This window comes from Rhinolophus ferrumequinum, chromosome X, assembly GCF_004115265.2.
Source record: "Rhinolophus ferrumequinum isolate MPI-CBG mRhiFer1 chromosome X, mRhiFer1_v1.p, whole genome shotgun sequence".
Classification (NCBI taxonomy): Eukaryota; Metazoa; Chordata; class Mammalia; order Chiroptera; family Rhinolophidae; genus Rhinolophus; species Rhinolophus ferrumequinum.
In genome coordinates, this window is record NC_046284.1 from 80,187,042 (window position 1) to 80,259,130 (window position 72,089).

The 72,089-nt window shown below is 37.3% G+C and overlaps 2 protein-coding genes across 3 annotated transcripts in view; one reads left to right on the forward strand and one right to left on the reverse strand.

Annotated features, from left to right (window-relative positions):
• Window positions 1–9,470: 9,470 nt before the first annotated feature.
• NBDY (negative regulator of P-body association) lies at window positions 9,471–48,305 on the reverse strand. 2 transcript variants are annotated; one of them, XM_033119485.1, is made up of 4 exons: window positions 47,965–48,305; window positions 45,417–45,553; window positions 27,801–27,990; window positions 9,471–9,726 (listed from the first exon to the last, which is right to left on the reverse strand). In XM_033119485.1, the coding sequence occupies exon 1, from the start codon at window positions 48,198–48,200 to the stop codon at window positions 47,994–47,996; it is 207 nt and encodes a 68-aa protein (XP_032975376.1). In that variant the 5' UTR covers window positions 48,201–48,305; the 3' UTR covers window positions 9,471–9,726; window positions 27,801–27,990; window positions 45,417–45,553; window positions 47,965–47,993. The 2 variants fall into 2 exon arrangements, with proteins under 2 accessions (XP_032975376.1, XP_032975365.1); XM_033119474.1 differs by lacking the exon at window positions 27,801–27,990.
• A 19,417-nt stretch (window positions 48,306–67,722) lies between these two features.
• The window catches only part of LOC117026876 (BTB/POZ domain-containing protein KCTD12-like), a 6,618-nt gene continuing 2,251 nt past the window's right edge, over window positions 67,723–72,089 (forward strand). The window contains exons 1-3 of the mRNA XM_033114081.1: window positions 67,723–67,834; window positions 68,256–68,307; window positions 69,346–69,525. The gene's annotated coding sequence lies outside the window, so the exon portion shown is untranslated. The remainder of the gene's footprint in view (window positions 67,835–68,255; window positions 68,308–69,345; window positions 69,526–72,089) is intronic.

The following is a 72,089-nucleotide window of genomic DNA, read 5'->3' on the forward strand; positions in this document are numbered from 1 at the left end:
TAATACATACATACATACATATAGACAGACAGATGCAAACAGAGATCATATACATTTCATTATAAAATTTTAACCATGAATCAGGCAACATAGTAATACAAAACTCACTGGTTTATAAAAAATAGCTTTCATCTTAATCCACTGTATATGTGAATTGTGTTTCTGGCCAAAATGGGACAAGTTAAGATTACCTGTTAAATATGAGGGATAATGCCTTTTATCCATATTTGTAGGACTTTTAAAATTTTATCTTGAGATGTCATCTTATGGAGGCTACAGATTATATCTTCGACTGAAGAGATATCTAATGGCTATCTGGAGGTCTCCAAAATTATCTGAGTGGATAAATAATTCACTCTGTTTCCATTTAGCTCTTTTCCTTTTCAGCCTCAGGCACTTGCTGTTGCTAAACCTGAGTCCCTTGAGAGGCCCCAATAGGGGCATGGGACTAAAGTTCAAGAGACTACAGGACCTGACAAGCTGAAGAGGGAAGGTTAAATCTGGCAGGGATGGGCAGAGGGATGGAGAAAGTAGTGATTTGAAGGCAGATATATCAAATGATTCAAGAGAGTGAAGGGATTATCAGAAGTGTTAAACCAGGGAGGGAGGAGTAGAAGCAATGAAAATGGAGAGTTCTTAAAGGAGCCAGTTTGGGGAGATTGGATTATTCTCAAGGAGGCCAAAAAATTCTAAACTATCCTCAGAAAAATCACGCCAATGAGGTAGACAGAACTGGCAGAACATACAGTCAGCTGGGGGTCAAGAAGGGAGTTTCAATCAACTGATAAATTCCCATTGGAGAAGCAGGATCAAATAAAAAGAAGAGAGATTCCACAAAGAGCCAGCCAGGAATAAAAATACTTAGCCCAGGAAGGAGGGATCAAACTCCACTCAAAACAAGGAGCTAAGAGAAAGCCTTCCAGTCCAGGAATCAGACATGAGCTCCAATCAGAACAAGGAGTCAAAAGAACTTCTGGCCCAGAGGGCGAATGATTAATCCCCCATTCAAGACAGAGAGCCAGGATGGCTTCTAGCCTAGGAGGTATCTTTGAAATGAAGGGGCTCAAATCCAGCTTCTACTTGCCTGGGATGCTAATCCAGATTCTTAGAGAGAACCTAGGACTCTAATGCAGCCTGTTTGCCTGGGACTCAAACCCAACTTCTACATTATATTAAAAAATCTTAAAAATAAAAATTTGTCCTTACCAGCTTCAACAGATATTTGTCCAGAACAGTAGTTCAGGAGTTGTACCTACCAAAGGATACCTAACCAGTCAGAAGTGAAGACAAAGGCTTCAAAAGTACACATGTAGGGTCCTGGGTGAGAGGCCTGGGAGTTCAACGATGAATCTGATCCTAACTGTGCCGTAGCACCATAACTGTTAAAAGAAAAACAGTATTCATTACCCTAGAGATAAGAAAAACTTCACTCAAGGGAGGACTATCATGGACTACTGCAAAGTGGTCTCACAGTGGGGGAGACAGGTAAGGCTCAACTCCGAATATACATGGAAATGGAAATTTTTAGCCAAGGAGCAGGGTGGTGGTGGTGGGGTCAGTAGATAGAAAATTATCGAGGAAATATCAGAGATAAAAAGGGAGAATTCTGGCTAAACTCACCTAAAAGGATTCTTGTTAAAGGCAGGCCTGGATGGTGCCTTCATCCAGGGGATGGTGCAGGATAAAGAACCCAATTAGATATTGAGGGTGATCAGACATCAAGCATGAGGGATTCTGGCTAAACTTACTTCCCAGGATTCTTGCTATCTTTGACAAAGCAGAGACAAATATGGAAGCCTAAGAGTCAGGGCCTAGTTGAGAAGAGAGTTCAAAGAGCCTGAATAGAGTATGGTAAAGGAGAGAATGTTTGTCAGCAGGTTCAAAGAGTGTCATGCTAAAGATGAAGCTACAGGTAGAATTTACTTGTAAAAAGCATGAAAGATGAAAAGTCTATTAGAGATAAATGCCATTTTGTTGACACCACTTTTAACTCATGTGAAGTTTAGTATAATGTTTCCTCACCTGTAGTACCAATAGTAGAATGTTAAATGATCTTAGACAATCTAAGGCATAAGGTATCTCAAAGACATGAGAGCAGTTGCCCATATGACACTAGATGGCACATTATTCTGGCACATAATTTAATAGCTAAATGACATCATTTCTGACAATTTTTTAAAATAAGATACCAAAAGCACAGGCAACAAAAGCAAAACAAACAAACAAACAAAAAAACAAGTGGGACTACACCAAACTAAAATGTTTCTGCACAGCAAGGGAAACAATCAACAAAATCAAAACACAGCCCATGGAATGGGAGAAAATATAAGAAAACCATATATATATAATAAGGAATTAATATTCGCAATATATAAGAAACTCTTAAAATTCTATAGCACAATAATAATCCAACTTAAAAATTGGCAAAGGATCTGAACAGACATTTTTCCAAAGAAGACATACAAATGACCAACACGTATATGAAAAGATGTTCAACATCATACATAGAAGGTACCAAAAGAAAATAAAAGTTCATTGAAGTTTATGGCACTTAGCTTAGGAAATTTAAAATATCTTAGAAAGCTCCTTATTCTATATCCTTTTTAAAAAATCATCAGGGAACTACAAATCAAAAGCAAAATGAAACATCACCTCATACTGACAGGATGGCCATTACCAAAAAGACAAAATTTAACAAGTGTTGGTAAGATTATGGAGAAAAGGGAACCCTTATACACTGTTGATGGAAATACACAGATACCGTTTCCCCGAAATAAGACCTAGCCGGACAATCATCTCTAATGCATCTTTTGGAGCAAAAATTAATATAAGACCTGGTATTATATTATATTGTAAAGATCTGGTCTTATAGTAAAATAATATTAATTTTTGATCCAAAAGACACATTAGAGCTGATTGTCCAGCTAGGTCTTATTTTCAGGGAAACACAGTAGACATTTTGGAAAATGGTATGCATGTTCTTTAAAAATTAAAAAAAACCCCACAAAACACCTTTTGATCCAGCAATACCACTTCTGGGTATACATCCTAAATAAATAAATAAATAAATAAATAGATAGATAAATAAATAAATAAATAAATAAATAAAAATTACTATTGAGAAGTGATATCTGCATTCTCATCTCCATCATTACAGTAATATTTATATTAGAAAAAAGATGGAAACCTAAATATCCATTGGTGAATGTGATCATATATATATGTGTGTATATATATGTATATACGTATATATATAGATACATACAATGGATACACACACACACACACACACACACACACACACACACACACACACATACCGGAGGTGCCAAAAAATGTATACAAGCGTACACTTTGATCAACGTTACTCAAGCAGCAGTTTGCCATAATCAGAAGTATCTGAACACAGGGTAACCACTTTGAGCACCTCTTATAATTGCAGAAGTCAAACGTGACTTGCATTCATCTTATGTTATTGGTATATATTGAGTATACAAATTTTAAGTTTTTTTCCTTTCTTGAAATGTGTTTACATTTTTTGGCACTGTGTGTGTGTGTGTGTAATTCATCCATGAGAAATAACAAAAGCCTGCCATTTGTAACAACATAGAAGAAACTGGATGACATTATGCCAAATGATAGAAGCCAGACACACAAAGACAAATATTACATGATTTCACTTATGTGGAGAGGAAGAGTGTGTGTGTGTGTGTGTGTGTGTGTGTGTAACAAAACTTATAGTAACAGAGAATAGAATATTGATTAATTGAAGGTGAGCTGTGGGAGCAAAGGGAAGGCTAAGAATTTAGAATAGTGGTTGCCAGAGTCTAGCATGAATATACTGAATACAGAGTTTCAGTTTTGCAAGATGAAAAGTGTTCTGCGGATGGATGGTGGTGATGATTGCACGATATGAAATTTAATATAATTTAACTGTACACTTAAAGATGGTTAACATAGTAAGTTCTATGTGATGAGGAATTTACCACAATAAAAATGTAACTATGTGAAACAATGGCTGTTAATTAGGTTGTCATAATCACATCACAATGTATACATATATATATATCAAATCATCACATTGCCTACCATAAATACTGGGGATGCCAAAAAAAAGGTATACAAGTAGACACTTTGGTCAACGTTGCTCAAGCAGTAGTTCGCTGTAATCAGAAATGTCTGGAAGCTGATAGTAACCACTTTGAGCACTTCTGGAAATTGCAGAAGTCAAATGTGAATTGTACTCATCTTTTGTTATTGGTATATATCGAGTATTACAATTTTAATAGTTTTCCTTCTGTAAAATGTGTATACATTTTTTTGGTACCCTCTGTATATACAATATTTGTCAGTTTACCTCAATAAAGCTGGAAGAAAACCTAAAAAGATTTTTAAAAAGCTGTTCCTTTGAAGACATCAATAAGACTGATAAGCCTCTAGCCAGGCTAATAAAGAAAAAAAAATAATAATAATATTAGAAGCGAAACAGGGGAAATCACTACAGACCCCACAGATACTAAAGGGATAATAAAGGTATGCTATGGAAAACTCTACACTCACAAATTTCATAACCTAAATTAAATGGACCAACTGCTTGAAAGATACTATTTGCCAAAACTCACACACACACACACAAAACAGACCATCTGAATTGGCCTATATCCATTAAAGACATTTAAACAACAATTAATAACCTTCCAAAAGAGAGAGCACCAGGCCCACTGTTTGGGTTTACTGGCTTACTGGTGAAATCTGTGTAACTGTTTAAGGACGAAATTATACCATTTATCTATAACTTCTTTCAGAGAATAGAAGCAGAATTCTTCCCAACTCACTCTATGAGGTCAGTGTTAACCTAATACAAAAAGCAGAAAGTGACATTATCAGAAAACTATAGACCAACAACTTTTCTAAACATAAATGCAAAAATCTTCAACAAAATGTTAGCAAATTAAATCCAACAACATATGAAAAAAATCGTACACCGAAATCAGTTGGATTTATCCCAAATATGCATATTGGTTCAACATTCTAAAATCAGTTAATGTAATCAATCCATTACATCAACAGGCTATAGAAAATACACATACTCATATCAATAAATGCAGAAATAAAGCATTGTACCAAAATCCAACACCCACTGAGAATAAACATTCTTAATAAACTAGAAATAAAAGGGAATTTCCTCAACTTGATATTGAATTAAAACAAACAGACAGCTAACATCATACTTAATGGTGAGAAACTCAAAGCTTTCCCACTAGTATAAGGAACAAAGCAAGGGATGTCCTCTATCATCACACCTTGTCAACACTGTACTGAAAGTACTAGCTAATGCAAAAAGAAAATGAAATAAAAGGTATGTATACATATATATATATATATTATATATATATGTACATATATATCATAAAATTGTCTTTATTTACAGATGACATAATAGTCTATGCAGAAAATCTGAGAGAAGTGACCAAAAAACACCAAACACGTGGAATAAATGATTATAACAAGGTTGCAGATTACAAGGTTAATATATAAGTCAATTGCTTTCCTATGTACCAGCACTGAACATGTGGAATTTTAAATTAAAAAAAAATGCCATTTACACAGCAGCAAAAAAAGAAATACTTAGCTAAAAGTCTAACAAAATATGTACAAGAGCAATATGAGATAAACTACAAAGCTCTGATAAACAAAACCAAATAACTAACTAAATGGAGAGATATTCCATGCTTGTGGATAAGCAGACTCAATATTATCAAGATGTCAGTTCCACCTAAATTGATCTATAGATTCAATGCAATCCCAATCAAAATCCCAGGTCGTTATTTTATCAATAACAACAAACTGATTCTAAAGATTATAAGGAGAATCAAAATACCCACAATAGCCAACACAATGTTGAAGAAAAACAAAGTTGAAAGATTGATGCTACTTGACTTAAAACTTACTAAAAAGCTACAATAATCAAGACAACATGACATTGGCAATAGACAAATCAACGGAACAGAATAGAGAGCCAAGAAATAGATCCACTTTCCAGGTCTGACAATTACGTTTGTGAACTCATTCTAGAAAAAGTGCTACATTCCTCATTGCTGAATATCACTATGGTCACCTTCGAAGTACTCCCCTTGGGAACTATGCAATTTTGGAACTCTTTTTCTGGAATGGCTCTCAGATCTGTCACATTACCCTTAACGTCCCTAATGTCATCAAAATGTCTTCCTTTCAATATTTCCTTTATCTTCAGGTAAAGAAAGAAGTCACTGGGGGCCAGATCAGGTGAGTAGGGAGGGTGTTCCAAGTTATTTGTTTATTGGCCAAAAACTCCCTCAGACAGTGCCGTGTGAGCTGGTGCATTGTCGGGGTGCAAGAGCCAAGAATTGTTGGTGAAAAGCTCAGGCCATTTAACTTTTTCATGCAGCCTTTTCAGCACTTCCAAATAGTAAACTTGGTTAACTGTCCAGTTGGTACAAATTCATAATGAAGAATCCCTCTGTATCAAAAATGGTTAGCTATATCATTTTGACTCTTGATTTGGACTCTTGGAACTTTTTTGATTGTGGAGAATTAACTGACTTCCATTGTGCACTTTGGCACTTTCAGGCTCACATTGTTTCACCCATGTCTCATCACCAGTGATAACATGGCCCAAAACATTGTCTTCCTTCTCTAAAAGGTCTTGGAAAACTTTGTCCTTTGCTTTTGTTCATTGGTGAGCTCCTATGGGGCCACTTTTGCACATATCTTTCTCATGCCAAGACTTTCAGTGAAGATTTTCCTATTTCTCTACTGATGTTTATTTGGTCTGCTATGCTTCTCACAATCAGCCAAAGATTTTGATGCACAATTTGACGAATTTTTGCAATGTTTTCATTAGTTCTGCTCGTTAATGGCTTGCCCTGACCTCTCTTCATCAGTGACACATTCTCTCCTATCAGAAAAACGTTTAATCCATTTGTACACTGCCTTTTTCTTCATGGCATTATCCCCATAAACTTGGACTAACATGTCCCTGATTTCACTTCCACTCTTGCCAAGTTGAACAAGAAATTTGTTTGTTTGTTGCTCTAATTCAAGCTCAGACATTCTTGCAATGGCACACAAAAACACACAATAATGAACGCCACTCAGCAAGACACCACCACACACCCACACAAACACAGCTGTGAGGCACTGATATACCAAGGTTATGAAACCTTACCGAGCTGTTTGTACAATGCTGCCAATGTAAGCACACAGTGGCAAGTTCACGAACTTAACTGTCAGACCTCATACATACAGGCAAGTGATTTTTGAAAAAGCAAAGACAATACAATGAAACAAGAAAGTCTCTTCACAAATGGTGTCAGACAAACTGGACATCCACATGCAAGAAAATGATTCTAGACATAAAACTTACACCCTTCACAAAAATGAACCCAGAACAGATCACAGAACTAAATGTGAAAAGCAAAACTGTAGAACTCCTACATCTAGGAGAAACCCTAGATGAATTTGGGTCTGATGATGACTTTTCATATATACCACCAAAGGGATGATCCATGAAAGAAATAACTGATAAGCTGTACTTCATTAAAATTAAAACATCTGCTCTGCAAAAGATAATTTCAAGAGAATGAAAAGAAAAGCCACAGACTGGGGAGAAAATATTCATAAAAGGACTGTTATTCAACAATATACAAATGATTTTTAAATCTCAACCGGAAAACAACTTGATTAAAAAATGAGCAAGATCTTAACAGAACTACCACCAAGATGATACACACAGCAAAGAAATACATTTAAAAATGCTCCATATCATATGTCACCTGCTAAAATGAACAAAATCCAGAACACTGACAAGAGCTAAGGCTGGATAGAATATAGAGCAGCAGGATGTCGCACTCATTGCTGATCGAAATGCAAAATGGTACAACCACTTTGGAAAACAGTTGATTTCTTACAAAACGAAACCATCTCTTACTCTACAGTCCAGCAATTGTGCTCTTTAGTATTTTCCCCCAAACTGGAAACATATCCACACAAAAATCTGCACACAGATATTTATAGAAGCTTTATTCATAATTAGAAACAAACAGGTTGTCCTTCAGTAGGTGAATGGATTTATAACTGTGGTACATCCATACAATGGAATGTTATTCAGCACTAAAAATAAATGAGATATCAAGCCATGGAAAGACATAGAAGAAATTTAAATGCATATTACTAAGTAAAAGAAGCCAATATGAATAGGCTACATACTGTATGATTCCAACTACATTATATTCAGGAAAAGGCAAAACTATGGAAACACTGAAAAGATTAGAGGTTGCCAGAAGTTAGGGGTAGTGAGGGGAGGGAAAAATGGGCGGAGCACAGAGGATTTTTAGAGCAGTGAAAATATTCTGTACAATACTATAATCATGTACATATGGCATATATTTGTCCAAACCCATAGACTATAAAACACGAACAGTGAATCCCAATGTAAACTGTGAAATTTGGGTAATTAAAATCGATCAATGTAGGTTTATCAATTGTAACACATTACCACTCTGGTAGGTGATGTTGATAATGTGGGAGTTTACGCATGTGGGGGCAGGAGGTATATGGGAACTCTGTTCTTTACTCTCAATTTTTCTGTGAACCTAAAACTGCTCTAAAAATTCTTTAAACAAAATGAAAAAAATTAAAAGAGGAAGGGAATCTCATCACTGGTTAAATTTATGGGAAAAGGGGGAAGATCTAATTTTTCTCCCATATGGTCAGCTGGATGTTCTTAACACACTTTAATGAAGTATTCTGCCCTTCCCCACTAATTTGAAATGCCACCTTTAAATTCTTAGATAAGCATCTGTTTCTGGATTTTATATCCTGTTATTCTGACTTGTTTACATATTTCTATGCCAGTAATACATTGTTTTAATTATTGTATCTTTACCATATTATTTAATGAACATAAAGACCTCCACAAAATTAACTTTAATTTTTTCCATCTAATTTATGAACAATTTAGGGACTACATGAAAATACTACAAGTTGCTGACTGAGGCTCTCCCATTCTCCTTGTATTTTTACCACAATTTTTATTAATGCTTTTAATTAAGATACCCTATTTAATTAATATGAATATTTTAGAAGTAAAATGAAAAATTACATATAACAAGCACAACAACCATCTTGACCAGGAAAACATTTAAAATGTAGAATATGGGATATCATAGAATACACAGATAAATACCATAGAAAAATTCACAGTTAAGTGAAGAGAATATTTTGCAAACTTAAATCTTTTTCATATTTTACCACTTAACCCCACACACACTGTCCTGATATTTTCACATTACAACGAAGAATGAGTGGATGGCCATTTGTAGAAGAAGGTCATATTTGACACTAATTTTAGTAATATTTTATATTTGAAATTGTTATGAAACATTTACTGAAAATTCACAATTTACTAAATAGTAGTCATACAGACCTAATACAGCAATGAGACACAAAATTTATTAGACCTTAATGGATTTATAGGAATTCAAAATTATACAGTAAGGACTAGGTGTCACCAAAAGAGAACATGGATTGGCTGCTGCAGGATCATCTCACAGGTGTTATTTGCTTTGTGAGTTCACCGTGATCCTGGCCATGGCCTTCAATCTTAGAGGTCTACAGTCCGATCTTGATCATGTCCCAGGATTCATCCAAATCAGGATATGGAGTTACGCTGACTATATCACAAAACTGAAAGATATAAAATGAGAAGGACAATATTAATTTATATTGAGAAATGGAATTATCATACAGATCAGATATGTTTGTTAAGAAGATGACACTCCAATTTCTCTTCTAGGCAGATTACATTGGAAGCAAAATTATTACAGCATTTCTTCATAAACATTAAATCAGTCATAGGATGCTGATAACTGGCTCTGTGCTTTATACTTGATATATTTGTCTACGCAATGAAGATTTATCTGTCACACAGAACAGGTGTTTCCATCACCCTTGGCATTTCTCCCCAAGAAAAATGCTCAGCTGTCTACCTCTGGGTTTCTTGTTTTTCTAGGATTCCATAATTGGTCGATTGGTCCCATTCTGCCCCTATTATCCCTTAACAAATTCTTATATTCTTTAGAAAATCTGTATTTATTTACACAATACATGAATATAACTTAACTGCATATAATTCAAACATAGACTAAATTACACTTGCCACCAAACCTCTGCCTTTCTTCAGTCATCCTATCTCCAGAAGAAAACACAAGTATAAATTCTTTCCAGACCTATTTCTATGTATTGAAATGTACACAAAGAAAGTACAGTAATATAGTTTTAGATAAGATTTTGAATATAAAATAGATCATACCATATGTTATTCTCTGCAATTAGTTTTAATCCATTTAATGTCTTGAATATTTTTTCTATATCAAAATAGATCTATACCAATATTTCAACTGCCACATATTATATTGTATAACAATATTTTATTTAGTCCTTCTTTGTTAAAAAGCATTTATTATCTTTGCAACTTTTTAAAAATTACCAACAATGAAGCATATTCGTTTGTATGTGGGAGTATCTCCATAGGTTCCATAATTAAAATATACAGAGTACACACTTTAAAGTTTTGATACTGACAAAATACTGTAAAAATTTTAGTTTCATAGACAGTGTATATTTTACCACATCCTTGCTAAAATTGAGGATTATGGAGACTTTTGACTTGCAAATATGGGCTAAAATGGTATTTCATATTGAATTATGTTTCCATGATTAATAATGGAGTCAACTTAATTTGTTATGATTATTGGCCATTTATATTACATCTTGTAAGAACTGTCTGCTTTCCAAACATTTTTCTATCAGGATAGTGTTTTTGTATTATTACTTAAGAGCGTTTTACATGTTCTAAAAACTAATAATTTATCCATTATATGTATTTTAAATCTTGTCACACTGTACATAAATTCTTTTAAGTTTGTTATGATGTCTTTCATCATAAAGATTAAATGTTTTATATACAAGTATTTTATTTGCAAAGGTAATACACACTAAAACAAAGGAAACGATGTAACATGTATACAGACAAGATTAATACTCTCCATTCCTAATCACCAGAGGTTAACAGATGTTAATAGCCTGAGGTGGTAATGACATCAGCAAGGTGGTAGTACAGGGGTTTCCAGTGCTCCCCCCCAACAGAAACATCAATTTGAATAACTACCCATGAACAAAAATACCTTCCCAAGAGCTAATGATTGCAGGTCGGGTGGAGCACAGAAATAAGAAAAGATACGCTGAAAATGGTAGTAAAGAATTTCACATTACCTGTCACCCCTCCCTCAAGTTCTGGAAGTACAGCACAGAAAGTGACACTCTTCCAGTGGGTGAAGAAAGCTAAGTCAATACTCCACTTCATCATGGATCCTAGCACCAGGCTCAAAACAGTGCCACACCAGCCCACAGAGACCCAGTCTCCAGGCATGCTCCTAACGACCCAAGTACATAACCCACCGCAGTGACAAACTGGACCCAGAAGCCACAGGTACCAGATAAGCTCCTGGCCTGGTGGACCCAGCCTCCAGACCAGCTCCTGCAAGACTATATTCCAGGCTTTCCCCAGTACTAGATAGGCTCCCATGGACCTAGGCACCGGACTGTCCCCAGTGCCAAGTTGGCCCCGAGAAATTCAGCCTCAAAACCTGCCCCATAGCCAAGGTGGCTCCAAGGAACCAGCCTCCTGAGTGGCTCTTCTGGACCGTGACCCACAGCCCTCCATAACACAAGGACCCAGTAGACCCAGCCTCCAGACCAAATTTTGAAAACACTGGTTCCTGGCCAGCCCCAGTACCAGGCTGTTCCTTGCAGAACAAGTCCCCTGCAGACCAAACTTTCAAACTGGCACCCTGTGGCCCTGGCCTCCTAGTTGACCTTGTGGCTCCAGGGTAACCCCACCACCAGGCTGATCCCAGGAGACTAAAGCTCCAGGCCAGTTCCCACAGGCCCAGGCTCATGGCCCACTCCAGTGCTAAGCCAAAGTCCACAGATCCAGCCTTCAGGTTGGCTGCTGTGGACCAGAGACCCCAGCTAACTCCCAGAGACACAGAGCCCAAGCCCATCACTACAGACTCTGGGAGCATGCCCACCGCTCACACCCAAGCACCAGTTCCTCCCCCAGGGACACAGGTTCCAGGTCCACCTTTGTAGACACCAACACAAGGCACATGAATCACAAATCATTAAGGAAACATGAAACAGTCAAAGGGAACTAATAAAGCTCCAATAAGTGACTCTAAAAAAATGGAGATCATGACAAAGAATTCAGAAAAATCCTTTTTTCACTTAAATTCAACGAACTACAAGAAAAACACAGAAAACTAAACAAAACTAGGAAAATAATACATGAACAAAATGAGAAGTTCAACAAAGACACTGAAACCATTAAAACAGCAGGAATCCTAATGTTCAAGAATATGACTTCTTGTGACCATGTATATATGTATATGTATACACGGTTACACCATATATATACATGGTCACAAAAAGTCATTATAGTCATTATGTTCATGTATTATCATGTATATATGTGAAATTATAGTTGACATTCATTATTATTCAGCTTCAGGTGTATAGCACAAAAAAAGAAAGAAAAAATATAATGACTGAAGAGAAAAATTCAACAGACAGCTTCAATTTCAAACTCAATGAAGCAAAAGAATCACTGAATTCAAATATATTTGAAATTATCCAGTGAGAGAAAAAGAAGAATGAAAATAAGTGAAGAAAGCCTATTAATTATAGGATACTATTAAAAGAAACAATCGACTTATCATTTGAGTCCTAGAGGGAGAATGAGGAAGAATATTAACTTAATGACATTATGGCTAAGAACTTCCCAAATCTGGAGAGAGATTTGTACACCCAAGTTCATAAAGCCTGTAGAATCCCCAGAAGTTTTAACTCAAATAGATTATCTCCAAGACACATTATAATAAAACTGTCTAAAAATCAAAGATAAAGAATTTTTAAAGCAGCAACAGAAAAAATTCCTCACATACAAGGGAACCACTGTAAGGCTATCAGTGGATTTTTCAGCAGAAACCTTACAGGCCAGCAGAGAGTGGAATAATATATTCAAAGTGCTGAAAAAAAAAACAATATAAACCAAGAGTACTGTACCTGACAAAGCTGTCCTTCAGAAATGAAGGACAGATAAATATGTTCCCAAAGCTATGGGAGTTCATTACCACTAAATTTGCTTCACAAGAAATGCTAAAGGGAGCTAAGTTGAAATGAAAAGATGCTAATGACATGTCAACAAATGAAATTATAAAACTCACTGTAAAGGTAGGAACACAGTCATGTGCCACACAATGACTTTTCGATCAACTATAAATGATATATGATAGTGGTCCTGTAAGATTCTAATAGAACTGAAAAATTCCTATTGCATAGTAACATCGTAGTGCAACACATTATGTGGTTGTGACGCTGGTGTAAACAAATCTGTGGTGCCAGTCACATAAAAGTGTAACATACAATTATGTATAGGGTGGCTGAATGGGTAAGCAAACAAGACCCTTATATATGCTGCCTACAAGAGACTCATTTCAGATCGAAAGAAACACACAGACTGAAAGGAATGGGAAAACAATATTTCATGAAAATGGAAATGGGAAAAAGAAAAGCTGGGTAGCAATACTTATACCAGACAAAATAGACAAGAGACAAAGAAGTACCCAGTAATACCAATTCTGGGTATTTATCCGAAGAAATCCAAAATGCTACTTTGAGGGAATGTGTACTTCCATACATTCACTGCAGCATTATTTACAGTGGCCAAGATGTGGAGGCAGCCTGGGTGTCTGTCAATGGATGAAAGGATAAAGAGGACGTGGTACATATACACAATGGAATATTACTCGGTCATAGAGGGAATGGGTTCTTGTCATCTGTGGCGACATGGATGGACCTCGAGGGTATTGTGCTGAGTGCAGTATGTCAGGCAGAGGAAAGAAATGCAATGTGATTTTGTTTATATGTGGAATCTAAAGAACAAAATAAACAAAACAAAAACAAACTCATAGATACAGAGAACATTTTGATGGTTGCCAGGTGAGAGGGGGGTTTTGGTGTGGATGAAGAAAGTGAAGGGATTAAGTAGTGCAAATTGGATGTTACACAGTAACCATGGGGATGTAGAGTATAGCATAAGGAACATAGTAATACTGTACTAACTATGTATGGTGTCAGATGGGTGCTAGGTTTATTAGGGTGATAGATTGGAGCGGGGTTGGGGAACAGGGTGAAAAAGGTGAAGGGATTAAGTACAAATTGGTACTTACAAAATAGTCACGGGGATGTAAAGCATAGAGAATATAGTCAGTAATATGTTAATAACTATGTATAGTGCCAGGTCTACTAGACTAGTCAGACGGATCACTTCCTATATAAATTTCTAACCACTATGCTGTATACATGTGAAATTAATACAAAATAATACTGAATGTCAACTGTAATTAAAAAATTTAAAAAGGGGGGGAAGATAAGGGGAAGGGGAATAAGAGGTTCAAATTTCCAGTTATAAAACAAGTAAGTCATGGGGATGTAATGTACAGCATAGGGAATAAAGTCAGTAATACTGTGCTAATGTGGTACAGTGTCACATGGTTGCTGGACTTATCATGATCACTTCTTTAGGTATATAAATGTTGAATAACTATGGTGTACACCTGAAACTAATATAATATTGTATGGTAGCTATATTTTTAAATTAGTTTATTGGGGTGACAATGGTTAATAAAATTACATAGGTTTCAAGTGTACAAGTCTGTAATACATCATCTATATATGGCATTGTGTGTTCACTACCCAGTCAGTTCTCCTTCCATCACCATATATTTGATCCCATTTACCTTCATCTACCAACCCCCTCCTCCCCTACCCACTGGTAACCACTAAACTATTGTCTGTGATTTCACTGATATGTGGGATATAAAACTGAAAGCAACAAAGGAACAAGACAAACAAACAAAAACTCACAGGTATGGTAACTATATTTTAATACAAATCTTAAAAAAATAATTGCAGCTACAATAAGGTGTTACTACATACAGCATATATAAAAGATGTAAATTGTGACATTAAGAACAAAATGTGGGTGGAGAATTTAAATTATAGAGTTTTTATATACAGTTGAATTTATCACCTTAAAATAGAATATTATAAGATATTTTAGTTAAACCCCATAACAACTAAAAACTTTTAGATTAAGAGACAAAGGAATAAAAACATACCGTACAAAAAAATCATCAAACCACAGACAGCATAACAGAAAAAAGGAACTCAAAACAGTCATAAAACAATGTTTTAAATGACAATAAATCCTTACCTATTCATAGTTTTAATTTGATTTTGTGTCCTGCAACATTATTAAATTTGTTTATTAGTTCTAAGAATATTTTTTGTGGAACCTGTAGGATTTCCTATATGTAAGACTATGTCATCTCCTAACAAAGATAATTTTACTTCCTCCTTTCTGATTTGGATTCCTTTGATTTCTTTCTTTCCTAATTGTTGTGGCTAGGAATTCTAATAGTATGTTAAACAGATGTGGTGATAGTGATCATCCTTGTCTTGTCCTTGAATGTAAAGACTTTGCACCATTAAGAGTGACATTAGCTGTGAGCTTGTCATGTATGTTTATTATGTTGAGGTACACTCCTATTTGAAATTTGTTGAGAATTTTTATCATGAAAGGATGTTGCATTTTTCAAATGGTTTTTTCTGCATCTACTGAGATCATCATGATTTTTATCTTTCATTCTGTTAATGTGCTTCATTACATTTGCTATCTTTTTATGTTGAAGTATCCTTGCATCTTAGGGATAAATCCCACTTAAGCATGGTGTATGATCCTTTTCATGTTATTGAATTAATTTTGTTAGTATTATGTTGAGGACTTTTGTATCTATGTTATTCCGGAATATTTGCCCATAATTGTCATTTCCTGTAGTTCCTTGTAATGGCTTTAGTATTAACGGTGAACTCATAAAGTGACTTTGGAAGTGTTTGGCCCTCTTTAATTTTTTGGATGAGTTTCATTAGTACTGGCATTAATTCTTTTTAAAAGTTTGGTAGAAATTACTATTGAGGTATCAGGTCCTGGGGTTTTACTTGTTGGGAGGTTTTTATTTTGACTCAACCTTCTTATTCATTATTGGTCTGTTCATATTTCCTTTAAGGATTCATTCTTGGTAAGTTGTATGTTTCTACTAATTCATCCATTTATAACATTATCGAATTTGTTGGCATATTATTGTTCACACCAGTCTCTTATGATTCTCTCCATTTCTATTTTAACAGTTGTAATGCCTCCAATTTCATTTATAATTTTATTTGGCTATTCTTTTTGTCTTAGTCTAGCTAAATGTCAATTTTATCTTTCAATAAAAACAGCTCTTATGTTAGTAAATCTTTTCTCCTAAATTTCCATTCTATAATTCATCTATTTGTGCTCAAATGTTTATTTTGTTTGGGCCTTAGTTTTTCTTTTGCTTGTTCCTTAAGATGTAAGGTTAGTTTGCTTGAAATCTTTTTTCCTTTATGTAGATTTTTTATCACTATAAATGTTCCTCTCAGAACTGCTACTGGTGCATCCTATAAGTTTTAGTATGTTGTGTTTCCATTTAGGGGGAGGGGGTCTCAAGATTTTTTTTTATTTCCCTTTTGATTTGTTCTTTTACCCATTGGTTTTTTTCAAGAGTGTGTTAATTTCCACATATTGTTAAATTTTCCTGCTTTCTTCTTGTCCTTGTTTTCTAATTTCATAATATTATAGTCAAAAAAGATATCTGGTATGATTTCAGTCTTTTAAAATTTGTTAAAACTTAATTTGATCTATCCTGAAGAAAGTTCCATGTGTGCTTGAGAAGAACGTGCATACTGCTGCTGTTGGATGGAATGTTCTCTATGTGTCCGTTAGGTCCATTTAATCTAAAGTGTATTCCAAGTCCATTATTTTTTGTATTTATTTTCTGCCTGGATATCTATCCATTTTTGAAAGTAGGGTACTGAAGTATCCTACAGTTATTGCACTGCTGTCCATTTTTGCCTTCTAATCTGTTAATAATTGCTTAATATATTTAGGTGCTACCCATAGAGTTAATATGTAGTTACAATCGTTATAACCTCTTGATGAAACGATCCTTTATTATATATTGACATTTGTCTAAATTGCATTTTATCTGATATACGAGGTCAGACAATTAATTTCGCGAACTTGTTGCAATCATGGTGCTAACCTTTTCTTTGATATCAAAGGGATTATTCATTATGAATTTGTAAAAACTGGACAGTTAACCAAGTTACTATTTGGAAGTGCTGAAAAAAGGCTGCGTGGAAAAATTAGATGACCTGAACTTTTCACCAACAATTCATGGTTCTTGCATACGACAATGCACCAGCTCACAGGGCACTGTCTATGAGGAAGTTTTTAGCCAGTAAACAAATAACTGAGTAGGAACCACCCTCCCTACTCACCGGATCTGGCCCCTAATAACTTCTTTCTTTACAAGAAGATAAAGGAAATATTGAATGGAAAGGAAGACATTTTGATGACATTCAGGACATCAAGGGTAATACGATGACAGCTCTGATGGCCATTCCAGCAAGTTCCAAAATTGCTTTGAAGGGTGGACTGGGTACTGGCATCAATGCATAGCTTCCCAAGGGGAGTACTTCGAAGGTGACCGTAATGATATTCAGCAATGAGGTATGTAGCACTTTTTCTAGGATGAGTTCGCGAACTTAACTGTCCGACCTCGTATATATAACTACCCCTGCTCTCTGTTGGTGTCCATTTCCATGGAATTACTTTCCTATACCTTCACTATCAGTCTATGTGTTTCCTTAAATCTTAAGGGAGTCTCTTGTAAGCAGCATACAATTGATGTCACTTTTTTTTTTTTTTACCTATTCGGCCATGCAATGCCTTGATTAAATTTAAACTTTATACATTTAGAGTAATTAACGATAGCTAAGGACTTAATTTTGTCATTTAAAAAATTTCTTTTGTAGTTCCTTTGTTCTGTTTTACATCTCTTACTGTCTCCTTTGTGAACTGATGATTTTTGTAAGAGTATTGTTTTATTCTTTTCTCTTTGTCTTTTAATCTACTTTAGTTTTTAACTTTCTGGTTACTGTAAGGCTTTTATACTATACCTTATAACAGTCTATGACAAGATAATAACCACTTAACTCCAAATGTGTATAGAATGTCTCCACATTTCCATTCCCCCCACCCAACATTTTATGTTATCACAGTTTATTTTTAATTTTTATTTCATTTTTTAAATTGAGATATAATCAACATATGACATTAAGTTAGTTTCAGGTATACAACATGATTCGATAGTTGTATATGGGAAAATGAATGACACAAAAGTCTACTTAACGTTCATCACCACACATATCGTGTTTCCCCGAGATAAGACCTAGCCAGACAATCAGCTCTAATGTGTCTTTTGAAGCAAAAATTAATATAAGACCTGGGTCTTATTTTACTGCAAGACCGGGTCTTATGTAATATAAGACCGGGTGTCATATTAATTTCTGCTCCAAAAGATGCATTAGAGCTGACTGTCTGGTTAGGTCTTATTTTCGGGGAAACAGGATAGTTATGATGTTTCTTTTTTTCCTGGTGATGAAGATTTTTAAGATCTGAATTCATAGCAATATTCAAATATGCAATAAACTATTATTAACTATATTCACCATGTTGTACATTACATGGCATGGCTTAATTAGTATTATATTTGTAAGTTTATGACTTTGGATATCCTTCACTCATTTTACACCGACCATGCCACACCTCTGGTAATCACCAATCAGTTCTCTCTACTTTTGATTTGCTTTGTTTTTTATATTCAGACTCCACATATAAGGGAGATTATAAGGTATTTGTCTTTCTGTCTTACTTCACTTAGCATAATGCCCTCAAAGTCCATCAATGTTGTTGCAAATAGCAAAATTTCATTCTTTTTTATAGTTGAATATTATTCCATTGTGTGTATGCATCAAATATCTGTTTTATCCATTTAACTAGCAATAGACACTTAGGTTGTTTCCCTATCTTGGCTATTTTAAATAATGCTGCAGTGAACACGGGACTGCAAATATCACTTTGAGTTTTTGTTTTCTACAAATACTCAGAAGTGAATTGATGTATTATATGGTAGTTCTAATTTTAACTCTCTGAGGAACCTCTATATTGTTTTCCATAGTCGCAGCACCAATCTGTGTTCCCAGCAACAGTGCACCATGGTTCCCGACTCTGCACATTTACACACTTGTTTCTTATCTTTTTTGTAATAGCCATTCTAACAGATGTAAGGTAATATCTCATTGTGGTTTTAATTTGCATGTCCCTGATGATTAGTGATGTTGAGCTTTGTTTCATGCATCTCATGGCCATCTGTATGTGTTCTTGGAAAAATGTCTCTTCAGTTCCTAGGCCACTTTTTTAAAGACACTGTTTATTTGCTAATGAGTTGTATGAGTTCTTGATATATTGTGAATATTAATCCTTTATCAGGTAATTGATTTGCAAATATTTTGTCCCATTTAGTTTGACTTCCATTTTATTCATGGTTTCCTTGCTGTGAAGAAGCTTTGTTTGATGTAGTCTTACTTGTTCATTTTTGTTTTTGTTGCCTTTGTCTTTGGAGTTGGATCCAAAACCCAAATAATTGCCAAGACCAATGTCAAGGACCTTACCTCCTATATTTTCTTCTAGGATTTTTATGGTTTCAGTCACATACTCAAGTGAAACCTATGTTTCATTATTTTTTGTGTATGATGTAAGTGGTGCAATTTTATTTTTTTGCATGTGGCTGTCCAGTTTTCCAAATACCATTTATTCAAGAGAATTTTCTTTCCCCATTTTAAATTCTTGGCTCCTTTGTCACAGATTAATTGACCATACATGTGTGGATGGGCTTATTCTGGGAGGTCTCTATTCTGTTGCATTTATCTATGTGTCTGTTTTTATGCCAATAACACTGTTTTGATTACTATACCAATGTAGATAGTTTGAAATCAGGAGGCATAATGCCTCCAATTTTGTTCTTTTTTCTCAAGACTGATTTGGCTATTCTGGGTCTTTTATGATTCCATACAAATTTTAGCCTTCTTTTTACTATTCCTGTGAAAAATGCCACTGGAATATTGATAAGAATTGTATTGAATCTGTAGATCACTTTGGATAGATAGTATGGACATTTTAACAATATCAATTCTTGCAGTCCATGAGCATGGAATATCTTTCCATTTATTTGTGTCTTCTTTATTTTGTTCATCAATGTCTTAAAGTTTTCAATGCACAAGTGTTTCACCTATTTCATTAAATTGTAAATGGACTGCTTTCTTAATTTCTCTTTCTGATCCTTCATTATCAGTGTATAGAAAGGCAACAGCTATTCTGTACATTGATTTTGTATCATGTAACTTTACTGACTACATATATTAATTCTAAGGTATTTTTTGTGTGATATACTTAGTTTTCTATATGTAGTATCATGTCATCTTCAGCTAGTGACAGTTCTACTTCTTTCTTTCCAACTTAGATGAATTTTATTACTTTTTCTTATCTAATTGCTCTGGCTAAAACTTCCATTATCTGGAATAAAATTGATGAAGAGTGGGCATCCTTGTCTTGTTACTGATCTTAAAAGTTTTCAGCTTCTCATTATTGAGTATGATTGTCAGCTGTAGACTTCTCATATATGGCTTTAATTATGTTGTGGTACATTCCCTCTATACCCATTTTGTTGAGCGTTTTCCTCATGAAAAAAAATGCTGAATTTTGTCAAATGCTTTTCTGCATTCACTGAGATGATCATATTATTTTTATCATTCACTTTTTTCATGTTTTATCACATTGATTGATTTCTGAATGTTGAACCATCCTTGCTTCCTAGAATCAATCCCAGTTGATCATGGTTTATGATACTTTTTAACGTATTGTTTAATTCAGATTGCTAATATTTGTTTGGGATTTTTGTAGTATATTCATCAGGGATATTAACCTACAATTTTATTTTCTTGTGGTTCCCTTGTATAATTTTGGTATCAGGAAGATCCTGGCCTCATAAAATGAGTTGGAAGTGTTCCAATTTCTTACATTTTATGGAAAATTTTAGGAAGGATTCATATTAATTCATTTTTTCATATTTAAAATTTACCAATGAAGTCATCTGGTCCTGGACTTTTGTTTGTGGGGAGGCTTTTAATTACTGATTTAATATCCTCTGTAGTTAATTGTTTTGTTCAAATTTTATATTTCCTCATGATTCACTCTTGGAAGGTGACACCTCATTGTGGTTTTGATTTGTATTTCACTAATAATTAGTGATGTTAATCACCTTTTATACCTGTTGGCTTAGAGTATGTCCTCTTTGAAAAAAAAAATGTCTATTCAGATCCTCTGACCATTTTCAATCAGGTTTTTTGTTTGTTTGTTTTGCTATTGACTTGCATGAGTTCTTCATATATTTTGGATATTAACCCATCATATATATGATTTGAAATATTTTCTCCCATTCAATATGTTGTCTTTCATTTTGCTGGTTTCCTTTGCTGTGCAGAAGCTTTTTTAGTTTGATGTAGTCCCACTTGTTTATTTTTGCTATTGTCTTTTCTTTGTATGTCAAATCCAAAAAATCATCATGAAGTCCAATGTCAAGGAGCTTACTGCCTAGTATTTTCTTTTGACCTGTGTAGTTGGTTATCTTCAGGTATAGCCACATGGTTTAGAACTATACTACAATTTGGAATTAGCATCCTGTTTATAATTTTAAGAATAATTGTTATTATTAAACTCTGCTTCTACTGCCTTTTTCCATGCTACAAGAACTCCACATGAATACCAGTAGCCCAATTCTTTGAATTGATCTCTAATACTTACAAGACCTCCAATGTCCAATTAAAAGGCAAGATAGCAAATAATTTGAATAGGTATGCTGAACTTCAGTAAACTTTATTTCATTATATTTGACAACAAGCCTTTCTTTGTTTTGGTCTTCTTTTTGCTCAAATGTGCCCTAAAGGTCCCAAGGAAACCACTTTTCCTCCTACATGGGACATGACATACTAGGAATTATCCTTCCTGTTGATGGGGGTAGACGGTGCATACCAGGAATGAGCATTCATGGCAATGAATGATCAATTTTAGTAAGTGACCAGCACTGCTTTCCAATAGTTGATCAGAGATTCTTTCAAAGAAACATTTTGAACAGGAGACGAAAATGTGGAAAATTACAAGAATTGAGCCATTTTAAAATGGTGATGGAGAAGCCATTCCAGAGGAACTGCAATTGCTCATTTTATTCCTTGAACTTTTGGACTGGTACTCCCATTCTTTTTCTTTTTCCCCTCCTCTGATTGGATAATGTCAAGAGATATGCCTAAAAGTTTACAGACTCTTTCTTCTGGTTGGCCAAGGTTGCTACTGAAGCTCTCTATCCATTTCTTTTTGTTCATTGTATATTCCAGATCCAAAATTTGTTTGGTTCCTTTTTTTTTTTTTTTTTAAGAATGTCTGTATCTATTGTGAACTTTTCATTTTGTTCATGCATTGTTTTTGTGAGTTCACTGAGTTGTCTATCTATCCGTGTTCTCTTGAATCACTGAGCTTACTTATAATAATTATTTTGAATTATTTTACAGGGAATGCACAGATATCCATTTTTAGGGGGGGGGTCAGTTACTGCAAGATTGTTGTAGTTTTTGGTAGTGTCATGTTTTATTTAATTTTCTGCCTATTTATCAATCACGTATTTCTGGTGCCTTTGTATAAATGTCTGCACATTTCAGGGAGTAGTCACCTCTTCTATCTCTTTCTATCTGCCTTCACTGGGGATAGATTTCACCTGAAGGTGGCTACAAGATGTAAATCAAGTGGGCTGATACATGTCTGAATCTGGATGCAGCAGTGTATTCTCCATGCAGTTCCATCAGTTGAGGTCAACATCAAGAGAGACTTTGTCGTCCTGAGTGACCAAGTTTGTGGGGCTCCCGTTTCTGTCTGTGTTGAGTGGTGGGTAAAGCAATTGGGTTCCTCAGTGGCAAAGGCTACTGGGGTCTTTCTGTTCTCCTTCTGAACCAGTGAGGGAATCCATCTTGGTGCCAGGTCTGTTGTGTTGGCACTCAGAGTGACAACAGAACTGGATTTGGGGGCTCAGAGGCATGTGGAACTACCATGGTGTCTGAAGTCTGAGGTACAGGAGCAATTGCTTTTGCAGTGCTGCTGATTTGAGGGTATGTGTAGATCACCCACAGAACTGGGTCTGAGTTTCTGAGGCTCAGCACAGTGACTCGTGCCCTGTCAGGAAGGGAATCAGGATGCAGCAGCATTGAGGGATTAGGGATGACAGAGCACAGCAGTGACCTGAACCCAGGGAATGGGGTACAAATTCCCTGGAGATGGCAGGTCAAAGTACCATATGTGAAACCAAGGTGCAGGATGCAAAGAACCAGTTGTAGTTGTAGGACTTGGTGATAAGGGCTCAAAGTCCTGACTTAGGAGCCAGGAGTGAGACACAGGACAGCAGCAGCATGGACCTAGTGATGGTGAGTCATATCTACAACTCTGCCTAAGGAGCAGGATGCAACAGAGCAACAGCTAGTAATGGCAGGTCAAAGCAACAACTTAGGACCTATGGAAAGGGGCAAAGAGTAGCAGTAGTGTGGCCAGTGACAGAGAATCAAAACCACAACTTAAGACCCACAGGGCAGGGCACAGAGTAGCAGCAGATGAGCCCCAGTTAAGATGAATCAAAGATGCTGCAAAGGACCCAGAGGGTAAGGCACAGAGCAGCTCCAGACAAGCCTGGTGTAGACAAGTCAAAGGCAAGACTTAGGACCCAGAGTACAGAGCACAGCACAGTAGTACCTCCACTCCTGGTAGATGGCAAGGCACTGTGGGTATGCTAATCCTAAAAAACAGCAACCAGTGACTCAGACCTCCTGCAGGCAAGTCTCACCATAGTGACAGAACCAGGGCCTAAGAAGTACAGAAGCAGTGAGGACTCTAGGTACTTCCTTCAGTTGGAACTGGTTTTGGTGAAGGCTGTGGGGGAATACTAGGTAGTACAGGCTATAAAATCACACAGTGGTGACTAGCTTTGCTGAGATCATCCTGTTTCCATTTTCCACAAGTGGTGAAATACCTGAAGGGATCCTTCTTGGTGCCAAACAGCTCTGGACTGGGGGATGAAGTGACTTAGGTAAAATGATTTCTGTACTTCTCTACATGGCCATTTAGCTCCAGAGTGTCTATGGCTTTGTCATTGCAGACCAGAACTTTAACAGACCTATCTTTATTGGTTTGTGTTTTATATTTACTGTTTTTGTTTTGTGAATCAGACAACCATTAGAACTTTGAAGTTCCACATATTGCTAAAGTCGCTGTTCAGATCCTAAGTTTTCAAAGGTGAATATTCTAAATCTACATAGGTAGGTTAAGAAGCAAACAGATCAATATCAATGTAACAAACTAGCTTATAAAACAAAACGTCACTAAGTATAAATTCACAGGAAACAGAGATATACTGAGGAAGACATAACAACACACTACTAATGTAGAACGGTATGCAAGGATGGCTTTCTATGATCAATCCAGTACATTTTTGGTACTTATTTATCAGATTTACCAAAGAAAAATATAGGTTCACACCTGATGTTTGGGCACACCTGTTAACAGATAACCAATTCACAAAGCACAGAATGGTTTCTGTACTTTTTCTTTCAAGCCCTGCCTGAAGCAACACTGTAGTCAGGGGCTCCTATTGTCATTGGAAGCAAAGGTTTTAGAAGTTCAGAAAATGGGGACATCTAAATTCCTCAGTCTCAGGCCACACCAGGCTGCCCTAGGGATTCTGAGTAATCTAACCAGCTGTGGAGCCAGAGTCTAATCTGCATATGAGACGCCAACTGGCCTTCCTGGAAACCCACCTGTTTATCCCATCCCATTCTGGAAAAGGCCCACTCATGGGAAAACAATGAGTCCCTAGGTTTCCATGGAGGGAAGGTAGCTGGTGGCATCCAGAGCCTATGACACTTGGCATGACCCCATTCTGCGGGATATGTGAACAACTTATGGACCCCTGTGGGACCTGGCTGCCCCTGACCCAATCTTTGGACCACTGAAGAATGCTACTTCAGAAAAGAGTCTGCTGCCTAGGAACAAGTGCAGTGCAGACAAGCAAGAGGTCAGAAGAAGACTAAGAAAATTTAAAGAAGAATCTGCAAGCCCAGTGGTGGGATTTCTTGAGGATTGTCTATGTTCACAGTGAACTATAGCATGAAGAGAGTCAAGAAAAGTCTAGGTGCTCTTTCAGGTTTTCCCCAAAGTTGCTAAGGTGGTGAGGAACCCAGTTGAATAGGAGATAGGTGCTCTGTGGATGAGATGATAAAAATGGTATTTCCCCACCCTGCACCCCCATCTCTGTGTCTGACAACAAAAGGGAAAGGAAGGCTTGGTGGGGAAAGGGAAAAGGGTGACTGCCATTTCTGGAGTCACAGTGCCACCCAGTGGCAACTGTATCTGAAAACCCCAGGCAGCAACAGCCTTCTGCTAGGCACAGGGGTCAGCAAGGATGTGTTGGACTGTCTGGGCTCTGCTGAAGTCAGGGTTTCCCACAGCAAGGGTCAGAGGCCTAGAGGGAAGTGTGTCTGCAATTGGGGACACAGTATGGCAGCAGGAGCTCCAGAGACCCGGGGACCTAGTAGGCAGCTCCACAACCAAACATCCCAGGGGATGCAGCTTCCCTGCCAGCTATTTTGGGGTGCGCTCAGGAGTAGCCACACATCACTGACTATAGAGACAAGGAACATTTACTCTGGTGTCCTTTGAGGGGAGTATCAGGGTGCCTAGTCTGGGGCCAAGCTGGGGACAGGAGACACCTTTCCTCACTGGAAGCTGAGGCACTTAGAGGTTCCAGAGGTGGGGCCATGTACACTTGGCAGACCCAGGCAACTCCCAGCAGCCACCATGTCAGGCTGCCCCTGGAGTTTCTGAGTACCTTCCCCAGCTGTAGAGCCAGGGTCCAATCTTGGATTGAGCACACAGGTGAAGCGACAGCCAGGAGCCAGTTGTCCAGGTGTACCCTCAGTACTATCCACATACCACCCCTCCTTCTCCTGGGTGTTCCCCTGCACTTGAGCCCTGGTAATTCCCTTTGACAAAAACAATTTCCACTTGTGACAGTATGACTTCACAAATGCCAACTAAACTGTTACCCCCTACTCCCCCTCAGGCCTTGGTACTCTGTCCTTTCCAAGGTAAAAAAAAAAAAAAAAAAGGAGGAAGTATGAAATCATTGAATGAAGACAAAAGAAAAAGAAAGAAACCAGCCACCACCAGGACCCATGTCCACCAACAATATGCAGGACAAAATGACCATGACCAGGAGGCTGGACATCCCAGAGGCCTTTCCTTCCTTTCCTCTAAACACATTTTTCCTGGCTACTGTTCTTGAAGAAGTAAAAGGCTAAGGACATAAAAACCTGCCTTGGTGACCCTGAGTGAGGGTTTAAATCATAGCACCCCTCCTGGATGTGGTAATGGCCATCAGGCTGGCTTGCAAGCACATTTTTTTTTACAGGACTGCACGTTCTCCCAAGGCCTAGAACTTCAGATTGAAGTCACCACCTTGGGCTGGCCCCCCAAAGCAGCCAGAAATGGCTGGCCCAACCAGCAACCACAGGGCTACATTAAGGAGGTTCTGATATAAGGGATAGGTACCAAGCACTCACACAAGCACTTATTCTGGGCAAGCTTGCCTTGCTCTTACACAGGAGCCTGGGCAAGACATCCAATCATCAGTAAGTCATAGAGCCCCATACAGGGCCATGAGTCTATGGAAGATTGGCACGGACTGTCCTCCATTTTGGAGTTCCCATTTATCTCGGTATACAAGGGAAACTCCAGATTCACACTGGCTGCTTGGGGTGACTTGTTAACAAATGACCAACTAGCTCACGAAACACAAGAATGGCTGTGTGTGTCCCCTTTTGAGAGCCCATCAGGAAATATGTCTATCAGTAGAGACTGATAGACACATTTAAACACTGATAGACACATTCCCTAATGTGTATATCACACACACACTGTGTGTATCTATCATACACACACAGTGTGTGTGTGTGTGTGTGTGTGTGCGTGTGTGTGTGTATGACAGCACATGTGAGAAAGTGTGTCATGGCGAGTGTGGTATCTGTGAATGTGAGTGTGTCTGGTTATTGACTGCCTATGTGTGTGGCCTTGTGTATCGACGTGTGTGTGTGGTGGGGGAGGTGCTCGAGTACTTGGTCTTATGAGCATCCATCAATGTGAGCCTGTCTGGGTATGTGGAAATGGAAACAGCTTGTATGTACACACTGAAATCTATATTGTTCCACTCACACAATTGAAATGAGAACAAGAGGAAGCAGGGCACAACTTTGAAGACGCTCTGACTGGCTCATTTTGGACCTCAAGCATTTCAATAAGGAGAAGAACTGCAAGGAATGGAAAGCCATGAGATATTGTGCAAGACTTGAGTTCACAATATTGTGTCATTGAAAAATAACATCTGGATCATTTTTGGAGAATGAGAGTGATCTCTTCCACTGGTCAATGAAGGGAAAGAGTAGAACCTCACTACTGCCTTCTTCTACACCTGTGCCTCTCCCATGACCAAAGAGCAGAATTGGAAAGGGGACCCTCAGAACACTGGGTCTGCAAAGGGAAAAGAAAAGAAAGAAGCACAACGTACCTACCATCCACCATGCTACTGCCAATGTTATCCTGGATCTAGTTCAGGGGTGCTTCACTGGGTGGTAACATACACAAGCAGTGATAAGGAGACACAAGCTGAATCATAATGAAAGGACACACAGCCAAGTAGCCTCTTGTCAATGGGATTCCTTTTAAGTTCCATCAAGTGTTCTGATCTGGTAGTAGTCCTGCAGGGCATACAGAGGGCAAAAGTAGAGGCTGAGACACCCTGAGTATGTAAAGGGCATACTCCAAAGGGACAAAGTGCCTGGTTTATGCATGCAGGGCAAAGAAAGGATTAGTAGGACCCCAGGAACTGTAGGTTAGAAGGGTGAAATAAGGGTCATGAGGGGATGAGATGACCTAAGTGATAATAAAAGGGATCATTGCAAGAGGGCATCCATTACTCCCCTAATCCTCACAGGTCATTTTAACTTCCATAGGAAAAGTAAAGTTTACCCTCTGGAATGATCATTCCTAGCTCCCACCCAACCCTGCCTTCCGGAACAGAGGGACATCCACAGAGGAAGAACTGAAAGTAAAGAAGTGAAAATAAGGTGCTGAAAGTGGAGAACAAAATGAAAGCAAAGAAAGAGTTGTAGTGGAGGAAAATAATGAATGTGATCTCAAATGCGTCATGTCCCAACGTGGACAGGTAGAACTAGCAGTGGCTTCCTGTGGCATCCTAGGGGAACAGCCATCAGTTAGCCAAGGCAAAGTCTCAGCCACTTAGGCAAGAGGCTGAACCTTGTCCAGACAGGTCTGTTTTGCAATGCTGTAGTGCCCAACTTGGAAGGCTATTAGCAGACTTCTCAACAGAAACTTTACAGGCCATGAGAGAGCAAAATGACAAGTTCAAAATATGAAAATATTGAAACTACCAGCCAACACTACTCCGTCCGACAAAGTTATCTTTTACATACGAAGGAGAAATAGAGGCTTTCCATGACAAACAAAAGCTGAAGGAGTTCACTACCACTAGACCTGCCTTACCAGAAATGTTCAAAGGAGCTCTTCTACCTGAAATAAAAAGGAACAGTATAAAAACTTTGAGTAATGTGATAGAATCAGAAAACTGAAAACTATTTCAGACTAGTAAGTTTATCATAAAGGTTAAAAGGAAGAAAACATTAAATATAACTATAATTATTTCAATTTGGTAATGAACTCATAGAAAGGGATAATTTCTGACAACCAAAAACAGAAGGAGATGTGTGTGTGTGTGTGGGGGGGGGGGTAGATGGAACCTACATAGGAAATGAAGACATTATCAGCAGAAAAAGGGCAATTTTATCTATGAGGTATTTTACACAAACCACATGGTAACCACAAAACAAAAATCTAGAGCAGAGACATGTAGCCTCCAGGAGACTCATCTCAACTCTACAAACACAGGCTCAAAGTAAAGGGGTTGAAGATGACACTTCAAGCAAATGGTAGCCAACAGAAAGTGGTGTACCAATACTTATATCAGAGAAAACAGACTTCAAACCAAAAGAAGCAACAAGAGACAGAAATGGACATTGTATTAATTTGAAAAGAGGGGCAATCCATCAAGAAGACATAACATTTATCAATGCATATGCACTCAACATAGGAGCAGCAAAATATAAAAAGCAACTATTAAAAGACTTAAAGAAACTGACAGCAACATAATAATAGGAGACTTTAGCACTCCACTTACATCAATGAACAGATAATCAAAACAGAAATTCAACAAGAAAACAGCAGGCTTAAATTATACATTAGACCGGGTGGACTTTATACAGGACGCTCCATCCAAAAGTAACAGAATACATTTTTCTCAAGTGCACATGGACCATTCTTAAGGACAGGCCTTATATTGAGACACAAAACAAGTTTCAATAAATATAAGAAGACTGAACTCATAGCAAACATCTTTTGTGACTGCAATGGTATAAAACTAGAAATCAACTAGAAGAAGAAAACTAGAAAACTCACAAATATGTGGAGATTAACCAACATACTACGGAACAACTAGTGAGCCAATGAGGAAATCAAAGAAGGAATTAAAAAATACATGGAGACAAATGAAAATGAAATGATGGCATACCAAATCTATAGAGTACAGCAAAGCGGTATGAAGGGGGAAGTTTTCAGCAATATGGCCTTACCTCAAGAAATAAAAAAATCTCAAACAATCTAACTTTACACTAATAGGAACTAGAAAACGTAGAACAACGCCCAAAATCAGTAGAAGAATGCCCAAAGTCAGTAGAAGAAAGGAAATAATAAAAATCAAAGCATAAATAAATAAAATATAAACTAAAAAGACAATATAAAATATCAATGAAACTAAGAGGTGGATCTTTGAAAAGATAAAATTGACACACCTTTAACTATGCTCACTAAGAAAAAATAGAGAAGACTCAAATAAGTAAAATCAGAAACAAAAGCAAAGTTACAACGGATACCACAGCTATACAAAGGATCATAAGAGGCTGCTATAAAATGGCTAAATGCCAACCAACTAGAAAATATAGAAGAAATGGATGAATTCTTAAAATCAACAACCTTCCAAGATTTAATCATGAAGAAATAGAAAACCTCACCAGACCAATCACTAGTAAGGAAACTGAAATAGTAATCAAAAAGCTCCCCACAAAAGGAGGCAAGGGTATACAATGGAGTAAAGACAGTCTCTTCGATAAGTGGTGCTGAGAAACTGTATACATACATGCAAAAATAACTGATATTGAACCACTTACTTATACCATTTAGAAAAATAAACTAAAAATGAATTAAAGACTTAAATATAAGACCTCAAACCATAATATTCCTAGAAGAAAACATAAGCAGTAAACTGTGCATTTGTATTAGCAATATCTTTTTGGACATGTCCCTTAAAGCAAGGGCAAAATAAGAAAAAAATAAATGGGACTACATTAAAGTAAGAAGTTTTGAACAGCAAAGGAAAAAAACCATCAACAAAACGAAAAGAGAACCTACTGAATGACACGGTATTTGCAAATGACACATCCGATAGGGGGATACTATCCAAAATATATAAGCAATTCAGACAACTTCAAAAAAAAAATCAATTAAAAACTGGCAGAAGACCTGAATAGACATTTCTCCAAAGAAGACATACAGATAGGAACAGACCTATGAAAAGATGCTCAACATCATTAAACATCAAAGAAATGCAAATCAAAACCGCAGTGGCATATCACCTTACATATGTCAGAATGGCTAAGCAAAATAATTCAACAAATCACCAGTGCTGAGAGTATGTGGAGAGAAGAGAACCCTTATAACAACTGTTGGTGGGACTGTAAATTGGTGTAGTCACAATGGAAAACAGTATAGAGATTCCTCAAAAAATATAGAGCTGCCATAAGACCCAGCAATTACACTTCTGGGTATTTATCCAAAGAAAACAAGAACATTAATTCAAAAAGATATATCCAGCTCTATGTTCATTGCAGCATTATTTACAACAGGCAAGATATGGAAGCAACCTAGGAGCCCATTGATAGATGAATAAAGAAGATATCTCTCTCTCTCTCTCTCTCTCTCTCTCTCTCTGTCACATAGACACACACACACACACACACACACACACACAATGGAATAATATTATACCAAGCAATAAAAAAGAATAAAATCTTGCCATTTGCAACAACATGGTATGGACCCAAAGGGTATTATGGTAAGTTAAGTAAATCAGACAGAGCAAGACAAATACCTTGATTTCACTTACAGGTGGAATCTAAAAAAAATTAAAGGAAACAGACACAGAACAATACATACACAGCACAACCTGAGAGTTGCCAAGGAGGAGAGGGATAGGGAAATGTGTGAAATTCAGAAAAAGAAAAAAAAAAAAAAGGTCTGCTGCCCAAAAACCTACCTGAGGGCAATACATTAAAAAGAAGAGAAAAAAAAAAAAAGGCCAGGACCAGATGGCTTCACTGGTGAATTCTACTAAATATTCAAAGAAGATTTAGTATCTATGCTTTCCAAACTCTTCCAAAAGTTGAAGAGGAAGGACAGATTCCTAATTCATTCCACAAGTCCAACATTATCCCAATAGAAAATTAAACAAGGACAACATAAAATCAGAAAATTACAGAAGGGTAACTGACTCTGGGTGGTGAACACAATGTGATATATAGATGATGTATTACAGAATTGTAAACTTGAAACCTATTTAACTTTACTAACCACTGTCACCCCAATAAACTTTAACTAAAAATAGGAAAAATTACAGGTCCAGGTCATAGGAATGGCGGTAGTGGGGCGTACTTTTGGAGTTCTCCTCCGGATCTTATCACAAATGGGACATCTATAACCCATCAAAGGACTCTGCTCATCACGCAGAACAGCTCAGAGACTCGTGCAAGGATTACTTGAAGGTGGGCAAATTGGGCAAGCAGGGGAAGATGGAAGGCAGCGGAGTGGAGATGCGGCCCGCATCTGCGGCTGTGGGGACGCTGCCGGCATCCGCAGCTGCAGAGAAGCAGGAGATCCCAGGACAAAACAGAAAACACAAAAGCCAGGAGGTGGGCTCTTTCCCTGCGTCCCACAGCTGATCTTTCCCACCGAGGGGGCAGCATGTCCAGCATTTGAGGCAATAACCTCAGCTGAGGCCTCCAGTTGGTCCCTAGGCCGGACAAAGGAAACAAACTCCATACCTGGGCCCCTCCCCCAACCCTTCCAATCCTACCCCCGCCCTTACAGACATTTAAACTGGCCCCTGAACTGAGGAGTAGTGTCAGATTACAGAAGAGCCTAAGCGCTCAGGCTCTGGGAAGACTGGCATGAAGCTCTGACCCAGGCAAGAGGCTGGGAAGAGTGTGATTTTTGCTGGGCTAGGAGAGAAGAGACTCCTCCACCCACAGCCACCACCTTTTCTGACCTGCGGAAGCGTGTGACACAGCTGGGCTGGGAGAGAGAAGACCCCTCCATCCCCAGCCCCCACCCTTTCTGGAGGACCTAGTGTGGGGCAATTACAACTGGGGAGGCACTAACAGGGATCAGCAGTAAGCAGCAGATGCAGCTCCCGGTTTTTAGCACCTCAGAAATCTCCCGCCCGCCACACACACACACACACACACACACACACACACACGGAAACAGAGCCCTAAGACTCAGGAGAACTGAACACAGGGCTGGTGGTGCTACTCTCAGTGTGCATATGTGCAGGTAAGGGCAGAAACTGCACTGACTTTGTAGAAACTACCATCCAGACCCCTCAGCCCCATGCATCTAAATCTGCAGTCCCAACGTCACTCTGGGCACCAGGTAACCGGCTCTGCCTGCACAATACACAGAGGACTCTTTTGTACAGCACAGGACAACCTGGAGGTTACTTGGTGGCCTTAAGCCAAGACTGGCGCTGCTTTTTGTTTTGTTTTGTTTTCTTTTGTCTTTATATCTTTGATATCTTTGCCTGTATTGAGTGTGGGTTATCGGTTGTTTTTACATGTGAATGATTTTGATTTCTTTCTCTTTTGTTGTTGTTGTTCTGCTTGGTGATTTGCTTTGTTCTGAAATTGCTCTACCAGGGCCCATCTTAAGAGGCACAAGATTCAATACACCCAGAGGCCAACTCCATACCAAACCACAGTACTACCAGGTTTGACCTACAAGTCACACACCCAGAGGGAACTCTGTATACAAGAGACTCACCTCAGATCAAAAGACACACACAGGCTGAAAGTGAAGGGTGGGAGTAAGATATTTCATGCAAATGGAAATGAGGAAAAAGCTAGAGTTGAAATACTTGTATCTGACAAAATAGACTTTAAAATGAAGAACATATTAAAAGATAAAGATGGGCACTATACAATAATAAAGGGATCGATCCGACAAGAGGACATAACCCTAGTCAACATCTATGCACCCAACATAGGAGCACCTAAATATATAAAACAGGTACTGACTGACAAAAAGACAGAGATCAACAGTAACACTATCATAGTATGGGACTTCAACACACCTCTGACAACAAGGGACAGGTCTTCCAGACAGAATATCAATATGGAAACAATAGCCTTAAATGACACATTGGACCACCTGGATTTAATCGACATTTTCAGAGCATGTCACCCCAAAATTGCAGAATACACTTTCTTCTCAAGCGCACATGGAACATTATCCAAAATAGACCATATGTTAGGCCACAAAACAAGTCTTGATAAATGTAAGAAAACTGAAATCATACCAATTGTCTTCTCTGACCACAATGCTATGAAATTAGAAATGAACTACAGGAAAAAAACTGGAAGACACACCAATTCATGGAGGCTGAATAACATGTTACTAATAAATGAATGGGTCAACCAGGAGATCAAGGAAGAAATCAAAAGTTATCTCGAGACAAACAAAAATGAAAACACGATGACCCAAAATCTATGGGATGCCGCGAAAGCAGTCCTAAGAGGGAAATTCATAGCATTGCAGGACTACCTAAAGAAACAAGAAACATCACTAATCAACAGTTTATCTTCACACTTAAAAGATCTGGAAAAAGAATAGCAAAATAAGCCCAAAGGGAGTACAAGGAAGGAGATAATAAAGATCAGAGCAGAAATAAATGAAATAGAAACCAGAAAAACAATACAAAAGATCAATCAATCAAAGAGTTAGTTTTTAGAGAAGATAAACAAAATTGACAAACGTTTAGCCAGACTCGTTAAAAAAAAGAGAGAGAGAGGACCCAAATTAATAAAATCAGAAATAAAGAGGAGAAATGACAAAAGACACTGCGGAAACACACAAAAATTTTAAGAAACTACTATGAGCAACTATATACCAACAAATTTGAAAATCTGGAAGAAATTGACAATTTTCTAGAGGCGTACAACCTTCCAAGGCTAACTCAAGAAGAAACAGAAAACCTGAATAGACTGATTACCACCAGGGAAATTGAATCAGTAATCAACAATCTCCCAACAAACAAAAGCCCTGGACCAGATGGCTTTACAGGTGAACTTTACAAAACGTTCAAAAAAGAATTATCACCTATTCTCCTCAAGCTCTTCCAAAAAATCCAGAAGGAGGGAAGACTCCCAAACAATTTTTACGAAGCCACTATCACCCTGATCCCAAAATCAGACAAAGACACCACAAAAGAAGAAAACTACAGGCCGATATCTCTAATGAACATAGATGCAAAAATCCTCAACAAAATATTAGTGAACAGAATTCAGCAATACATTAAAAAGACCATACACCATGATCAAGTGGGATTCATCCCTGGTATGCAAGGGTGGTTCAACATCCGCAAATCAATTAATGTGATACACCACATTAACAAAATGAAAAATAAAAATCACATGATCATATCAGTAGATGCAGAAAAAGAATTGATAAAATCCAGCAGCCATTTATGATAAAAACCCTTAAGAAAGTGGGAATAAAGGGATCATATCTCAACATAATAAAGGCCATATATGATAAACCCACAGCTAACATCATACACAATGGGGAAAAGCTAAAACCTTAAGATCAGGGACAAGGCAAGGTTGCCCACTGTTTCCACTTCTATTCAACATAGTGCTGGAAATACTAGCCACAGCAATCAGACAAGAAAAAGAAATAAAAGGCATCCATGTCAGTAAGGAGGAAGTAAAACTGTCACTATATGCAGATGACATGATACTATATATAGAGAACCCTAAAGACTCCACCAAGAAACTATTAGAGCTGATAGATGAATTTAGTAAACTAGCAGGATACAAAATTAATATTCAGAAATCAGTTGCATTTGTATATACCCATAATAAAACATCAGAACAAGAAACGAAAAAAAAAATCCCATTTACAATTGCTCCAAAGACTATAAAATTCCTGGGAATAAATTTAACCAAAGAAGTAAAAGACCTGTACTCAGAAAATTATAAGACACTGAAGAAAGAAGTGAAAGAAGATACAAATAGATGGAAACAAATAACATGTTCATGGATAGGAAGAATTAATATAGTTAAAATGTCCATACTGCCTAAGGCAATATACATATTCAACGCAATTCCTATCAAACTACCAACGACGTTTTTCACAGAAATAGAACATATAATCCTAAAATTTATATGGGACCATAAAAGACCCCGTATAGCCTCAGCAATCTTGAGAAATAAGAGCAAAGTGGGAGGTATAACGATACCTGACATCAAATTATACTACAAGGCTACAGTAATCAAAACAGCATGGTACTGGCATAAAATCAGACACAGAGATCAATGCAACAGAATAGAGAGTCCAGAAATAAATCCATGCCTATATGGCCATTTAATCTATGACAATGGAAGCAAGAATTTACAGTGGGGTAAAGACAGTCTATTCAATAAATGGTGCTGGGAAACCTGGACACACACATGCAAAAAAATGAAGCTGGACCACCTCTTTACACCACATACAAAAATAAATTCAAATTGGCTTAAAGACTTAAATGTAAGATACGAAACCATAAAATATCTAGAAGAAAATATAGGAAGAAACTTCACAGACATTACCCGGAGTAAGATTTTCACTGATATATCCCCTCACGCGAGGGAAGTAAGAGAAAAAATAAACATGTGGGATTACATCAAACTAAAAAGTTTTTTCAAAGCAAAGGATACCATCAATAAAACAAAAAGGGATCCTACTGAATGGAAAAAGATATTTGCCAATGATATATCTGATAAGGGGTTAATATCACAAATTTGTAAAAAACTCACTCAACTCAACTGCAAACAAACAACCCAATTAAAAAATGGGCAGAGGACATGAAGAATCATTTTTCTAAAAAGGACATACAGATGGCAAACAGACATATGAAGAAATGCTCAACCTCACTATCAGAGAAATGCAAATAAAAACCACAATGAGATACAACCTCACCCCAGTCAAAATGGCTTTCATCAATAAATCAACAAACAACAAGTTTTGGCGCAGATGTGGAGAAAAGGGAACGCTTGTGCACTGTTGGTGGGATTGCAGATTGGTGCAGCCACTATGGAAAACAGTATGGAGGTATCTCAAAAATCTGAAAATGGAACTACCTTATGACCCAGCAATTCCATTCCTAGGTATCTATCCGGAGAAATCCAAAACTCTAATCCAAAAAACTTTATGCACTCCTATGTTTATTGCAGCACTATACACAATAGCCAAGACATGGAAACAACCGAAATGCCCATCGGTAGATGACTGGATTAAGAAACTGTGGTACATTTATACAATGGAGTATTATGCAGCCATAAAGAAGAAAGAAATCATACCATTTGCAACAACATGGATGGACCTAGAAAACATTATGTTAAGCGAAATAAGTCAAACAGAGAAGGACAAATACCATATGATCTCACTTATATGTGGAATCTAAAGAAAAGAATAAGTGAATGAACTAATCAGAAACAGTTTTGGAGACAGAGGAAAAACTGAGGGTTGCTAGATGGGAGGGGGGTGGGGATAAGGGGGAATGTGAGGGGATTGGAAAACAATCAGTAACCAAAAGATGGCCACGGGGTCTTGAAAATTAATTTGGGGAATGTAATCAATAATGTTGTAAAGATTTTGTAGGGTATCTGATGGACACTTGTCCCATTTGGGAGACCACCTCAGGGATGATGTAGACGCCTGATCACTGCACTGTACACCTGAAGCTGAAGCTGAACAATAATGAATGCCAACTATAATTTTATATATATATATATATATATATATATATATATGTATATACTTGTAAGTATGTATATACTTACAAGAAGCGGAGTACAGCATTAGGAATAGAGACAGTGGAAATGTAATGGCTCTGTACGATGTCAGAGGGATAGTGGATGAGGGGAGGGGGGTTCACACAGTGTGAGGGATATAAATGATAAACATCTAAGTATTACTTTGTCTTGTGCACCTGAAACTAATAAAAAGAAAATTACAGACCAATATTTCTGATGAACATAGATACAAAAATTCCCTACTAAATATTAGCAAACAAAATACAAAAATATTAAAAAATCATACACCAAGTTCCAATCAAGATGGCAGGGTAGGTAAATGCTGTGCTCACCTCCTTCCAAGACCACATCAAAATTAAAACTGAATGATAGAACAACCATCATTGAGAACCACTTGAAGTTTAACTGAACAGAAGTCCTATAGCTAAAGATATACAGAAAAAGCCATGTTAGCAGAGATGTAGAACAGGCTTGTCCCACACCCATGTGAGGCAGTTAAAACTTGGGAGGAATATCTCGGCTGTGGAAGTCCCAACGAGGAGCGAGAGGTTCCAGCCCCACAGGGTTCCAGTGCTAGGAAGAAAATTCACCACAACTTCTGGCTGTGAAAACCAGCAGAGATTCTGGCTGAGTGACACTGAGGGCTGCTGGAGTCCCAGGTTTTCCTCTTAAAGGGCCCCCACACAGACTTACATGCTGATGAACTCACTCACTCTGAGCTCCAGCACTGGAGCAGCAGCTCAAAAAGCACGTGGGGCATACAAGGAGGAACAAAATTGTCTGGCTTCAGAGGAAGGACTGGAGGAGAAGCTTCCTCCCAGACAGAAGTGCTGGTACAAGCCACAGTTCCTTTGTTGAGCTCCCTCCACCCCCAATCAGTGTGCCTACACTGGCAGGAACCATATCTGAGTCTTCATCAAACTAGTTAACACTGTTCGTCCCTCCCTGGTGATTCACTGAGACCCTGCCCCACTGAACATGCAGGCCCACCTAAGTCTCTTTCAGTGGCTTTCCCATACAAATGGCTTTTCTTGGCTCATGCTGCATAGTTTCCTAAAATCTCACAGACTCACAAACCACAAACAAGCAGCATCTGGCCTTGGCATGACCATAACTCTTGCTAAGCAGCCCCAGCCTGGCACGAATGGTAGCCATCCTTGGCTCACAGCTTAGCCTCTCCCAGGCACCTCAAAGCCCAGCACAAGTGACAACCATACACAGATCATTTTGTAGCACATAACAAGCTCCGGGCACGGCACAGGCAGCAGCTGAACTTGGCCTGCACTAGAACCCCTCCAAAGAGTCCCCAGAACCAACACACCTGGTGCCCAGTACCAGAGTACACAAACAGCACACCCTAAGAGGAGACTCAGCAGAGCCTGCTTAAGTGAATCCTGCTCTATAGGGTCAGCCCCTGCACAACAGGTCCTCCACTGTAGTCACAGCAAGTCCTCATAACCAATCAGCCTGAGTATCAATCCCTCCCACTGACACGGCAAAAACAATCAAGGCTCAAATACAACAGAAGGGCACACATAACCCACAAAAGGGACAAAATTGGAGCCCCCGGCTCAGGTAACCAGGGAGACTGTGCCACTGTGCCCCACGAGACACCTACAACATAGGACCACTCTACCAAACCACTGGACATAGCAGCTCTACCTGATACATAGAAACAAACACAGGAAAGCAGACAAAATGAGGAGACAAAGAAACATGTACCAAATTAGAGAACAGAACAAAACTCCAGAAAAAAAGAACTAAACAAAATGGAGATAAGCAATGTAGTATATGCAGTGTTCAAAACACTGGTTCTAAGGATGCTCATGATCTCAGTGAAAACGTCAACAAAGAGATAGGAAACATAAAAATGGAAATTAAAATAATAAAAAAGAAACAGGTCAGAAATGAAAAATACAATAACTGAAATGAGGAATATATCAGGGGAATTAACAGTAGATTAGATGAAGAAGAGGATTGAATCAATGATTTGGAAGATATGATAGCGGAAAACACCCTATCAGAGCAGCAATAAGAAAAAAAATCCAAAAAATGAGGATAGTTAAAGGGGCCTCTGGGACAACATCAAGTGTACCAACATTCACATCATAGGGGTACCAGAAAGAGGAGAGAGAGAGCAAGGAATTGAAAAATCATTTGAAGAAGTAATGACAGAAATCTCCCCTAACTTGGCGAAGAAAATAGATGTACCAGTCCAGGAAGCGCAGAGAGTCCCAAACAAGATGAAACCAAGACAGATAATAATTAAAATGCCAAAGGTTGAAGACAAAGAAGTAATCTTAAAAGCAGCAAGAGCAAACCAGTTAGTTATCTACAAGGGAATTTCGATAAGACTGTCAGCTGATTTCTCAACAGAAAATGCAGGATAGAAGGGACTGGCACATAATAGTCAAAATCATGAAAAGCAAGGACCTACAACCAAGATTACTCTACTCAGCAAAACTATCATTTAGAATAAAAAAAGAGATAATGAGCTTCCCAGACAAGAAAAAGCTAAAGGAGTTCATCATCACCAAACCAGTATTATAGGAAATGTTAAAGGAACTTCTTAAAAAAAAAAAAAAAAAAGATAAAAAATACAAATAAAATGGCAATAACTACATATTAACAATTACTTTAAATGTAACTGGTTTAAATGCTTCAATCAAAAGATAGGGTGGCTGAATGTATAAGAAAACAATACCCTTACATATGGTGCGTACAAAAGACTCACTTCAGATTGAAAGAAACACACATACTGAAAGTAAGGGGATAGAAATAGATATATCATGAAAAGGGAAACAAACAAACAAAAAAATCCAAAGTAGCAATACTTATCCCAGACAAAATAGACTTTAAAGAAAGGCTATATATAACAAGAGACAAAGAAGGACCCAGCAATCCCACTGCTGGGTTCTTCATCTGGAGAAAACCCAAAACCCTAATTTGAAAAGATATATGCATCCATTCCATATATCTTTGCAGCATTATTTACAATAGCCAAGATATGGAAGCAACCTAAGTGTCCACCAATAGATGAATGGATAAAAAAAGAAGTGGTACATATATACAATGGAATATTACTCAACCATAAAAAAGAACGAAATCTTGCCATCTGCAACAACATGGATAGACCTAGAGGGTATTATGCTAATGAAATAAATTAGACAGAGAAAGACAAACACCATATGATTTCATTTATATGTGGAATCTGAAAAACAAAATAAACAAAACAGAAACAAACTCATTGAGAACATTTTGATGGTTGCCAAATTCGAGTTTTGGGAGGATGGCTGAAAGGGGGGTAGGGACTGAGAGGTACAAATTGGTAGTTACATAATGGTCATGGGGATGTGGGGTATAATGTGGAGAATATAGTTAATGGTGTAATGATAATGTGTGGTATCAGATAGGTACTGGATTTGTTAAGGTGATCACTTTGTGGGTGATATAGATGTCTGGCTATTGTGTTGTATACCTGAAACTAATATAGTGTTGTATGTCAACCATAATTTAAAAACTTTATTTAAAGTTTAATTTAAAGTTTAAAAAAAATCATACACCATGATCAAATGGATTTATTCCAGGGATGCAAGGATGGTTCAACACCAGCAAATCACTCAAAGTGATACAACATGTTAATAAAATGAAGGATAAAAATATGATCTTTCAATAAATGAAGAAAAGTAATTTCAAAAGATTCAATATCCATTTATGATAAAAACTGTTGATTAAATGGGTATAAAAGGCAAGTACCTCAACATAAAGTAGGTCATATATGACAAACCCATAGTTTGTATCATACTCAATAGTGAAAAACTGAAAGATTTTCCTCTAAGATTAGGAATAAGATAAGGGTACCTACTTTCACCACTTTTATTCAGAGCAGTTGGCATGAAAAAGAAATAAAATGCATCAAAATTGGGAAGGAAGAGGTAAAGCTGTCATTATTTGTGATGACAATTTTGCATACGAAAAACTCCAAAGACTACACCAAAAGACTGTTAAAAATAATAAACAAAGTAAAGTTGCAGGGTATAAAATCAACATACAAAAAACTTCTGCATTCCTATACATTAACAAAAAAAAATATGAAAGAGAAATGAAGAAAACAATGACATTTACTATCACAACAAAAAGAATAAAATACCTAGGAATAAACCTAACCAAGGAAGTAAAAGACATCTACCCTGGAAACTATAAGACATTTTGGAAAGAAATTAAAGATGACACAATAGAAATGGAAAGATATTCCGCAATCATGGATTAGAATAATTAATATTGTTAAAATGTCCCTATTACATAAAGCAATCTACAGATTCAAAGTAATCCCTATAAAAATCCCAATGGAATTTTTCACACAAATAGAACAAAATATATTTAAATTTGGACAGAACTACAAAAAACAAAAACCTGAATAGCCAAAGCAATACTGAGAAAAAAGAACAAAGCCTGAGGTATCACATTCCCTGATTTCAAACCATATTACAAAGATAGAGCAATCAGAACAGCAAGGTATAGCAGAAAGACAGACACACAGAACAATGCATCAAAATTCAGAGCTCAAAAATAAACTCACACATATATGGACAACTAATTTTTGACAAAGCAGCACAGAACATACAATAAACAAAGGGAAGTCTCTTCAATAAATGGTGTTCGGAACTGGACAGCCACAGGCAAAAGAATGACACTAGACTGTTTTTTGTCACCATACACAAAAATTAACTCAAAAGGGATTCAAGTCTTGAACACAAGACCTGAAGCCATAAAATACATAGATGAAAACACAGGCAGTAAGCCCCTTGATGTTGGTGTTCCTGTGGATTCAACTCCAAAGGCATGGGGAAAAAAGCAAAAATAAAGAAATAGTACTATATCAAACTAAAAATCTCCTGTCCAGAAAAGGAAACCATCAACAAAAAGAAAAGGCAACCTACCGAACAGAAAAAGGTATTTGCAAATTAATCATCCAATAAAGGGTTTATATCTAAAATATGTGAAGAACTCATACATTTCAACAACAAAAAACAGAACTCTATTAAAAAATGGGCAGATGATCTGTATAGAGATTTTTCTAAAGAAGACATAAACACGTATAGATGGCCAATGGGCACATGAAAAGATGTTCAACATCACCATTAAGGAAATGCATATCCAAACCTCAATAAGATTATCACCTCACCTGTTAGAATGAATATCATCTAAAAGACAAGAAACAACAAGTGTTGGAGAGGATGCACAAAAAAGCAAATCATCATATACTGTTGGTGGGACTGTACACTAGTACAACCACTATAAACTAGAAAAACTGTAGGGATAATCCTCAAAAAATTAACACAATAACTGTCATATGATCCAGCTATCCCACTTCTGGGTATTTATCCAAAGAATATGGAAACACTAATACAAAAATATATATGTATCCCTATGGTCAATGCAGCATTATTTACAATAGACAAGATATGGAAATGGTATGTGTCCATTGACATATGAGTAGATAAAATACCTAGAAATAAACTTAACAAAGGATATGGAGGACCTATGTACTGAAAATTACAAAACAATATTAAAAGAAATTTAAGAAAACAGCATGGTATTAGCAGAAACTGAAGAAAACACAAAGAAATGAAAAGATATTCCGTGTTCATGGATTGGAAGAATCAATACAGTTAAAATGGCCATGTTGCCCAAAGTAATATAGATTTAATGCAATCCCCATCAAAATCCCATTGGCATTTTTTAAATAAATAGAACAAAAAATCATCAGACTTGTACAGAATCCCAAAAGACCCCAGATAACCAAAGCAATCCTGAAAAAAAAAAAAGAGCAAAGCCAGAGGTATTACACTATCTGACTTCAAATTATACTACAAAGCTACAATCACCAAAACAGCCTGGGATGGGCAGAAAAACAGACGCATACACCAATCGAACAGAACTGGGAGCCCACAAATAAAGCCATATATATATGGGCAAATAATTTTCGACAAAGGAGCCAAAAACATACAATGGAGAAAAGAAAGCCTCTTCAATAATTCCTGCTGGGAAAATTGGAAAGCCACATGCAAAAGAATGAAACTAGACTGGTTTTTGTCACCATACACAAAAATTAACTCAAAATGGATGGAAGGCCTAAATATAAAACCTAAAATAAAATACATAAAACATAGGTACTAAACTTAAGGACCTTGGTCTTAGAGAGAATTTTATGAATTTGACCTCAAAGGCAAGAGAAGTAAAAGCAAAAATAAATGAATGGGAATATATCAAACTAAAACGCTTCTGCAGCAAAATAACTCATCCCAGACTTAATTGTCTGACCTCGTATATGAAAAAATGCTCAACTTCACTTGCTATTAGGGAAATGCAAATCAAAACCACAATGAGCTATCACCTAACACCTCTTACAATGGCTATTATTAATAACATAAGTAATAACAAGTGTTGGAGAGGCTGTGGAGAAAAAGGAACCCTCATATACTCCTGGTGGGAATGTAAATTGGTACAGCCACTATGGAAAACAGTATGGAGGTTCCTCAGAAAATTAAGAATAGAATTACCATATGACTAGGCAATCCCTCCCCGGGGTATCTACCCAAAAAATCTGAAAACATTTATCCGTAAAGATATATGTACCCCGATGTTCATTGCAGCTTTGTTTACGGTGGCCAAGACATGGAAACTACCAAAGTGTCCTTTGATAGATGAGTGGACAAAGCAGATGTGCTATATATACACAATGGAATACTACTCTACCATAAGAAAAAATGAAATACTGTCACTTGCGACCACATGGATAGATCTTGGGATTATTATGCTAAGCGAAGTAAGTCAAACAGGAAAAGGACCATGTGACTTCACTTATATGTGGGATAGAAAAGTGAAAGCAACAAAGGTACAAGACAAACAAAGAAACAAAACCTCATAGATATAGGCAACAATTTAGTGGTTACCAGAGAGTAAGGGAGGAGGGGAGATGGTAGAAGAGGGTAAAGGGTGATGGACGGAGAACTCTCTGGGTGGTGAGTCCACAATGTTACATAAATGATGCATTATAGAAACATTCACTTGGAACCTATGTAATTTTACTAACCATTGTCACCCCAATAAATTTAATAAAAAATTTTTAAAATAGGAAAAAATATTCAATGGTGAGGGTCCGATGAAACCAAAAGCAAGATATATATTAGAAAACTGATTACTGTAACTTGTCACACTGTCATATTAATGGAGGGGAAAAAAAACCCATATAATCATAGTAGTAAATACAGACAAAGTATCTGGAGAAGAAACTCCATACTCATTCATAATAAAAACTCTCAGCAAACTAAGAATGAAAGGAACTTTCTTCACCTGAAAAGAAAATCTACTAAAAATGGTCAAACATTTGTAGAATTCCCTTGTAAATTCAGTAGCAAGACAAGGAAATTCTCTATAACTGCTACTATTTCTCCTTGTACTGAAGATCCCAGCCGGCATAGTAAAACAAGCTAAAAAAATGCTTAAAAATATTGGAAAAGAAGAAACTGCCATTATTCACAATATAATTAATAGAGAATCCATAAATTATCAAAACAAGTACAATTCAGAAAAGCTGAAGCATTTAAAATCAGTATGTGAAAATATCAATCATGTTCTCATTTACCATCAATAATCAGAAAAGTGTGGTTTAAAAAACAGACTTCACAGTAACAGAAACTATAAAGTAATTAGGAGTGAATCGAACAAAACAGCTTAGAAATTACATTATTACTATATGGTATACATGGTTTCATATACTGTAGAAATGGTTTCAATTTTATCATTTGTAGATAGCTTTTTGGTTTTTGTTTGGCTAGTTATTTTTAATGTCATAATCAATTAATTTAGTGTCACAGTCAACTCTTATTTTTCTTCTCCCATTAATAAGTTTTTGGTAATATTACCTTAAAAATCACAACTTCCCAGCGCAGGACAACAGAAAAAGCAGGGCAGAATTGTCAATAATCTTCATTGTCTTCACTGGATAAACTATTTTACAAATGCACGAAGGAAAAGGAGTCATACTGGAATCCTTCAAAGACTGAAAAATAGTAAAATAAGGTAAAATCATTTTTGCTGTTACTGTTTATCTCTTTTCCCTGGCCTCCTCAGGTCCTTATGCTCCACCATGCCCCCATTTCAATTATATGCTATTCTTATAAAAAAGTTGTATAGATAGGTTGAAAGGGACTATTGCATAGCAATAACAAATATTAATAATAAATAATAACAGCCATAGACTACGGAAGCCAATTAGAACAGTATCTGGCACGTAAAAAGTGTTCAGTAAATATTTACTATTATTACAATTTTCATTGATTTGAATCACTGGAGGACATTATGCAGCTCTTGCACTTCTTGCCCTATACAACCTCCTTTGTTTTCTATCTGAGCATTACTATCCCTCCTGCCCACCACTACTACACGCTTGGACAGAGATAAAGTTGGGGAAAGTCAGGCTTTAAGGAATGACCTGGTGATGCTTTCAAGTAAAATAGAGCTCATTCGTTTTCTTGCATTACCACCAAGCCCTGAATCCAGAACCCCGTTAGTTGTCACTGTTACCCTATCATTCACTGACTTCATTATTCAAATATATGTTTCACTCCTACTATGTACCAGGCACTATGCCTTGGTCATCCATGCCTTCCAGCTTCCAGCACAATGGTGAGTCCATTGCAATGGATCCATAGAAGTTTACTGCATGAATGAAGAAAGGATGCCCTGTGTCCTTTGGATTACAAGGATCTGTGAGGCTTAGATCAGATTTGGTTTTATTTTTTAATTATATAAGGTCATATAAATACAAGATTGTTTCTGATAGTAAAAACTGGACTACTAAAATATATCACTTGCTTGAAAATCTTCAATGGTTGCCACTGCTTGTGGATTAAACTGCATACTCCTTAGCATAACATTCAAGGCGCTGCAACACTCTATCTCACTTCCAAGTCCTTCTCATAGATTCAGTTATAGCCAAGCTTTTCCCAGAACAAGCCTGTCTTGGATTTTTTGTTCTGGAAGCACTAGGCCTGAAAAACATTCTCTTCCCCTCCACATGGCTGATGTCACTAACCCTTTAAGGGTCACCCAAATTTCCCCCTTCCTCTGATAGCTCATGATTACTACTACCAGGCAGAATGACTTGGTCCCTCCTAGGTTGCCTCCTAAATACCTTAAACAAGCAAACATTATGTCACGTGGGTTTGATTTACCATACTGTAAATATATATTTTTTTTTTTTTTACTTATTAAATTCTCCCACCATATACAGAAAAACAATCCTACACTTCTGCAGCTCACCTTGTAATACCTTCTGTTAGGACAGGGCTAGGCATAGGAATTAGGCCTTCAATACACTGTTATTGATCTTGAACAAAGCATTTTTTGCAGTATATTTTACTTTTTGTTTTTCTTTTATTTTAGCTTGTGCAAAATGTACAAGGCAAATGTAGAAGATTTTCTCCCACACTGAAGGCTTTCCGACTAGTTTACAGAAAAAAAGCATTAGACAGAGAAAAGGATAGGGACAGAGCACCTGACAGAACAGAGAAGGAGCATACTCAGTGGGTGAGCCACCTGAAAATTCCCGGTGGACTCCATGGTCTGTGAATTAGCTTTGGCCATGTCTGAATTTTCACTGTGAAGAAAAGGCTTATTTGCCTGTGGCCCTGTTGCAACCATGTGGATGGAGGTTGGCAACCTGAGGTCAGTAAGGTAACAACAGCCCCCTCTCAAAGAAGCCTGAGGTGCAGAGCATGCTTCTGCCCCTTCAGTGTCCAAGGCTGGATAGGAGAGAATCAGTTCCTTTCCTGGGGAAAGCCTGGCTAACAAGGCAGAAGGTCCCAGTGCTGGGGAGCTTCTGGCTTACGAGACAAGAATTATCACAGAGCAGCATGTGCTAAACAATTCCAAGGGAAATGAGTCCATAAACATCGAGGGGACACAGTGAAGGAGTGAATGGAACAGGCTGGGGTTATTTGGAAGGAGAAGAGTTGCTAAAAGAGAAAATCTTTTTCTATCCAAGTCATACACACAACAAAGCATTTCTTAAATTGAAAAATTCCATATATACACAAAAGTAACAAGAACGGTATAATGAATTGCCACATATACATCACCTAGCTATAATAATTATCAACTCATGAATCTTTTGTTTGTAGCCCCCACCTCAAATCCACGAAATTACTTTCATGCATATCAAAGACTTAAGTCTATTTCTTAAAAACTAAAACTCACAATTATCACAACTAATATATTAAAAATACTTACTTAATGTCATTAAATACGCATAATTTTATGCAAGCATATGTTGTGAAAGAGTTATTTAACGCATGCATATTTTCTTCCATTTTAAAATCGTGGCGAGAACAGGGAAAACGGAAGGCGATCTGGGAAATGCATAATTAAGTTTCACAGAGCCAGGATGTCCCAGATGAGAAAGAATCTAACCTGGTTTAGGGTGGGAGAAGTATATTTTACTACTTCTCCGGAGGAGGAGGGTGCGACGTTAGGCCGGGTGTTGCAGGAGGAGGTGCCGAGGGGAGCGAAGTACTACCTCCGTTCGGGGTTCCTTCCGGATAATCCCACCGCGGAGCTAGGAGGCAGCGCTTTTTTGGAGGCTTGGTTTCCCGCGTGTTTCCAGGTGGGAGCGTGGATCTCCCGGAGGTACAAGGTTGGTCCTCCATAAGGATTATAGGACTTGGCGTCAGCTCTCTCTGCTGGACCCTGGCGAGGCCGAGACCTGAGATGGCGGCGGGTCGCCTCCAAGCAGAGCTTCCTCCGGGTTTCTATCACCGCATTTCCGGTATCCTGATACGTATATCCCGTCTCTGTCTCCGCCCCAGCTCCCTACCCCACCCCATTTTAACGTTTCTACAAGGATTGGTCTTTAAAAAAATGATGCGTATATATAATATAATGCTTTTCCATCATCCCTCCCCCCAATGTAATTAAATCTATGAACAGACTTATAAAACCTATGCAATTTTATGATTAGAAGAAATTCAGATCTATACCTAAGTAGTAAACTCCGCAGATTGTGGAACGGCGCGGAGTGTGAGGGGCGGGGCGGGGGCGGGGAAAACAAAGAAATGATTGAAGCGCTAAGGGCTTTAATATCGAGTTGCAGATGCACAACACAAAGCCACGAAACTACCTACGATCATTTGACAAACAGTATACAAAGGTATTAGTCGACGAAAGTGCAGAATAGCACACTAGCACTGACCTTGAAAGTTGAATGTGGAAAATAAATTCACCATATGTCAGAATCTAAGATCACTTTTTTCTTCGTATTTTAACAAATTAGAAATCTCTAAAAGCTTGCCTTTTTTAAAAAAAATGCTTAAACATCTAGGGAAATGTCTGACAATTGATAGTATGTCATACTTTAATTAGCGAAGTTTATTTTTTTCCTAGAGTTATAAAATGTGATTTATCTTAACACCGCAAGTGTATTTATTCTGTGCTATAAGGTAATTAACCAGAAGAGGGTGCAATGTGGCTTAGTAGAAAAGGGTACTGGAACTACTTAGGCCCTCACCATTCACATCCATCCCCCCTTGGCTATGGACAAACTAGACCACACTTTTCTAGCACTGTCCTCATTTTATTTTATTTTTTTTAAATAATGGAGATCGATCTTTAATATCAAAATAGATCTGACTTTTAAAAGCTATTTGCAAGCTTGTGATATTTAAGTAGTTTATTAAACACTGAGCTTTTGTTGCCAGGAGATAATTTCTTCCTTGCAAAACTACTGCCATAATCAGGGGTAATGCAATTAAAACACTTATTAACCAGGATTGCCTCTCATCTCCATCATCTCTACCTTCCTTTAAGTACCAGAGCAGCCCTTTATGCGAATTAGACACTTGGAAAATGTTTGGAATAGAAATGACCCTGTGGTTTTCTATCAGAACTGCTAATAAAGACAAGAAATGTAGCAGTAGGGTAATGAAAATATGTGATGGGAAATCAAGAGAACTAAGGCTCTAGAGCTAGAAGAGCAGTTGCGACTAGATATAAATATGTGTAAGTCAGTAACATAGATGTGGTAGTTGAAGTCATGGGACTTGATGATATCCCCCAAGAGAAAATGTAGAGAAAAGAGAAGTGGGGTAAAGACAGAACATTGAGTAATTAGAGACAGAAGAAGAGAAGCCTGCTACAAGGGCTAAGAAAGATGGCCAAAGTCAAAGGAGAGATCTCTCTTGGCACTATTGACATTTGAGGACAGATCATTCTTTGTAGTGATGTGGGGGGTGGGGGAAGGCTGTCCTGTGCATTGCAGGATGTTTACCAGTATCCCAACCCATGCCGGTAGCACCCCCCAACACTCCCAGTTGTGATAACCAAAAATATCTCCAGACACTACCAAATGTCCCCTGGGGGCAAAATCATCTCTGCTGAGAACTACTGGTCTCTCTATCCCTAATCCTCCAAACTTGTTCCTAGTGTTCTTCATCAGTGAACTTCGTGCCTTTGACACAGTAGAAGTCAAATCTTGAAGTCTTTATTTTTTTATATTGCAAAGTATTTTATTATTTCCCAAAGTAAATACAGTAACATTTTTACAATCCTTTTACATGGGTCTCTAAGTTTGTGAGACTCAAGGCTTTAAGAGTAAAAGTTGAAATGACGTTTTATATCGATAGTTTGAGTAAATTAAAAAGAAATATGTGCCTATTTTAGTGAAATGACAGGAATTAAAAGTTATATCAAATCCAGGTGGGTTTGATTTATGGTAAACATCTGATGGAGGTGAAAACAGTCCCAACTTAGAACTGCTGCTATCAACCTGGACTATTTAAACTTCAACTGGATTTATTAACTTTTATTTTTTGTTGTAGAAAAATACATATAACATAAAACTTACCATCTTAACCATTTTTAAGTGCACAGTTCAGCAGTGTTATGTATATTCACAATGTTGTACAAACAATCTCCAGAAAATTTTCATGCACATTAAACAACTTCCCATTTGCCCCTCTCCCCAGTCTTTGGTAACCACCATCATACTTGCAACTGGACTTTTGTTTATTTATTTTTGTTATACTAGAATAGAAACTAAATCCCTTTACTTCTAGGTTACAAAATGATTTTTACCCATCATCTTTTCCAAGTTAAGTTTTATGGTTTTTCTGGGGGTTTTTTTCCTCAAAATTGATAAACTAGCTAAATGTGAATCATGGAACCAGAAGAGAGCACTGTTAGGTTGCAGAATAGATTTGAGAAGTGCTATAGATCCAAATTTCTTTCATAATTTAAAGTGCCTAAAGAGAGAACAAAAACAAAGAACAAAACTGAACCCCCCCTCTGGGTGATAGTAATCTATTTTCATTTAGATTTGTTTGTTTGTTTGTTTGTTACTGAGAAGTTGGTAGATTCATTGTGATTTCTTTAGGAAGTGAGCTTTCATCTCAAGGTCAAGAATTTTTCTCTTCCATGTACAAATATAACAAACTCCTCTGTTGTTTTTCAAGTCCGAATCTTGGGACAAGAACAATGGAGTTTCTGTAACATTCTCATAAAATGAAAAATAAGGATGATTTGAAGGGAGAATACACATTTTTTTTGTTTTATTTTTAGGTTTTAATGTACTATTTAACTAGAAGTTTTTTAGAATTAAATTAATTATTCAGTTTTTGGGGTTTTTTTTAATTTATTGGGGTGACAATTGTTAGTAAAATTACATAGATTTCAGGTGTGCAATTCTGTAACACATCATCTATAAATTACATTATGTGTTCACCACCCAGAGTCAGTTCTCCTTCCATCACCATATATTTGATCTCCCTTACCCTCATCTCCCACCCCCCAACCCCCTTACCCTCTGGTAACCACTAAATTACGTCCCCCAGATTAATTTTCAAACCCCGTGGCCATCTTGTGGTTACTGATTGTTTTCTAATCCCCTCACCTTCCCCCTTACCCCCACCCCAGCGCCCATCTAGCAACCCTCACTTTTTCCTCTTCGTCTCCAACACTGTTTCTGTTTAGTTCATTCACTTATTCTTTTCTTTAGATTCCGCATATAAGTGAGATCATATGGTACTTATCTTTCTCTGTCTGACTTATTTCACTTAACATAATGTTCTCTAGGTCCATCCATGTTGTTGCAAATGGTAAGATTTCTTTCTTCTTTATGGCTGCGTAATACTCCATTGTATAAATGTATCACATTTTCTTAATCCAGTCATCTACCGATGGGCATTTCAGTTGTTTCCTTGTCTTAGCTATTGTGTATAGTGCTGCAATAAACATAGGAGTGCATAAAGATTTTTGAATTGGAGTTTTGGATTTCTCCGGATAGATACCTAGGAGTGGAATTACTGGATCATAGGGTAGTTCCATTTTCAGATTTTTGAGATACCTCCATACTGTTTTGCATAGTGGCTGCACCAATCTGCATTCCCACCAACACTGCACAAGCCTTCCCTTTTCTCCACATCCGCACCAGCACTTGTTGTTTGTTGATTTATTGATGATAGCCATTTTGACTGGGGTGAGGTGGTATCTCATTGTGGTTTTTATTTGCATTTCTCTGATGGTTAGTGAGGTTGAGCATTTCTTCATATGTCTGTTTGCCATCTGTATGTCCTTTTTAGAAAAATGTCTCTTCAAGTCCTCTGCCCATTTTTTAATTGGGTCGTTTGTTTTTTTGGAGTTGAGTTGAGTGAGTTTTTCATAGATATGTGATATTAATCCCTTATCAGATATATCATTGGCAAATATCTTTTCCCATTCAGTAGGATCCCTTTTTGTTTTATTGATGGTTTCCTTTGCTGTGAAAAAATTTTTTAGTTTGATATAATCCCACATGTTTATTTTTTCTCTTACTTCCCTCGCTCGAGGGGATATATCAGTAAAAATCTTACTCCGGGTAATGTCTGTGAAGTTTCTTCCTATATTTTCTTCTAGGTATTTTATGGTTTCAGATCTTACATTTAAGTCTTTAAGCCATTTTGAATTTATTTTTGTATATGGTGTAAGGAGGTGGTCCAGCTTCATTTTTTTGCATGTGTGTGTCCAGGTTTCCCAGCACCATTTATTGAATAGACTGTCTTTACCCCATCGTACATTCTTGCTTCCATTGTCATAGATTAAATGGCCATATAGGCATGGATTTATTTCTGGACTCTCTATTCTGTTCCATTGATCTATGTGTCTGTTTTTATGCCAGTACCATGCTGTTTTGATTACTGTAGCCTTGTAGTATAATTTGAAGTCAGGTATTGTTATACCTGATTCCTTTGTTCCTTTATTATACCTCCCACTTTGTTCTTATTTCTCAAGATTGCTGAGGCTATACGGGGTCTTTTATGGCCCCATATAAATTTTAGGATTATATGTTCTATTCCTGTGAAAACCGTCGTTGGTAGTTTGATAGGAATTGCGTTGAATATGTATATTGCCTTAGGCAGTATGGACATTTTAACTATATTAATTCTTCCTATCCATGAACATGATATGTGTTTCCATCTATTTATATCTTCTTTCATTCCTTTCTTCAGTGTCTTATAATTTTCTGAGTACAGGTCTTTTACTTCTTTGGTTAAATTTATTCCCAGGTATTTTATAGTCTTTGGAGCGATTGTAAATGGGATTGTTTTTTTAATTTCTCCTTCTGATGTTTTATTATTGGTATATAGAAATGCAACTGATTTCTGAATATTAATTTTGTATCCTGCTACTTTACTAAATTCATCTATCAGCTCTAATAGCTTCTTGGTGGAGTCGTTAGGGTTCTCTATATATAGTATCATATCATCTGCATATAATGATAATTTTACTTCCTCCTCACCAATTTGGATGCCTTTTATTTCTTTTTCTTGTCTGATTGCTGTGGCTAGAACTTCCAGCACTATGTTGAATAGAAGCGGAGATAGTGGGCAACCTTGCCTTGTTCCTGATCTTAGGGGGAATGGTTTTAGCTTTTCCCCATTGAGTATGATGTTAGCTGTGGATTTATCATATATGACCTTTATTATGTTGAGATATGATCTCTCTATTCCCACTTTCTTAACGGTTTTTATCATAAATGGCTGTTGGATTTTATCAAATGCTTTTTCTGCATCTATTGATATGATCATGTGATTTTTATTTTTCATTTTGTTAATGTGGTGTATCACATTAATTGATTTGCGGATGTTGAACCACCCTTGCATACCAGGGATGAATCCCACTTGATCATGGTGTATGATCTTTTTAATGTATTGCTGAATTCTGTTCGCTAATATTTTGTTGAGGATTTTTGCATCTATGTTCATTAGAGATATCGGCCTGTAGTTTTCTTTTTTTGTGGTGTCTTTGTCTGATTTTGGGATCAGGGTTATAGTGGCTTCGGAAAAAGTGTTTGGGAGTCTTCCCTCCTTCTGGATTTTTTGGAAGAGCTTGAGGAGAATAGGTGATAATTCTTTTTGAACGTTTTGTAAAGTTCACCTGTAAAGCCATCTGGTCCAGGGCTTTTGTTTGTTGGGAGATTGTTGATTACTTATTCAATTTCCCTGGTGGTAATCAGTCTATTCAGGTTTTCTGTTTCTTCTTGAGTTAGCCTTGGAAGGTTGTATGCCTCTAGAAAATTGTCCATTTCTTCCAGATTGTCAAATTTGTTGGCATATAGTTGCTCATAGTAACTTCTTAAAACTTTTTGTATTTCTGCGGTGTCCGTTGTCACTTCTCCTCTTTCATTTCTGATTTTATTAATTTGGGTCGTCTCTCTCTTTTTTTTAATGAGTCTGGCTATAGGTTTGTTGATTTTGTTTATCTTCTCTAAGAAACAACTCTTGGATTCATTGATCTTTTGTATTGTTTTTCTGGTTTCTATTTCATTTATTTCTGCTCTGATCTTTATTATCTCCTTCCTTGTGCTCCCTTTGGGCTTATTTTGCTATTCTTTTTCCAGATCCCTTAAGAGTGAAGATAAACTGTTGATTAGTGATGTTTCTTGTTTCTTTAGGTAGGCCTGCAAAGCTATGAATTTCCCTCTTAGGACTGCTTTTGCGGCATCCCATAGATTTTGGGCCGTCGTGTTTTCATTTTCATTTGTCTCGAGATATCTTTTGATTTCTTCCTTGATCTCCTGCTTGACCCATTCATTATTTAGTAATAATTTATTCAGCCTCCATGAATTGGTTGTCTTCCAGTTTTTTTCCTCTAGTTCATTTCTAATTTCATAGCATTGTGATCAGAGAAGACAATTGGTATGATTTCAATTTTCTTAAATTTATCAAGACTTGTTTTGTGGCCTAACATATGGTCTGTCTTGGAAAATGTTCCATGTGCGCTTGAGTAAAGCGTGTATTTTGCAGCATTGGGGTGAAATGTTCTGAAAATATCGATTAAATCCAAGTGGTCCAATGTGTCATTTAAGGCTGTTGTTTCCATATTGATTTTCTGTCTGGAAGACCTGTCCCTTGTTGCCAGAGGTGTGCTGAAGTCCCCTACTATGATAGTGTTACTGTTGATCTCTGTCTTTATGTCAGTCGGTACCTGATTTATATATTAAGGTGCTCCTATGTTGGGTGCATAGATGTTTACTAGGGTTATGTCCACTTGTCGGATCGATCCCTTTATTATTATATAGTGCCCATCTTTATCTTTTAATATGTTCTTCATTTTAATATATTCATCTATTTCGTCAGATATAAGTATTGCAACTCCCACTTTTTTCTCATTTCCATTTGCATGAAATATCTTACTCCAACCCTTCACTTTCAGCCTGTGTGTGTCTTTTGTTCTGAGGTGAGTCTCTTGTATACAGCATATACAAGTGTCTTGCTTTCTTATCCAGTCAGCCACCCTATGTCTCTTGATTGGAGCATTTAATCCGTTTCCATTTAAAGTGATTATTGATAGGTACATAGTTATTGCCATTTTTAAATTTGTAGTTAGGTTGTTTTGATCTTTCTTCTATTTACAGAAGTCCTTTTAGTATTTCTTGCAATGCCGGCTTGGTGGTAATAAATTTCTTTACCTTATTTATTTCTCCATCAACTTTAAATGATAGCCTTGCTGGATAAAGCAATCTAGGTTGTAGGCCTTTGTTTTCCATCACTTCGAGTATCTCCTGCCACTCCCTCCTGGCCTTCAATGTTTCTGTAGAAAAGTCATTTGATAGTCTTATGGGAGTTCCCTTCTATGTAACCCTCTGTCTTTCTCTTGCTGCTTTTAGGATTCTCTCTTGGTCTTTAAGCTTTGCCATTTTAACTATGATGTGTCTTGGTGTGGAACTGTTTGGGTTTATCCTGGTTGGTACTCTCTGCACTTCCTGGGCTTGTATGTTGGTTTCCTTCATCAGGTTGGGGAAGTTTTCAGACATTATTACTTCAAACATGTTCTCAATCCCTTGCTTCCTCTCTTCACCTTCTGTATTCCTATGATGCGCATGTTGTTGCGCTTGATGTTATCCCAGAGGTCTCTTAAGCCATCCTCATTGTTTTTTATTCTTTTTTCTTTCTGTTGTTCTGTTTGGGTCATCTCTGCTACCTTGTCTTCTAAGTCGCTGATTCGATCCTCTGCTTCATCTAACCTGCTGGTAATCCCTTCAAGTGAGTTCTTAATTTCGGTAATTGTGTTCTTTAGTTCTAACTGGTTGTTCGTTATGATTTCTACATCCTTCTTTATGTCTTCTCTAAGCTCCTTATCCATTCTTATCACCAGTGTTCTGAACTCTGTCTCTGAAAAGTTGGTTACCTCTGCTTCATTTGGTTCCAGTTGTGGAGGTTTCTTCTGTTCTTTTATTTGGACGAGTATCTTTGTTTCCCCATTCTGGCTGACTCTCTGTGTTTGTTTTGATGTATTAGGTAGATCCCCTAGAGTTCTTAGTTCTTGCTAGGTTATCTTATGTAGTATGTGTCCTTTATATTTGACTTGCACTACATCGTTCTTCTCCTCTGCGTGTGCTCCAAAGGTGACTCTTGTGTTGTGTATATTGTCCTGTTCAAGATCTTTAATTGCTTTTTGCTTGTGAGTAGGTGGGGTTAACTCCTAAGCTGACTCGTTGTGAGACTTGGCTCTGCCCACCGCAGGTCGTTCTGCTGCGTGAGGGTTGACCACTTAAATATGGTTTGGGCTCTATGGGCTCTAGTTCCTGCAGAGAATTCCCTCTGGGTGTATGACTTGTAGGTCAAACCCGGTAGTACTCTGGTTTGGTCTGGAGTTGGTCTCTGGATATGTTGAATCTTGTGCCTCTTAAGCTGGGCCCTGGTAGGGCAGTTTCAGAACAAAGCAAATCACCAAATACAACACCTACAACAACAACAAAGAAAAAAATCAAATACATTCACATGTAAAAACACCCGATAACCTCCACTCGACACAGGCAAAGATATCAAAGATATAAAGACAAAGCAAAACAAAACAAAACAAAGCAAAACAAAAAGCAGCACCAGTCTTGGCTTAAGCCCACCAAGTAATGTCCAGGTTGTCCTCTGCTGTACCAAAGAGCCCCCTGCTCATTGCACATGCAGAGCCGGTCACCTGGTGCCCAGAGTGACTTTGGAACTGTAGATTTAAATGCGTGGGACTGAGGGGTCTGGATCATAGGTTTTACAAAGTCAGTGCAGTTTCTGCCCTTGTCTGCACATGTGCACACTGAGAGTAGCACCACCAACCCCGTGTCCAGTACTCCTGAGTCTTAGGGTACTTCTTCAGTGTGTGTGTGTATGGGTGGGTGGGGTGCGGGCGGGAGATTTCTGAGCTGCTGAAAGCCCAGTGCTGCGTCTTCCTTACTGCTGATCCCTGGGAGTGCCTTTGCAGTTCCACTTGCCCCACTATACGCAGGCCAGAAAGGGTGGGGGCTGGGGATGGAGGGGTCTTCTCTCTCCCAGCCTAGCCACGCATCACCCTCTTCCCGCAGGCCAGAAAAGGTGGTGGCTAGGGGTGGTAGAGTCTCTTCTCTCCTAGCCCAGCCAAAATCACACTCTTCCCAGCCTCTTCTCTGTGTCAGGGCTGCCTGTCAGTCTTCCCAGAGCCTGAGCACTATAGCTCCTCTGTAATCTGACACTACTCCTCAGTTCAGGGGCCAGTTTAAGTCTCTGGAAGGGCGGGGGTAGGATTGGAAGAGTGGGCGGGGGAGGGGCCCAGGTATGGAGTCTGTGTTCTTTGTCCGCCCTAGGGCCCACTAGCCGCCCTCCTGGCGGGAGAAATCATCCGTGGGACGCAGGGAAAGAGCCCACGTCCTCGTCTCTGTGCTCTCCATTCTGCCCTGGGATCCTGTGCGTGTTTGGCACTGTGGGTGCCACAGCGGTTTTTACTGCCGCCGCTGGCCGAGACCCCGCCGGGGCCCGCGCATTTTCACTCAGCTCCCTTCCTTCCTTCCCCTGCTCGCCCAAATAGCGCACCTTCAAGTAATCCTTCCACGAGACTCTTAGCTGTTCTGTGTGATGAGCAAAGAGTTCTTTGAGGTCCCGTTTGTAAGAAGATCCGGAGGAGAGCTCAGAAAGTGCGCCCTGCTGCCGCCATTCAGTAGTTTGATCTAAGTATTCAGTTTTTGTATGTAGTTTTTTTGTTTTGTTTTGTTTTTACCATAACCATATACCTTGGTGAGTTTTCATATAATACATTCTTTCTTCTCCGTCATGCGGGGCGTCCGGCGGGGTATCCGCTCCCCACATAAGAACACAGGATATGGTGAGGCCAAAAAGGAACACCCACGGAGCCATAGGTAGGGGAGTCACACCACTATACTCTCACTGGCGGCTGTGTTGGAGAAACAGGAAACAGGAGCCGCACAATTCTCAACCCTCACTGCTCCACTTGCAGGCACAGCCACCATCTTCTTGCTAGCCCCCATTTTCTGCTAGCCTAGCCACGGCAGTTATATTAGTGCCCAATGGCTCAATGGTTACAGCTGACGGCCAACTAGCCACAGCTGATGGCCATTTGATGACAGTCGATGGCCATTTACTACCTGAGCCAGCACCTTTCTATGTGAGGCCGAGAGTCTGGAAACTGCTTTTTGGGGCTCTGTCCCCACATTCTCATTTTAAAATGTGTTTTTAATGGCTGTACACAATTCCATTGTATGGACTTACCATAATTTTTTACTTAACTAATTCTCTATGGATAGATGTCTGGGGACACTTTGGTTGTTTCTAGGTTTTGTTGCTGCTGTTGTTGTTGTTTAATGAAAATGAATCCAAACTCATAGACACAGACAATAGTTTAGTGGTTACCAGAAGGTAAGGGGGGTGGGGGTTGGGAGATGAGGGTAAGGGGGATCAAATATATGGTGATGGAAGGAGAATTGACTCTGGGTGGTGAACACACAATGGGATTTATAGATGATGTAATACAGAATTGTACACCTGAAATCTATGTAATTTTATTAACAATTGTCACCCCAATAAATTTTTTTTAAAAAAGAAAATGAATCCAAATACCAAAATATTCATCTTTTTATTGTATAAAATTCAGTATTTTTAAGTATATTCACAAAATTGTGCATCCATCAACACTATCTAATTCCAGAACATTTTCATCACTCCAAAAAGAAACCATATACCATATCTTGGCTATCATGAATAATGCTGCAGTGTACATAGGGGTACATATATCTTTATGAATAGATAATTTCGAAATTTTAAGCTAGATACCCAGAAGAGGGATTGCTGGGTCATATGGTAACTCTATTCTTAATTTCTTGAGGAAACTCCAGATGGTTTTCCACAGTGGCTGTACCAATTTACATTCCCAACAGCAGCATACAAGGCCTGACAATTAAGTTTGTGAACTCATCCTAGAAAAAGTGCTACATATCTCATTGGTAAATATCACTATGGTCATCTTTGAAGTACTCCACTTGGGAAGCTATGCACTGAACCAGCACCTAGTCGACGCTTCAAAGCAATTTTGGAACTCTTCCTGGAATGGCCATCAGAGCTGTCATTTTATTACCCTTGATGTCCTGCATGTCATCAAAATGTCTTCCTTTCAATGTTTCCTTTACCTTCGGGTAATGAAAGAAGTCATTGGGGGCCAGTTCAGGTGAGTAGGGAGGGTATTCAATACAGTTATTTTTTTACTGGCTAAAAACTCCCTCACATACAATGCCCTGTGAACTACTGCATTCTCGTGATGCAAGAGCCATGAATTGTTGGCGAAAAGTTTAGGTCATCTAACTTTTTCATGAAGCCTTTTCAGCACTTCCAAATAGCAAACTTGGTTAACTGTTTGTCCAGTTGGTACAAATTCATAATGAATAATCCCTCTGATATCAAAAAAGGTTAGCAACATCGTTACAACAAGGTCACAAACTTAATTGTCAGACCTTCTATGAGGGTTCCTTTTTCTTCACAACCTCTCCAACATTTGTTATTCCTTATCTTATTGGTAATAGCCATTTGTAACAGGTGTGCGGTGGTATCACACTGTGGTTTTGACTTACATTTCCTTAATACCTAGTGAAGTTCAGCATCTTTTCATATAACTGTTGGCCATTTATATATCTTCTTGGAAGAAGTGTCTATTCAGGTCCTCTGCCCATTTATAATTAGTTTTTTGAGTTGCATGAGTTCTTTATATATTTTGGGTATTAGCCCTCTATTGAAGGTGTTTTTTGCAAATATCTTCTCCCATTCAGTTGGTTGCGTCTTTGTTTTGTGATATATTTTTGCTGTGCAGAAGCTTTTTAGTTTGATATAGTCCCATTCATTTATTTTTGCTTTTACTTCCTTTGCATGTCCTTCGATAGATGACTAGATAAAGAAGATTTGGTAAATATTATGCAATGGGATACTACTCAGTCATAATAATAGATGAAATACTGTCATTTGCAACAACAAGGATGAATCTTGAGAGAATATCATGGTAAATGAAATAAGTAAGATGGAAAAATGTCAAGAATCATATAATTTCACTCACATGTGGGATATAAAACTAAAAGCAACAAACAAACAAGACAAAGAAAATAAAACTCACAGACACAGACAACAATATGGTGTTACCAGAGGGAAAGGGGGATGGCGGAAGTAGAAAAGGGTGGAGAGGTTCAAATACCTGGTGACAGAAGGAGATTTAACTTTGGGTGGTGAACACACAATACAATATACAGATGATGTATTATAGAATTGTACACTTCAAACCTATATAATTTTAACCAATGTCACCCCAATAAGTTTAATAAATATTTTTTTAAAATACCATGCATCCTTCAGTAGTCACTCCCAATCCTCTCTCCCCACAGACCCTTGAAAACACTAATCTATTTTCTCTCTGTATGGATTTGTTTATTTAAACATTTCATACAAATGGAAACATATGGTATATGGTCTTATGTGTCTGGCTTATTTCACTAAGCATGATATTTTCAAGGTTCATGATGCTATACCATGTATCAGTACTCCATTCCTTTTTATTTGTTTTTATTGTAAAATACACATAACATAAAATTTACTATCTTTTTATTCTTTTTAAATTGAGGTGAAGTTTACCATTTTAAACATTTTAAAGTGTATAGCTCAGTAGTGTTAAGTACATTCACATTGTTATTCAACCAATATCCAAAACTCTTTGCGTCTTGCAAAACTTGAATGCTATACTCATTAAACAACAACTCCCCATTCTCCACTGTCCCCAGCCTCTGGTAATCACCATTTTACTTTGTATCTTTATGAGTCTGACAACCATAGAGCTGCATATAAATAGAATCATACACTATTCATTTTTTGGGACTGAATTATTTTGTTTAACATAATGTCCTCAAGGTTCATCCATGTTGTAACATGTATCAGAATTTTCTTCCCTTTAAAAGCTAAATAATATTCCATTGTATGTATATATTGCATGTTGTTCATCCTTTCCCCTGTTGATGGACAGTTGGGTTGCTTTGACCTTTTGGCTATAGTGAATAATGCAGCTATGAAGATGGGTGTACAAATATCTCTTGAAGATCCCTGATTCAAAATTTTTGGATATGACCCAGAAGTGGAATTGCTGGATCATGGGGAAATTTCGTGTTTAATTTTTGAGGAAATGTCACAAAGTTTTTCCATAGTGGCTGCATCATTTTATATTGCCACCAACAGATCACAAGTGTTCCAATATCTCCACATCCTCACCAATAATTGCTATATTTTTGTTTTGGTTTTTTTTTAATAGTAGTCATCATTTATTTGCTGTTTATTCACACCCTTTTTTTTAAAAAAAGTGGTATAACTGACATACAATATTATGTTATTATCATGTATACAATATTATTAGATGTTTGTATATATTATGAAATGACCATCACAATAAGTCTACTTACCATCCATCACCATACATAGCTACAGAATGTTTTTCTTGTGATGAGAACTTTTAAGATTTACTATCTTAGCAACTTTCAAATATGCAATACAGTATTATTAACTGTAGTTACCATGTTGTATATTACATCCCCATGGCTTATTTATTTTATAAATTTGTACCTTTTGAATTCCTTCACCATTCTTTCCACCCCTACACCCCTGCCTCTGGTAACTGCCAATCTATTCTCTGCATCTATAAGCTTGTTTTGTTTTAAATTCCACATATAACTGAGATCAGATGGTATTTGTTTTTCTCTGACTTACTTTACTTAGCATAATGCATGCAAATTCATCCATGTTATTCAAATGGCAGTATTTCATTTTTTATGGAGATATATATATATATACAGAGGGTGCCAAAAATATATGCACATTTTAAGAAAGGAAAAATCTATTAAAATTGTAATACTCACTACATACCAATAACAGAAGACGAATACAAGTCACGTTGAACTTCTGCAATTGCAAGAGGTGCTCAAAGTGGTTACCATCAGCGTCCAGACATTTCTGATTACCAACGTTGACCAAAGTGTCCACTTGTATACATTTTTTTTTGGCACCCAGTATATAGTTCATCACAGTGAAAAAATTTTAAAGTAAGGGTAGCCTTGGAGAAATGATAGAGTTGGGAATTTTAATTTTATGTTCTTAAATCTAACTGTTCAGATTCCAATAATGGGGAGCAAGGTGTTTGTGCCAAGTCAGGATTTGGGTCCCTTGGCCTAATATCAACAAAGAACAACTTATGGTGAATACTATTATTTGTCTATCCAGCAGCCACTGTCCAGTTTCTGACTTGCTAACGGAATCCAAGTTTTGTTTTGTTTCAGATTTTGGCAGTAATGTGCTTTAGAAAAAGTTGAGTTTCTTCCCAGCCTAGGATGTGAATTAAGATTGATTTAAGTGGGGCCGGCCCGGTGGCTCAGACGGTTGGAGCTCTGTGCTCCTATTGCCGAAGACTGCCGGTTTGATTTCCACATGGGCCAGTGGCCTCTCAACCATAAGGTTGCCGGCTCGATTCCCGCAAGGGATGGTGGGTTCCGCCCCCTCCAACTAAGATTGAACACCGCACCTTCAGCTGAGTTGCCACTGAGCTCTCGGATGGCTCAGTTGGTTGGAGCACGTCCTCTCAACCATAAGGTTGCCGGTTCGATTCCTGCGAGGGATGGTGGGCTGTGCCCCGTGCAACTAACAACGGCAACTGGACCGGGGGCTGAGACGCGCCTTCCACAACTAAGATTGAAAGGACAACAACTTGACTTGGAAAAAGCCCTGGAAATACACACTGTTCCCCAATAAAGTCCTGTTCCCCTTCCCCAATTAAAAAAAAAAAATTAAAAAAAATTGATTTAAGCCTATGATGGTGAATTAAATCCCCTTGCCAATGGGTGTAGGGGAGGGCATATGACCCAATCAAGGCCATTGTGATCTGTGGGAGGGCATATGACCCAATCAAGGCCATTGTGATCTGTGGGAGGGCATATGACCCAATCAAGGCCATTGTGATCTATGGGAGGGCATATGACCCAATCAAGGCCATTGTGATCTGTGGGAACATCTACTAGGGACACAGGTAGTGCATTTGGGAAGGATTTTCTTACCTTAAAAAGAAATATTTGAAGGCGTATAGGTAATGAGATCTTGTAATTAGAGTCCAAATGATTTAGTTTATAAGTACTATTTGATAGTACTGTACACATCCTCCTTTTGGGGAGATTATTTAAGTACTTCTAAAATGGAGAGTGGGGGAAGCTGTTTTGGAAGGAACAGCCCTTTTCTTCACTTCTGGATTTTTAGAGAGTATTGTATAGCATTACAATATTTGGAGCTGCTAAAACCATTTGGTGACTAAAAAGGATGTTGCTTACATTCCAAAGACAGTTGAACATAATAACGGAAGATGTCCTTAATGAAGTCATTCAGTTACTGAAATAGCTAATAGTGTAATTGGCCTAGCTAAAGATTCAGTGTGTGAGAAAATACATATCCCTTATTGTTGAGTCTGGCTTTCTGTTCCTTATAGGCAAAGATAACCTCACCCCAAACTGTACCATATCTAACATTATTTCTCGAGAACCTGTTTGGCTGTTTGACTCGGGGAGAAGAGGTACAGGTTCAGAGAAACAAGTCCGTGGCAACGTTCACATTTCGTTTTTGAAAAATCCACATTTTAATTCAGTGATTCAACTTGAGGTAAAAGAGAGAAATTGCATGTGATGTGAAATGATTAGGTTAGAGCTACTTGTGTTAGATAATCTGAAGAAAATTGGTTTAGATTTTGGGATTGTAAAAGCTTGCCTCTCCTTACTATGACATTAAAAAATAGTGGCCCTATAAAAAGAAAACTACAGACCAATATTTCTGATGAACACAAATGCAAAAATACTAAACAAAATACTAGCAAATTGAATACAACAATACATTGAAAATATTGTATATCACAATATTTTCATTCAAGGGGCACAAGATGGTTCAACATATGCAAATTGGTCAATGTGATGCACCATAGAAACAAAAAAAAAGATAAAAATCATATGATCATATCAATTGATACAGAAAAAGCATTTGAGAAGATACAACATCTGTTGATGATTAAAACACATAATAAAACGGGTATCGAAGAAAAGTAGCTCAACATAATATAGGCTGTATATGAAAAACTCTCAGTTAATATCAAATTTAATGGTGAAAAACTGAAAGTTTTTCCTCTACGATCAGGAAAAAGACAGGGATGCTCCCTCTCACCACTGTTCTTCAACATTGTTCTAGAAGTCCTAGCCAGAGCAGTCAGGCAAGAGAAAAAAATAAAAAGCATCCAAATTGGAAATGACATAGTCAAATTGTCACCTTTTGCAGATGACATTATTCTTTACATAGAAAACCCTAAAGACTCCGCCAAAAAAACTATTAGAAACAATAAAAATATACAGTAAAGTTGCAGGATACAAAATCAATGTACAAAAATCCAGTGTGTTCCTATATACTAACAATGAAATTTTAAAAAAAACAACTCCTTTTGCAATTGCAACTAAAAGAATAAAATACCTAGGAACAAACTTAACAAAGAATGTGATGGACCTATGCACTGAAAACTATAAGACATTATTAAGAGAAATGGAAAAAGACACAAATAAATAGAAAGATATTCCATGTTTATGGATTGGAAGGATCAACATAACTAAAATGCCTATATTACCCAAAGCAATATACAGATTTAATGCAATCTCCATCAAAATCCCAATGGCATTTTTTTCAAGAAACAGAACAAAAAATCCATCTGATATATATGGAATCACAAAAAACTCCAAATAGCCAAAGCAATCCTAAGAAAAAAGAACAAGGCTGCATGTATCACACTCCCTGACTTGAATTTATACTACCAAGTGACAATATCAAACAGCATGGTATTGGCAGAAAAACACAGAGAACAAAGGAATAGAATTGAGAACCCAGAAATAAATCCACATATACATATATGGGCAGATAATTTTTGACCAATGAGCCAAAAACATACAATGGAAAAAAGAAAGCCTCTTCAATAAATCATCCTGGGAAAATTGGAAAGCCACATGCAAAAGAATGAAACTAGACTGCTATCTGTCACAATATACCAATATTAACTCAAAATGGATCAAAAACTTAAACATAAGACCTGAAACAATGAATTGCATAGAAGAAAGCATAGGTACTAAACTTATGGACCTTGGGTTCAAAGAGGATTTTATGAATTTGACTGCAAAGGCAAGAGAAGTAATAGCAAAAATAAATGAATGGGACTATATCAAACTATAAAGCTTCTGCACAACCAAAGAAACCATCAATAATACAAGGAGGCAACCAACCGAATGGGAGAAGATATTTGCAAAAAAACACTTTCAATAAGGGGCTAATATCCAAAATATATAAAGAACTCATGCAACGCAAAAGAAAAAAATATTCAATTAAAAAATGGGCAGAGGACATGAACAGACACTTCTCACAAGAAGACATACAAAGGGCCAACAGAGATGGAAAAAATGCTCAGCTTCACTAGCTACTAGAGATATGCAAATCAAATCCACAGTAAGATACCACCTCACACCTGTTAGAATGGCTATTATCAATAAGACAAGTAATAACAAGTGTTGGAGAGGTTGTGGAAAAAAAGAAACCCTCATACACTATTGGTGGGAATCTGAATTGGTACAGCCACTATGGAAAACCATATGGAGGTTCCTCCAAAAAATTAAGAATAATCAGAGAGTAAGGGGGAGGAGGGTGGTAGATGAGGCTAAAAAGGATCAAATATATGGTGATGGAAGGAGAACTGACTCTGGGTGGTGAACACACAATGGGATTTATAGATGATGTAATACAGAATTGTACACCTGAAATCTATGTAACTTTACTAACAATTGTCACCCCAATAAACTTTAATTAAAAAAAAAAGCTAAATTTCAAAAAAAAAATTAAGAATAGAATTACCATACAACCCAGCAATCCCTCTTCTTGGTAGCTACTAAAAAAAAAAACCTGAAAACATTTATTTGTAAAGATATATGTATCCCTATGTTCATTGAAGCATTAGTCACAGTGGCCAAGACATGGAAACAACCAAAGTGTCCTTTGATAAATGATTGGATAAAGAAGATGTGAAACATGTGTACAATGGAATATTACTCGGCCTTAAGAAAAGATGAAATACTGCCCTTTGCAACAACATGGATGGATCTTGAGATTATCATGCTAAGCCAAATAAGTCAGATAGAAAAAGTCGAGAACCATATGACTTCACTCATATGTGGGATATAAAACTGAAAGCAACAAAGGAACAAGACAAACAAACAAACAAAAACTCATAGACACAGATAACAGTTTAGTGGTTACCAGAGGGTAAGGGGGGAGGAGGCTGGTGGAAGAGGCAAAAGGGTTTCAAATATATTGTGATAGAAGGAGAACTTACTCTGGGTGGTGAACACACACTGCAATATATAGATGATGTATTATAGAAATGTAAACTTGAAACCTACATAATTTAACCAGTCAATGTCAGCCTGATAAATGTATTAAAAATTAAAAAAAAGAAAATAATACCATATGACCCAAAAATGAGTAATGGGAATTAAAGCATTTTAAGTCCTCTAAATAAATAAATAGATAGATAAATAGATAAATAAATAAATAAATAAATATAAATTATGGACCTAATAATGACATACTCTTTCACACCTATTTGACTTTGCTAACACTGTTCTTTCTGCCTGGAATACTTTTCTTACTTATCTTTTTCCAGATACTTCTTATTCATCTGATAAAAGTTAGTTCAGACATCTCAGGAAGTCTTTGGGAACCCCTATACAGGCTAAGGGGTATGTTCTATGTGTTCGTACAGCACTGCGTGCATACCTCTTCCATAATACTAACTTATACTGAATTTATTTGTTCACAAATCTTTCTCCTGGAATAAACTGTAATGCTCCTGTGACTAATTTATTTCTTTATCCTCAGCATTTAGCACAGTATATTGAAACATAAGAAATGCTTAGTAAATGATTTATTTGAACTATGGAGGTCATATGAGTATTTATCGCAATAAAATTATTCAAGTAAACAGATCCGATGCATCCATGTTGAGAATTCAAACAACTCTTTAGTTAAAAATACGTTTAATTAACTTGCAGCTGCTAAATGTTTATTTGTTGTGTTTGAGAGATCAAAAGATCAGAAAAAAATTTTACCCCAAATGATACTCTTTTATTAACATTACCATCACCTTCCTCGACTTTGCTCCTCCTCAAACTGCAGAGTAGAGAGCTTGCCATTTCCATCTGGGAGGCTGGCTGTGGAGGAAGCCAAGTAAGTCATAGCAGGGGAGGAGGATCTACAGGCTTCCTTGTATTAAAAGGGAAAACCCAGACCAACCACCAAAGTACAGCAAGGGAGAGAGAGGAGAGCAGGAAGGCAGTTCACAAGCTGAGAGCTTAGCCTGCAGCGAGGCAGAGAGAGGCTTAGGCTGTGCTTGGCAGTATTCGAGTGGCTGGAGATTCAAGGTAACTACTCTATTGATCCCCTTGCCTTTCCTTTGCAGTCCACTGCTTCTGGAATTCAGGAGCTTCTGCATTTGAGCTGGGTTGCGCATGTCTCTGTGTGTTCTTTCTGTGTATTTAGAAGACTGCATGTTGCTGATGGGCAAGCAACCTAGAGATTCAAAAGCAGGCAAGTCTTCCTGAAAGGGAATTCTGAAAATTCGGATTGCCTTTCATCATTTGGTAATTTTTAAAATTTTATTTTGAATTTTTAAAGCATCTGTGTACTAGCATTTCGTTTTATAAACAGACAAAAAGCCATAGATCCAAGCTACTTGAAGGATGTGGGAATGATGCTGAGGATTTTCTCCTTCAGTAGAAAAAAAGCTATTTCTTAATTCTTAATGTTGTTTTTTTTTTCCTTTTGCTTACACTTCCTGTTCAGCTGTTACCTACTTTGCTGTCTTGGATCTCTTTGAACTGGGACAACATAAAAGGTGGGAACCACATTTCAAATTTAAATTGATGTATTCATTCTTATAAGTGAGTGTATTTTTAAGACAGACTGGTCAAAAGAGGAGAGAGTGAGACAGATAGGAAGAGGGAGAGAGAGAAGAGAGGAGATATTAGAATACAAATATTTCAGGTTTAATAGAATTGTAAATTCTCCATTTATAAACTGTCTGATTTCCTTAGAAAATACTTCCTTCACATTTTCAGGTAGAAATCAGGAGTGTTGATATACCTTACTTTTTTCTATTAAAAACATTGGATCTTTGTTGTAGGATTCTTTGACTACAAAAAGCAAGTGATGCACTAGCCACTTTCTTCAGTACCTTTGATACATTGAAATATAAAGCTCAGCTCTTCAGATTTGCAGCATACAGCTGGGTTGAACATTTCATCCTCTGATTTAAACTGTATTTCACATCGTCTCCTTTAACATCTTCCTTGCAGAGACCTTCATTTCTTTGATTTACTGAGGGCAGCTAATCACAAAACCTTATCAGCCTGAGGTTTATGTGCAGAAAAGAAAAAAAGAGAGAGACATTATAGGACTATATCCCAAATAAGCATTTCAAAAACTGAAGAATGGTTAGATTGAATGAACATTTTTTTTTCACTTCCTCTTGGACAAAAGCCAGCTGAACAGGAAACACTGGGGTGGGGAAGGGGAGAATGGGGCATAGCTAAAGATTTTTATATGCAAAAAAGATTTTTACTTTACAAATACATGCAAAACAGATAAAAATCTTCCTGTTTGGGAAATATGTCCTTCTTTACTTCATGTTATAATATACCAGGGGATCTTTTGAATTGGAATTTTTTTATTATTGTGGCAACTGCATCCATTTTTCTTTCTTTAAAATAAATTGAGATTCCTGTTTATTAGGACTAGTCTTGCAAATAACTTTCAAAGTAAAATTTCTATTTCTGTTTTAAAATATGGTTGTGGTTGTGCCATGGAGGGGTGGCGGTTGAGCATTCCTTACAGTTCTAGTCCTAACATTTACCCTTCTGACTCATTCCTACAGAAATCACAGTTCTGCCCTCAGGACTTAGCTAAAAATTCTGTTCTAATGTGAGAGGCAAAATAGATTATCCACTTTGGCTCCTCAAACTGAATGTGACTCTGACTCAGGATTTTAAATCATCAGTTGACTTGAGCAGAAGTAACTCTAAAGCCTCAAGAAAGAAAAACCTGAAATAAGAAGGTATCAACTTTACACTACTATTTTTCACCTGTTTAATTGTATTATAAAATTATCTTTTTGTACAATGGAAAACAACTATCTTAGACTTTCTTGTTTTTTTGGGGGGGGTATATACAACAGAAATCTGCAAAATCTAGTGTATGTACATTTCTTGTTCGTATGCTTACACATGTATTCAAAATGAATTTCTAGAAATTCATTTCTACTTGTGTACTATGGGATTATGAAAGTAATGAGATTGATATCACATTTGTTTGTTGGTAGTTTATTCATCACTCAATAACTGCTTGCTATAGGCTTACTACTTGCCAGGCTCACACTGCTGGGGATCCAGAGATTTTTAAATCAAGATTACCATGTATTTTAAAGGTTATTTGGAACAGACAAACATATAAATAATTACGGTGTACTGTAATGCATTCTCCAAGAGATATTTCTAATCTGAAGCAATAATAGAAAATATGAAGGGATGGGGTGGGCAGTTAGAGAGAATGTTCCATTTCAGCACTGTAAGACTAGTGCCATAATCAACTGGTCTATAGCAATCTTTCACTGCTTGTCCCAAGATAAGCTAAAGGAGCCAATGTAACCAACCATCCATTAAGCACTTACTATATGACAGACATTGTATTAAGTACTTTATATAAGATATATTATACGCAATTTCCTCATCTTATGAATCTTTTGTTATGTCCATTTTCTGGATAAGAAAACTGAGGTTCAGAGAGAATAAGTAATATGCCCAAAGTTACCCAGCTAGTAATAGCAGAGGTAGAAATCAAAATCAGACCTTCCCAAAGCCACTATATTATTTCTCAAGAAGGGACAGAGATGTTGGGGTAGGTAGAGTAAAAGAAGCCATTTCAGGCTGAAGGAATCATAAGTTTAAGGCATGTGGACATGAAAAAGTGGATGAGTCTGGTGAACTGGGTTTAGATTCAGTGTGGCTAAAGTTTAGAGTCATTTTGGTGGTATGAAAGGGAAAGATAGTTGGAATCAAAGCCCAAGAACAAGGCAACGACCGGTGTGGAACTTTTCATATATTATATTTAATATGTTTGAACTTCATTCTCTAGATTTTGAGAAACTTTGACAGTGTTTAAGCAAGGAAGTCCATAATTAGTTTTTGAAAGATACTAGCATTTTGAAAGCATTTATGAAAGATAATTCTACTTGTAGTGTGCAGGGTAGATTAGGAAGTGGAGACTAAAAATAGTAGTGTGTATGAAGAATTATAATAAACCGTGCATCTGTTTATTCCTCTGAGAAATAGGGATTGCAGTAGTATTTACCTTATTGGATTGTTAGAAACATTAATTGAGTCATCACATTAAAAAGGATCAGATAAAGACTGGCATATAATAAGAGTTTCATGTTAGCTATTGTTATTATTTATGTTACTACTGCTACTGTTATTATATTATGTAAAAGAGTAGGAAACCAAATGAGTAAAAAATGAACTGAAATTCTCAAGTTTAATATAGAAATATGAGGAGAAGGTTAATCTTATTTGGGACTTGAATTGGTCCTTAAAGTCAAGGAAGTGGGATAATGCTTTTCAGAAGGGGAAAAGGTATGGGCAAAGGCAACAAAAATGAACATATAATGACCAGGCAATAACGAGTACATCATTTTTTGTATATGTAAAGAAATCTTAGCAGACACAATCAAAAGAATAGTTAAGAACATGGACACTGGAGTACTCCTGTTTGAGTCTGAATACCACCTCAGATACTTATTAGTTTTATGTTGGGCAAGTTATTTACCAGTTTCCTCATTGGCAAAATGAGGATAATAATTGTACCTACTTCATTGGCTAAGAACAATGCCTGACACATAGTAAGTCCTATGTAGTGTTAGGTATTCTTATCATTAAGGAGAGAAAAGAACTAGCTTATAGATAGCTTTGAGTTCCAGGGTAAAGGCTTTCAATTTGATTTTTAGGCAAAGATCAAACACTGACAGTTTTTAAACAGAGAAGTTGATGTGATAACAACCAATCTGGTAATAGCATGTAGGATATTTTTTGGGAGGTGTGTGGGGGTGAAAGGCAGATGTGGATGGATCTCAACTAGAGATGGACAGGTCAATTTGGATGTTCAGATCAGTTAGTGTAGAGTGAAGAACAGGACAAGGCAGTGGTCGCGTATGCAGGAGATATCATAAAGTAATAATTTCTAGGTTAGTGAGGAATATGCATCAGAGAGATGAATAGGTCAATAAGATGACTCTGAAGTTTCTGAATCTCCAGGTTGAATGACTGAGAAAATTGTAATACCATGGACAAAAAAAAAGTCATAAAATGTGACCTTTTTAGGCTGGAAAAATAAAGACAAAAATAATTATAATAGCTTAGATTTTACAAAATACTTTCACATATGAGTGTGGTTTTGAACATGCTGAATTCAAGGTGCTGTTGTGGCATTTAGCAAGTAGTTGCCAGTATGAAACTGAAGTTTAGGAGACAGGTTGGGATTTGGGAATCATACATGTAAAGGTAAGTGTTTGAAAAGCTCTGAGGGAGAGATTAAAGAACAAAAAACACAGTTCTGAGGCTTCCACGA

What these genes read in the sequence shown, in the direction of transcription:
- NBDY (XM_033119474.1), bottom strand. Translation starts at nt 48,200, where the DNA reads ATGGAGGACCAACCTTGTACCTCCGGGAGATCCACGCTCCCACCTGGA.